We start from the raw sequence: 72,089 nt of genomic DNA on the forward strand, positions 1-72,089 counted from the left end.
CATGCAGAAAGAGCAAGGGATAGATGGCCATGTCTGAGTATCACAGTGGTGTCTACATGGCTTTAAAGGATGATAAGAGGATGCCACTCAATTGGGGCATGGCTGAACAATTATGATTAATTAATGTAATGGAATACTATTGTACTATAAATGATGACAAAAGGTACAACTTCAGAAAAATGTGAGAAAATTTTATGAAATGATACAAAGTCAAATTAATAGAACTAAGAGAATAGTTAATACAATAACAATATTATAAAAACAAATAATTTTGAAAGTCTTTAGAACTCTATTCAATGCAATTACCAACTGTGATTCCAGAAGATTATTGATAAAGCATGCTATACAACTTCTGATGGAGTCAGAATTGAATCTTGATTAACTCAAGATGCATAAGGAACATATGTTTTTATATGGCCAATGTGGGAATTTGCTTTGCTTAATTATGCATATTTCCCCCTCAAAAGAGGGGGAGTTGTAGGTAAAAGAGAAAACATGCTTGTTAAATGGAGAAAAGTTTAAAAACAAAACAGAAAAGATATTAAAGCAACCAAAATAAGGCCTCTAGAGCATTGGGTATATTCTCTACTAAATGTATATGAAAGGCATGGACAAGAGTAAATCAGAATATGAAGACATGAATAAGTTGTACTATATACCTTGTTATGTTGATCTTAACAGAGATGTTTGGAAAGCTGAGGAGATGGCCTGAAACTTAGAAACCTGCAGGACTCACTCCTCCCACACACACAGGCTTGAGTGAGTAGGGAGGGGTAGGTACTCCTTATTCTCACCCCCTCCCACCAAGCAGTTGGAAATCAGTTGGAAATGGGACTGATGTCCACTGGCAAGGCTCAGTAAGGTAAATCTCTAATGATGTTCACTTTCTCAATTTATATTCCCCACAGGTTTGACTGAGGGACAATAGGAGAAGCTTGATGTCTTGTTATCAGGGACAGACAAATCTAACTTGTATGATCCGGATAGCTGAAAGACACTTAGCTGAAGTTGGATGTAAGTATCCCCAGAATAATAAACAGGTACTGCTCCCAAAAGATGAAGATTATACTGATAAAAGAAGTAGGGAAGGCAGGGAAGGGGTTTCAAGTATTTGGATAAGATCTGGGAAGCCCAGAACTGTTAGGTAGAAACTGCCCCTCCCCCCCCCCCAGGAGGGAGTGGCAGACTTTTAGCTAGCTAGCCCTCAAGCCTGTAATTATCACTTCTAATATCTAAAATAACTAAATAACAATTGTGCTGTTGCTAGAAAGGTCTAGTTCAGCTAAACAAGCAAACCACTGAGCTGAACCAAGATGGTTCTTGCCCCAGATAGCCTCCAAAGCAATCCCAAAACTGGGAACAGCAAGCAAAGTAACCTTCTCACTCCAACCCCCAGGAAATAACTGTTTAACTGCTTTCAAACTGTTCCCTCACCCAGAGTTCTCTAAGGGGGGTCCCCTGGAATTCTGGGTGAGGCTTGACCCTGTATCTTTTTTTTTTTTTTTTAAATCCTTACCTTCCGTCTTGGAGTCAATACTGTGTATTGGCTCCAAGGCAGAAGAGTGGTAAGGGTAGGCAATGGGGGTCAAGTGACTTGCCCAGGGTCACACAGCTGGGAAGTGTCTGAGGCCAGATTTTGAACCTAGGACCTCCCGTCTCTAGGCCTAGCTCTCAATCCACTGAGCTACCCAGCTGCCCCCTTGACCCTGTATCTTGCAGGAACTCCACCCTGCCATTTTCCATATTGGTATATTTTCTCCTGAATGTATATGAAAAGCATGGACAAGAGTAAATCAGAATATGAAGACATGAATAAGTTGTATACACCTTTGGAAGGAGTATTCACATTAATTTAAAAAATGCATCTTTTGAAGCAATGAAATATAGCAGCGTCAAATAATAGTCAAGTCATTAGACTACATAAGATACATCTACTAATAATCATAAAGCTAGGGAAAAATTGTGACTACTTGAATGCTTCAAAGCCAACTGTGGAAAGCTAACTTCCCTATCATGCTACCTGGAACCTTATCATCTTGATATTCACACTTCATTGGTACTCTGAATGGAAGGAAGAGGGGAGAGATCCTCCCAAAACTTCCAGCCAGTCATTCTTTCATTTCATATCTAGCTATATCCTTTGGAATTCTCCATCATGCCTCCATGATAGGTAGCTTCCCGTCCTCTCCCTCCTTTTCATCTTTCTTTTGTGTGTTGTCTTCTCTTCTTAGATTATAAATTTCTTGATGGCAGGAACTTGATTTTCATATTTGTATCCCTTGCACTTAATACAGTGGCTGGCACTTAACAGGTACTTAATAAATATTTATTGACTGAGTGGTTGAAAAGACAAATTTGAAAAATGAGGACATAGCAACTGAAAAATGAAAGTTATCATTTTGGGGTCCATCTTTGTCAAAGATAAGTCAGTGTAAACAATGAGGGCCACTATTAGTTTCCATCTATGTCTACCTATACTACATAGTACAAATTATATTACAGTAAAGCTTTAACTATCTGGAACCCTTATGAAGCAAATTTTCTAGAGAGTTAAGAGTTTACCCTTTGAGACATCAAACAAAAAAAATAACCATTTTGATGGAAATATTTCTAAAATAAACTACAGCCCTATTTGAATATAAGCTCATTAAATGTTAGAGAAACAAGGAATCAGAGATTATCTAGGCAAAACCTTTCATTGTATAGAAATGAAGAAGATCTATATTGGTAAAATAACTTGTCTCTTATACAGCTAATAAATAATAGAGTGAGAATTCTACAGTCCTCTAGGCTCTTTGACTCTGAATACAGTGCTCTTTCTGCTGTATCTCATTTTTGTCTTCTTAAATAGAATATGTCAAACATACTTTCACTTTTCCTAGAAACTCGAGGCCATCATTAGGAATATCGGTTTACACACTGTGCAGCTCTTAAGGCCCATTAATTTAGGTTGAACTCCATGTACTGTGTACAGTATTCCCATATGACTAATTTTTCAATCTCTTTGTCATTTTCCCCATTTTAGTAGCTTTTCTATGTACATCTTCACAAATTAGCTGTCAGCCTGCCTGCCTCTAGCAGCCTTTCTCATGATCTATGGAACTGAAAAGCAGGGCACCGAGTATGTTAAAAATGCGTGTAGAATATGAGTGAATTAGCAGTGAATGAGAGCTAGAAGGATTCCCCTTTAAACAAAATGTGTGGCTATTGTGATCTCTATTTTGACTGCTCAGAGGCCTGATTTGTAGATATTCTGGTTTTTATAGGTGTTCTGGATAGCGGAAATACAGAAAGGTTGTGTTACCATATATATGTCCAGAACTGGTTTGTAGATTTCCTTGAATGTGTATGTTAGAAGCAATCTTAGAGATCATTTGGTCCAGTTCCTTATTTTAACAAGTTATTAAGAATTATTTAAAATGCTAAACACATTATAAATATTAACATTAATTTTAACTATTTAAAATTAAATCAAATTAAAATTAATTAAATAAGTTAAAATTAAATGAAAATTAATTAAATTACTGTTAATTTTGATTTTAATATTAATGGATTAATATTAATTTATTTTAAATGGAAACAAAAATTATTTTAAAACTTTAAAATCTTGGGATCATTTTGAGTTAACTGCTAAATAGCAGCAATATATTTCCAAGTAGGAACTTAAAAAGAAACCCCCAAATTTTATATTTATCCTTAGTTTGCGGATCTTGGAATTTTCTTTTAATGTGTTAAGTGATTTATTAATAGTCGCACAAGTGGTAAGGATTAAAATTTAGACTTCTAGGAACTCCAAAGACATTGTTCTTCCTTTTATACTATATTATCACCCACTCCTGCAACCCCCTCTCTAAATGCCCCCTTCTTATCATCATCATTAACAGCAGCAATAGTAGCTGAATTGCTATTTATATAAACACTTTCTTAAGAACAAACTTGGGAAGTGGCCAATGTAAATATTATTCTTACCATTGTACAAATGGGATAACTGAGGTTCAGAGAAAGTAAGATATTTGTCCATGGTCATCTAGTTAGTAACTCATTAAGCCATTTACTCAGGTCTCTCTTGAATCTAAGTTCTTTCCACTACACTGAGTACCTAGTTGTGCAGGGCACTATCTAAGGACATATAGAGTTCAGAGAAATTAAAAATGGCTTTCCTCCACATTTATGGTCAATGAGTTAAAGAAAGGTCTTAGAGAAACCCTTTCTTAAGACTGGAAGCTGGTAACTCGGAGGAAAAACCTTAACTTTTTTTTTCTAATTTTTAGGAGATAGTTATTCTAATCAACATACTTTTCCCTATGTAAATTCTTATTCATCAAGTCATCCATCCATCCTTCCACTCAATAAACATTTATTGATTACCAATATATGTGTTTAAGATACCAGAAAAAGTATAACTGAGGAAGAAGCTACTGGCTAAAGAACACTATTCATTCTGGCTAATTGTATTTGATGAATTCCTTGGAGATTTGAATAAGATAGCTTAAAGTGATTTTTGTTAAGGGTTTAGCATTGACATCCAGTCAGTTCAGCTATTTTTCTGAGGCTCACTCCTTTGCTTTGTTCTGTGACTAAGAATATAATTGGTTGTGATGTCTGATGGTTTTTTGATGTAGAATTCAAAGTCCTGCAATACACTTAAAATAGTTTTAACTGGGTCCATTCTTCATAAATCTTCTATGTTCTCTTTAAATGTTGCTTATAGTAAAAATTCTTATTCCTCCATTCTCCCACTTCTCACTATTGGAACTAGGAGCTATGAATCCAGCAGTGATTTTCCACTAGTATGATGCACCTGTAGATTCCAAACTGGGATTCTAATTTCAAGGATCCTCTACTTCCTGAGTGTAATTCAGGAGAAAGAAGTTTCAGAGTCAGGAAACCTGGGTTCCCATCCTAGTTCTGTTACTTCCCTTGAGATCTTTGGCAATTAATCATGCCTTCCTGGGCTTTAGTTACTTATCTAGAAAATTGAGGAGTTAGACTAAATGGTCTTTAAAGTAACAACCAGTTCTTTCCTTTTTAAAAACAAAAAAACAAAAAAAAACCTTACCTTCTACCTAAGTATTGATTCTTTGGCAGAAGAGGTTAAGTGATTTGCTCAGGGTCACACAGCTAGGAAGTGTCTGAGGTAAAATTTGAACCCAAGTCCTCCTGACTAAGCTTGGTGCTCTGTCCAATGTGCTTCCTAGTTGCCCTTACATCCAGTTCTAAATCTAGAATCTGGGGTTGCTATTGAATCAATTGATTACCTCTCATGCTTCTCATGGAAACTAAAAAGGAAATCACATTTCCTAAGGAGTATAGATTTAAAGTTGAAGAAACAGTAGAAAAAATTCTAGTCTAAGGCCTCCATTTTACCAGTGAAGGAATTGAATCCAACAGAGGAGACTGGTTGCAGATGTTATGAGAATTAGTTAATGATTATATTATTTGCCTATATAAATACTAATGATAATGGATCATACCTTACCTAAGTGAAGTGAAATTATTTTTCTTGGGTCACCCACCTAGTGCCTGAGGCAGAATTTGAACTCAGATGTTCCTGACTCCCAACACTCTAACCAGGTGATGGCAAACCTATGACATTCGTGTCAGCACTGACACACATAGCCATTTTCGATGACACAGGGCTGCATGCAGCCTCATACAGAGACGTATGGGGCCACATGCCAAGGATGAAACATTTGCTGTGGTGTAGTATAGACACTCTGTGCACTATAGATGACAATTCTACCTATATTAATTGACCAATTTTAGTTTATTAAATAGTTTTATATTACAATTATACATTTTTTGTTATTTAATCTATAAATATCACAAAATTATGGTGTTTTTTCTCAAAGTGACACAACACTCAAGTTATGCTTGTTTTTTTGGCAAATCTTGACACGCCACACTCAAAAGGTTGCCCATCACTGCTCTAACTACTGTACTACCTTTGCCATAGTAGTTTCTCATTACAAGTGTGTGAATTAATGAATAATTCTGCTATGGCTCAAATATAATTAATAATAATGTATGTATGTATGTAGGCTGCTGGATGGTTCAGTGAATAGGGTGTTGGGCCTGGAGTCAGGAAGACCTGAGTTCAAATCATTCTCAGACACTTAATAGTTGTGTGACTCTGGGCAACCCTGGTTCTTTCTCCATCTGTAAAATCAGTTGAGGAAGGAAATTGCAAACCACTCCAGTATTTCTGCCAAGAAAACCCCAAATGGGGTCAAGAAAAATCAGACACGAATGAAAATGACTTAACAAGAAGCCTTCTTGCCTTTTCATAAATGGCATCCTATGCCTGGATTGACTTGCTTCTCAACTACCTGTTAGAATCCCTAATCTTTTTTAAAAAGCACAGCTCAGGCTTTACCTTCCCAATGAATCTTTCTAGCACTTTTTTTTCTCTTTAAATTACTTTGTATTATTTTGCTTGGGAGGCAAACTGTCCCAGGCAGAAGTCAGATCATGGTAAGGTAAAATCATTCTGGCCATCCAGGATCAAACTTAGAGGAGGGGACATCAGTGACCGAGTGAGGACCTAGAAGATGTAGGTGGCCTTGGAGGGTGAATATTGAAGAATGTAGTAAAGTAACTTGTATATAGTAGGTCCTTAATAAATATTTGCTGAATTGAACAAATTATACATTTTGGGTCTTCCAAAATATTAGTGCTCCTTAGTTCACATGGGTTTACAGGGACAAGTTTTTTTGGTTACTTTGATAGCAATTTAATTCAACTCTGAACAACACAGTGAGAGAATAGGAATTCAAGAGTGAAAAATGATATATAGTCCCTGTCATTCAAGAGTTTACAACAAAGGAAATAGGGCAGGTTAAGAGAGTTAATATGTACACAAATAAATAGTTTCAAAAGAAAACTTGAAGAGAAAGACATAACTTGATTTGAACAGAATATCTAATAAGCTTGGAAGGCTAAATTGGGTTAGGGATAGGAACTGGATCCGCGATCTTGTTAGTATCAGAATGCTACCTTGGTTATTCTTGGTGACTTTTTTCATAGCTTACTAAAAATGCTGAAGTAGTCCACATTTGGAGAACAATCAGTCTGTTGCTTTAAACTAAAAAACAACTACTGACATTTTGAGGAATATTCAAATCCCATTGACTATACTCTGCTTCGAAAGCCTGAGCAAATTATCAGGAACAAAGTTTGCCCCAGAAAGATTTAACAGAGGAAGACTAAAAACAATGCTAATGCTAACAGGCATTATTATAATTACCATCATTATGTGCACACATTGGGGGCCTTTCATCTTCAAGCTTTGCAAACATTAACACATTAATCCTCATAACATCCTTGTGAATAAGACAGATGGCAAGTTTGATTATACTCCGTATTATAGATAGGAACATTATAACGATGGTGATAAAAACAAAAATACATCAAATAATCTCATTCAGTATCAACTTTCTTGCGTAACAACAAACAACAACAAAACAGATATATCTGGGATGAGACTGTAAGAGGCAGATGAGTTTCCTTAAAGAAACAAAGGGAATTTAAACTTTTTCCCTCAAAACATTTTCTCAACTATTTTCATTGTGCAGAACTACTGGGCTGTCACCGAAGTCCAGATAGTTCTTGAAGCCTAAGGAGATTAAGGATTTGAGTCATTCCACTGTTCAAAGAGGCAGAGATCACACTGGGGAAGCTGCTACTTTAAAAGGATGTTCAAACCAATGTTGCGTTTATTTGTGAAAAGGGCCCCCAGCGAGTTGTGTGCAATGGGTGTGTTCTGGGAATGTTTGTATGTTTCATGGTGAGATGACTTTCATTTCATATAATAGGAGAGGAATCTTCTTGTGGCGAGGTGAGAATGTGAAGGCTTGCTAAATTAACCCAGGAGCCTGCCAATAGTTATAGGATCATAGATTTAGAGTTGGAAGGGACCTAAAGAGGCCAATAGTTCCATCCCTGGATTTTACAAGAGAGAAAATTGATGCCCAAAGAAGTTAAGGAACTTCCCAAAGCCGCCCTAGAAGCAGGTAACCCAGGTGTTATTTGAACCCTCAGGATTCAGACTCCCAATCCACTACTCATTCCATAGTACTTTCGCTACATGTCTGTCAACATTTACTGAGCTCTCCATGAATATTCACCTTTGTATTCTCAACCGCTTACTAGGTGTTGAACTGAGTTGAATAAAATTGCTATTGTTGTACCCAAGCAGCTTGCTCCGGCAAAGCACAGTATGTGGAACTCTGGAGAATTACGAAACAAGTAGAAGATATTGTTCCTGCCTTTGGGGCTTTTATGAAATAGAACCTAAGTGAAGAGCCCCCAGAATGCAAATAATGTATATACAAATTCCATTCATTCATTTAGCAAATATGCATAGGGAGGGGCTCCTAACATTGAAGGCATTAGGCTAAACTATGTAAAGGAGTTATTGGGAGCGATGCAGGAGCGAGGTGAATTTGTCAGAAAAGATTTCCAGATGGACCTTAGAGGGTTCAACAGTAAGTTTTTCGACCCATCCAAGTTTACAGGTCTATAACTTAAAGAAGGGGGAGGAAAAAACAAAAAACAAACAGGTTCCTGCTGCCTACGCCTTTCCCTCCACAGGTTGGGACCTGTGACATAGGCTCCTGTGCTTACTAGAGGAGCCCGGGAACTAACTTGAGGTGGATATTTTAAGTTAAGACATGCACTGTTCCTGCTAGAAAGCCTCAAAGAACGTTCTCTCCGTCTCAGTCTCTCTCGTACACACGCGCACTTTTAATAAAAACAAACAAAACCAAAATATCCTCGGTCTGATCAGATTTGTGATTTTCAGCCTTGTGAAGTCAGAGTGGGATTAGCCTGCAACACCTTTCTCCCACGCAGAACCCAAAGCAGGATCCTGGCACCGCTGAGATGGGTGGGAAAGACAGTCTATAACTTAGGTCCCCAACAGCAGAGTCCTAGAGCGTAGGGGAGATGGGAGGAGGGATTTATAGAATTTAGAGCTGGAAGGGATGTTAGGAAGGGAGGACAAACTTCGCTTCCCAGAACAGCAGGGTTGGAAGTGCCCACCAACTTCCCTCGACTCTGGGGGACTGGGACGGGGGCGGGGCGGGCAGCTCTTAGAAGCTCCGCGGGAGGCTGGGCAACCCGGAGACTGGAGAGGGGAGAGGGGAGAAGTGGGAGGGGCCGCCCAACCCGCCCTTTCAAGTCTCTCTCCCTCCCTCCCTCCCTGGCGGCAGCTGGGGGAGATGAGTGGCGCTGAGTCGCCTCTTCCCTGACCCCTCCTCTCCCCCTGCCCCTCCTCCCTCCCCCTGCTGCTGCCGCCGCCGCCGCTGAACGGGAAATATGAAGAGTAGCTGCAGCTGCAGCAGCGCTGGTGGTGGCTGCAGCGACTGGGCTCAGAGCGCAGAGCTGGAGGGAGGCAGAGAACGCTGCCGCGGACGCCACCCGAGGCACCGAGAGGTAGAGACGGCTGCCAGGGTCCAGGACCAAGCGGGAGGGCAGCGGCACTGGCGGCAGCGACAGAATCAGAGAAGTGACTGGAGGCACCCTTGAATCAGTGCCTTCCTGAACCCATAGCCCCAGCGTCAACGTAGGCTCGAGTCCTCCATCCCCGGCCAGTGAGTGATCCCCGTGACAGCCCGAGTTCCTGGGACCAGTCCGACGCTCCGCTGCGTCCCCCAGACCCAACTGCGGGAGGTCCCCCGGGACATTCCCCTGCTGTCCTGCCACTGCCGCCTTCTTCCAGGCAGGAGGAGATGGAGTGAGTGGATTCCGCGTGAGGCAGCCAAAATTTTTTCGGTAGCTGGAGGTGAGACTTGGAAAGCCAATTTTCTGGGAAAGGAAAAAGAAGAAAAGAAGGCACCCTGTGGGGAAAAAGCCACCAAGAATCTCGACCCGGCGGTTCGCCCTCCTTTCTCGGGGCTCAACGCACCTCCTTTGTCCAAAGCCCCGCTGAATCTTCTGCACGCTGCCCCCCAAAGCCTACGCTGCTGAGGGACGCAGAGACCCCCGTGTGGGGAGGCCGCGGCTGTTGGTCGCAATTCTTCCAGCTCACTTTCATCCGGCTTGTCAAGTTCATCCGGAAGGGAGTAGTGGACTTTTCTTCAGGCGTTGGGGTGGAGGGAGGGAAGAGAAAGCAAGAAGTTTAGCATCATTTTGACTCTAAGGAAGTCCAAAAGTAGCACTGGAAGAAAACAGTTACGGACAATCAGAAAGAGGACAGAATCTCCTAAGCTCCCGGACGAGGAGGAGGAGGAAGTATCAAAATAAAACTGGAAATGTCCCATCCCTACCACAGCCTGGTCAGATACCTGTTCCTGGCCCTCCTTTCGCATGGTGAGTGAGTGCATTAGTGGGTGATTTACTAACCCCCAGAGAGCAGGCGTGCTGGTAAATATTAATGGTCTTTTATAATAATTATCCGTGATAAAAAAAAATATAGTCAGTTTAGGACATAGAAAAACTTGGGAGTGAATCACAAAAGTGATTTTTAAACCATTTAACCTTCTCACACCTCCGTTTCTTCATCTGTACAATAATAGATTGATAGGACATGGCCTCTGAGATCTCTACCAGGCCTAGATCTGTGATTCTATGATAGCTCTGAAAGACTCAGGGGGAAACTTTAGTTTAATTTCTGTTATTCCTTCCTTTTCTTGTTCTGTGTGAGGGCTCCTTTTATCTTCCAAACCCTTAGCCTTTGCTACTTGATTTTTCTTATATGTGAAGACAAGATAGTAATCTGGATTTCCCCACTTTACCTCCAGAATCAATGAGTATAAACTTTTTAGCAAAGGTTTTTATTCTTTCTTTAGCATTTCCAACTACTAGCAAAGATGCTATAATTAAATTATGTGCCTTGTGGTCATTTTTTTTTAGGTTCCAAAGCCCATAGAATGATTCTTGATGTTTTCCAAGTTTTTATGGAACTCTAAAGAATAACTATGGTCTTTTATGGAAAAAGTACCACGTGTGTTTATCTCTAAACTTCTTGGAAGAGTATTGCTTGTGCAGATTATTTATTTCAGCTCCTAATGACAGCTGCTCACTAATTCAGTTCTGAAATGCATTGTTGTTTTAGATCCCCATGCATAAGCATTCCTGAAGTCTTTGGGTACAATCTGAAAATAGGGACAAATAGTTTACCAAAGATTTAATAATCCAAGGGAAGTCTCACAAGGTTTATCTGAATTTAAGGTGCTCTTTCACTAATGTTCTGATTTGGTCTGATTTGATTAAAAGTTCAAAATACCCAAAAGAACTTTGGCAAAGGATTCTATCCCTCAGTCCATATATATTACTTGCCTTTAGGAGATTTGGGGATATTCTTTGTGGAAAATTGGACAGAAAAAAAAAAGAAAGGGATTATATCGTAGCCTACAAAGAAGATACTAGAGATAGATTACTTGGCATAGCATAAGAAGCTAAATATATTGTTAATATATTGGGGTAAAGCAACTTGTACTGCTCTTGCAGAAGCAGCACACTGTTCTTGGCATTAGAGGACTTACATTTTGAGTCCAAACTCTGCCTTTACTAGGTATGTGACCTTTAGGAAGTTGCTAACTCTTTAAGCCTCTATGTCCTCATCCATAAAATGGGAATAATAATGGAAACATCTATCTAATAGTGGTTTTGTGGGGGGAAAAGTATTTTGTAAAAGAATAAGTTAATATCTTTAAAGCTGATATTTTATTGCTTCAAATGAATGCAAAATATTGCAAAGAAACACACTGACTAAGCAAGTCAGTGTGTTTCTTTGCAATATGATACTTGTTCCTCATCCTTGTTCTCTGAAGCAACTGAGGCATATCATTGGCATCACTGGGTATGTATCTAGGTTATGATCACCATTCCAAGTGATATTCTTTCCTCAGGCTTAGAGCAAGAACCTAGTTCTGGATTAGAGGTGTAGCTCATCTTAGAATCAATTTGAATTTTTCTTGGAATCATAGACAAATGTATTAACTGAGCAGGCTTATGTTTTCTTTATAATCATCCCACAGGCTGTGTCAGCCTGACTGCTTAAGCCAGACCTTCCTTATGGCCAAGGTGTACTTTCAGACCCAGTGTTTTGGAAGTTTAAAAGTCTTGCAGTTAGAGGGCAAAAGAGAGAAGGTATAATTATAGGGTTGGACTCCCAGGCCCATCTGCTTAGAATTACAGAGCAGTTTTAATCTTTGGCTGAAACATGAAACAAATCAGAGCCAATGAACAGATCAAAACAGCAGCTGCCACCAAAAGAGAGAGAGAGAGAGAGAGAGATGAAACGAAGGAAATTGTCCATTTTTTTTTCATGTATAGTTATATCTTGTGAAGGAAAAAAATGTGGTCTTAATGGGCTTAAAACAAAAGAACATGAAAAGTTAGCTGGAGTTAAAGCATTTTTAAAAAGACATCATTGCCTCTTGAATTAGAAAAGTAATGAATGACAAGATCCTTAAACTTGCTGTCTACTCCAGGTCAGGCATAGCATCATTTCCTCACCACCATCTTTAAGAGGTATTTAAATGCTCTTAGAGTTACCTAACCTAGCTCATCCATGTCGAGGACAGAATAGTAGCCTAAAATTTCTGATTCAGAGGAGTGACCAGAGTAACTCAAGTGACAACTCAGACTGGTTTTGTTTTCTAAATTGGGATATGAGGACCTCTGGTGAACCATTATGGTCCATATCAAATTTCTTAGGGTCAGAAGATGCTAAGGAAGCTCTTAGAGAAGGATGAGCCTGAAAGCGAGTATGAGACTTAAAGCAATTTAGGGCTCAGAGATCATATAGGCTAAGGGTTCTTGATAAGGTATTTGTGAATTTGTTTAAAAAAAAATACTTTGATCACTGTTCCAGTTTGATTGCTTTCCTTTGTAAGACCCTCTATTTTACACATTTAAAAAACATTTTTCAGATATTTCGCCAATCTGCCAAAGGGGTTCCATGGCACAAAATGATGAAGAATCCTAACCTAGTTAAACCCCTTTATGTTACAGATGAGGAAACAGAAGCCCAAAGAAATTAAATAACTTGCCAAGATCACATAGTTAAGTAAGCAGGAATGGGATTCAAATCCTGGTCTTCTGACTCTAAATCCAGTGTTTTTCTTACAAGAGGTAACTGAAGGAAATGTTTTGGTAGGGGAAGTAGTACTTGGGATGGTTGCTATTTTTAAGAGAAGTGATTTTAAAAAAAAGTGGAAAGCTATAGTTAAATCACACGGGTCATCCAAATTCGAAAGAATTCAATGGGGAAAAACTTTAGAATAGCTATAACTGATTAAATAATACTATAGATATGCCAGAAAGAGCTGAAAGGGAGAGGTACTTAGAATTTGTAAGGCTTCATATCTGAAATGAGAAAAAAGATCATAATTAATTGATACTAATGCTGTATACTTTCAGAGTGCCAGGGAATAACTCAGAGTAGAAAAATGGAATGCATAATTTCTTATTTTTAGTTGGTTAAAGTAGTTTGATACAACACAGGTGCCTATCGTTCCTGTCCCTCAAGGAAGGTAAAGATCTGCTTGCTTGTGTGTGTGTGTGTGTGTGTGTGTGTGTGTGTGTGTGTGTGTGTGTGTGTGTGTAGTATATGCATATCCCATTTTGATATAGGGATTTTAGACATTTTTTTTCATGATCTATTATACTATTGGTATTTGGTAATATACAGTGTGACTTGTAAGTCCTTATGTCATTTTAGAGGGTTAAAACTTTTACTGATTTTGGTCGAAATATAAAAACCATCAAATATTTTAAGCAATGAATAATTCAGATTTTCTTCTTACAATTGGTTTTATAATAATAGCTCATTTATATATCACTTCTGGAGTTTCAAAGTGTTTATGTATACATTATATAAAATTTGATTTCCATAATATTGAAGTAGAAACTATTATTATCTGCATTTTCTAGAGAGGGAAATTGTGGCCTAGGTTCACCCAGAGTAATACAGTTAATTTGGGTCTGAGGTGGGATTTGAACACAAGTCTTCCTGACTCCAAGTGTAATATTCATTATACTACACTACTTATGATGGTCAGTTTACCTTTTCATCTACAATAACCATTTTTCATTTTCCACAAAATCTGAAATCAATTATGTTGTCTCCAGTTATGTAATAGTACATGCATTTTTAACAAATTTGCTTTTAAATGATTGGTGAAGAAATGCATTTGGGAAAGTGGGGCAAGCCCTTTTTTACTTGAACTCAGACTTCTTCTCTCACAGTGTTGTTGAAGATATTTCTATCCTGCCTATAACTTCTTTTGAGAGAGTTTGAAGGTAGGTAAAGTCTTTTATGAGCAAAGGTAAGGAGGTCACAGATACTGTTATATTTGGGTGCATTGTCTTAATTTTAAAATTCTTCCTTGACTAAGCTACCGATAACTGTTAATTACTTTATGACTTTAATTTTAATAGGGCAGTAAGATAGGCAAGGAGGAGATATGAGCTCATTGTTAATTTTTCTGAAAGTTTTTTAACTGCATATTTAAGACAAATTACAGTGGATTTCTTAGATATATTCTTCATCAGTTCAATTTGTGGATATAATTATATTAGCTAATTCAAGTAGAATCATAGAATACTTGAACTGGCAGGAATTTTATTGACCTTGTGGTTCAATTGTCTTGTTTTCAAATGGGAAAACTGGGACCCAGAGAAGACTTCTCTAAGATTGTGTAGTGAAAGAATCGGTGTAACAGTTTAGCTCTACTGATTCCTAGACATATGCCCTACAAGTTGAATGTCAAAGAAAATATGTTGCTACAAATTGCCTCTTTTCAGTGTTTTCTCAACTAGCATAAAAAGGTGTAAAAGTTTCTGATGTGGCTTTCTAAAAATCATTCAGCTCCAAGAACAAAGATTAGCATTAATGATCCTAGCATGATTGATTGGTTTATAAGGGAAATAGTTGTATCTAAAATTTATTGTTGATAATATGAGCTCCTTTTTTAGTTTCCCTCAAGGTAACTATGTCCAAACTTTTAACTACTTTCACAATCATTTGATTCTGAAAAAAAGTTTAAACAATATTATCAAGATATGTTAGATAGTGATGGCAAAAGCACTTATTTGGAATTTGAGAATCTGGATTTGAATCCTGGCCTTGCTAAATATGATTTATGTGATCTTGGACAAGTCAATTAACCCCTTTGAGCTTTAGTATCCTCATGGGTAAAATAAAGGTATTAGAGGATCTCAGAACATCCCTTGCAACTCAAAATCCTTTGTAATTCTCAGAAAATATAATTTGATAGAAGAATTTCCTGACACTAAGAAAACATTCTCTTTCCATTTTCTGACCTTTTTTAGAGCAGTAGGAGAAAATGGTGTGGGAACCTTAAATATAAAATGACAGACTATTTTTTTTTAAAGCACAGAATTTATGAACACATCTAGGTTCCTTGTTTTAGTCCCTATAACCCAACAGAATGAACAAGACAACCAGAGAATTTTTTTCCTTTCTTCTTTCCACAAAGTGAATGAAGAGCAAAACATTGGTGGCCAAGTGTTTCATAATTGCATTCTGTTTTTGAGCAGAAAGCAGAAGTTTGATGAACTTGGCAGTTGACATAGCCAATTTAAAATATGAACAGTTATAATATAAGAATCATTTAAAAGTGTTTATATATATGTATGTGTATACATATGTTTTCTAATCATACCTCCTAAATATATGTGCAAATCTTTAGCTCTCTACAGTTCAGGGAAATGGAGAGAGGGGAAACATCCAGGTGACTATAAAGTAAAAATTCAACCTTTCAATGGGACTAGAACAAAGCCTGCCTACTTAGTTCTCTGACAATTAAGTTGTAGTGAAAAGCTACAAGGTGTATTTCCCAGGGATCCCAGGTAGGTGACATTTCCAAAATTTTCAAGCCTTTAGATCAAGGACCCCTACTTAGTTTTTAAGCAGGAGCTATTTTTAATTCCTTGAAACTTTGTAGTCTCCATGGGGGAGGATCTAGGGAAACAGTACAGTCCTTGAAGGTAGAGATTGCTAACAGTAAAAATCCCTATGTGGAAAGGAGAAAGTGGGGGACTATTGCTCTTCCCTTACCCTTGCTGGATATTTTTGCAAATCACTACAACCCTGTTTTTGGAGAGGAAAAAGAGAGAGTTTAGTGCCACCAATAACCAGTTTGAAAATTTACTAGGAAGGGTAGCTAGATGACTCAGTGGATAGAGAACCAGGCCTGGAGATGGGAGGTCCTGGGTTCAAATTTGGCCTCAGATACTTCCTAGCTGTGGAACCCTGGGCAAGCCACTTAATTCTAATTGCCTAACCCTTACCACCCTTCTGCTTTGGAACCAATACTTAGTATTGAGTCTAAGACAGAAGGTAAGAGTTTTAAAAAGAAAGAAAGAGAAAATTTACCAGTTTGGAATCTATACTTAAATCTCTAGATTGGAGACTTGTGTGTTAGAAAGTAGTAACCCAGGAGAATTTAACTGATGTCCAGCCAAAATCAAAACAGCATATGATTATCATAATTTCTTTATATTATTCTTTCTTGCAAAAGAGAAAAATGAAAGCCTTCAGTAGTGAATTTACAAGAAATGTGTATTCTTCCCTAAACTACCCTTCACAAAGGCAACAGTGGGGAAATAAAGAAAAAATCCCCTTATTTTGAGTTTTGTCATTGAAGTGGTGAAAATTAAAAATAATGACAAGTAAACAGTTAACCACTATTGACAGAACCACTGTTGCCCTATTACATTAAAAATGAAAAGGCATCCTAGTGTTAATCTAACAGTTACCACATCAAACAGTAGTTTATGGCAATGACTATTTAATTGGGCAGAGCAATTGCATGGATAAATAATAACCTATATTTAAGCTAATCAGTTGCATTTTTACCTGCTAGAAAGTTTTCATGTTTCAGACAAGTTTTAACTTGAGATATAGTTAAAAGATAATCATACTCTTAACATTTATTATTTACATTGGTGTTTTTACATAGTTAAAATTATAGTTCATATCTACTTTTAAAAATAGTCCTTTTTTCCCTTTATCTTATCAACTATCATTTAGAACAACCCCCCTACCCCTTTTTTTGCTTTCAGTTTCCTAATCTGTACCTACATGGGTAAGTAGACTAGGAAGTAAAAATTATTCAGATAGTTCAAACACTATAAACTGCTGTTCTAAAAACTAAGTTGACACTAGAGGGTAGAATGAGCAAGAATAGTTGTCCATACTAATCAGGCTAATCAGATCGATTAGACCCTTCCCCACTTCATATTTGATACAAACATAGCCTTTCAGAGACATCTTCCCTCTGTCCCACAACATCCTCCTCCTTCTACCACTAGAAAATAAATGAGCATGATTTTTTTGGGGTCAGTTTCCTGACATCAAGGATGAGAGCATCACAAGTGGGGAAAAGTGTTTACTAGTGTTGGGTGATTATTGGTATCAATCAAAGAGAGGGGCTGCATGTGTTTCATTTGTAGAGTAAGCATGCTAAGATTGGCTCTCCACAGCCATCATCTGGTGAATTTAGGCAGTGTAGACAGTTAGCCCAAGTACTTCAAAACCTGATGTTCACTTAGTGCCTGGTCTTCTGTCTCAACAAGGAGAATTCTCTTTTTCTTTTTATGTGGACCTCTGCCTTTAAAATTGTTATTATGGAGAACTCCTCTAAGAAGAGAAAGTTGATCATTGTGATCCTAATTAAGATCATTTTGGCAGGATTTTAGGATGTTGGCAAGAATAATCTAATCCGTAGGAGTAAATCACTTGCTCGTGTAAAGTGAAACAAACATATCAGAATGTAAAAGTATCATTTACTCTCTTGAAAGTGGTAATTTGCTAAGTGGTAGGTACCCTTGTGCCCTTAAGACTTCATTTGCTTTTCACAGTTTATATTCAGGAGCAAGGAGCATAGGACCAAGCCTACTACTCATATATCAGAGTTTCACTATAATTCTTCCCCAGGATCTATTTCCTGGGACTTAATTGTGCATGAGAGTAGTTTTGTAACAAGATTGTTTGGGTACTTGGACGGGATCCAAGATGTACCCTCCTTGTACCAAATTCCATTCTATTACAAACAGTGTGTTGGTGGGACTCCAACTAAATAATCATTGTGTAGTGTTTGCACAGTACTTGGTATTTACAAAGCATTTCACCAATATATTTTATTAATTACTCCTCACCACACCTATAAGCTAGGCTAGTTTTGGTTATTTCACTTTGTAAGTGGGAAAAATAAAGCATAGGAATATGAAGGGTAGATTGCCCAGTGACATGCTGTTGGCTAATTTTTTATAAGCCCTTCTTCTCCAGCTGTCTATTACTTAGTCACTCTCTTTTGTCAAGAATTATCTAGAGCAGTGGTTCCCAAACTTTTTTGGCCTACCGCCCCCTTTCCAGAAAAAATTTTACTTAGACCCCTGGAAATTATTTTTTTTTTAAATTTTAATAGCAATTAATAGGAAAGATAAATGCACCTGTGGCCATCACCGCCCCCCTGGGTTGTTGCAGCACCCTCCAGGGAGCGGTAGTGCCCACTTTGGGAATCACTGATCTAGAGTAAACCTGAATTGAGTGTTTATTGTAATATATCTTATTTGGACCCCTTGCTTAACTATGTTGTTGGGTGCATGTGATGCTTTCCTCCCACATTCTTTACTGTCATGATATAGGAATAGGAAGAAGACAAACATATTAGATTCAGAAAACAACCAAAAAACCTTCAGCCTTGGACATGTCCTGGGGTTGGCATAGGTAGCCCAATCTCTGATGCTTTCTTCATCAGTGCTGTACAGTGAGAATTAATATCAAAAATAATGAGCCGGAAATATTGCTATATTCCTGAGTCACTAAAGAAAGATGTTCACTCTAAGAAGGCAGGATTTTCAGCAACTCAATTCAAATAGAGTTTTTTAACTCTTAATTAACAGAAAATTTCAGTTAACCACAACAGTCCATTCCCTGAGCATTCCAGGTAAGTATTTTTAAAACTGGATAAATGTATGTATAAATACAAACACAAAAAGGTTAACTTTATTACTATCAGATGCCCTTTCAAAGATATGAAGGTAGAAGATTTAAACTCCTGATATAAAGCTATGCCTATCAAGGTGAAAAGAGGGGAGGAATAAGCACTTATTAAATGCCTACTATGTATCAGGCACTGTGTTAACTACTTTTATTAATATCTTATTTCTTACAACAACCCTGTATCCTGACATTATTATCTCCTTTCTGCAGCTGAGGAAACAAAAGCAAGCTGAGGTTATGTGATTTTCCCAAGGTATGCAGGTAATAAGTGTCTAAGGCTATATTTGAACTTGGTTTTCCTGCCTCCTGGCCCAGTATGCTTTCCATTTCCCCACTCGATAATACTATCATTCAAGAACTACAAAAACTAAATACAGAAATAGGAGAAAGGGTGAGGTAGAACATTTGTAGAATGACTGTCTAGTTTGTTAACCAAGGACATCTCTTTACCTAAACATCTTGTTTATTAGAAACCTTTCCTCAAATGGAATCCAGAGGTCTTGGAATTGGATGAAATCCATCACTGATGTGATCTGGAAACACCTCATTACCTAATTCTTCAGAGCAAAGCCTTCAGGGTCCAAGGATGCCATGTCACTATGCTCAGCTTTCTGTGTTGCCTAGTTTGAAGCTTTTAAGTGAATTTTCAATTTCCTGTCATTTACAAAAAGTCTAGCGCACCCTACAGCTTCTTTCCATGATTCCCATACCATAAAAGCCAAGTGAATATTTGAAGATGAATGTTGATGGCCAGTTGAAGATTGAGAAGGCAGTCAGGAAAGGGTACTTCATCTGCCATACTGTAACAAGTATTATTTCTTTCATTCTATTTGCTTTCATCTTGTTAAGATGTGGATTTTTTAAAGGAAAGACTTAAATTTAAAAAAAAAAAACATCTTTTAAACATACTATTTGTAGCTTCATAGTATTGATTCAGTGTTATCTTGTGATCATTAAATTCAGGTGATGTTATTGTTATAGTGGCCAGGGTTTTGTCTACATTGGACAAATATACATGGGAAGATGAGGACATAGTCTTCTTTTCTTTTTTCCTTCCTTCCTTCCTTCCTTCCTTCCTTCCTTCCTTCCTTCCTTCCTTCTTCCTTCTTCTTTCCTTCTTTTCTTTTCCATTTGCCAAAGAATTCCTAGAAAACAATTATATAATGAACTATCCATTTTAGCCCAAATTAGCCAGAATCCCTCAATATCTCCTTCCCAGGAATCATCAGGATCAATGATTACCTGGATAATTTCTATGCATTTTAGAACCTCCCTATTCTACAGGTGTCCAATTTTACTCCCTAGGATCTATATGTAAATTAGGAAGCAGCTAGGCAATTGGGATAATAGATCACTGGACCTGGAGTCAAGGAGACTGAATCCAAATTTGACCTCAGACACTTATGAGCCATGTGACTCTGAACAAGTCACCTAACCTTTGTCAACCTCTTCTCATCTGTAAAATGGAAATAATAATAATAATAATTACCTCTTGGGGTTGTTCTAAGGATCAAGTGAAATAACATTTATAAAGTACTTTGAAAATTTTAAAGTACCAAATAAATACTAGTTATTATTATTATCATCATCATTAGTATTATTATATCTAAATACTTTCAACTGAGTGGGTTAGGGTTTATAACGAATCAGTATTCACTAAATGTCCCATCTATAAAATAAAAGGGATAGACTAAATCAGTGATGGTGAATTTATGGCATGGTTGCCAAAAAAGGACACACTGAGCCCTCTCTGCCAGAGTTTGTTACTAGAGAGTCAGAGGGACTCAGGGCAGAGCTGTTCCCCTCTCCCATTCCATGTACCTGAGGACATTCTTCACTTCCTCTATCCCTCTGCCCAGCAGCCAATGGGAGGGCTTCTTCCCTCTCTTGTGAGAGGTAGGGAGGGATGTGGCACTCAGCCCTGAGGGTTGGAGGGGGCACAGCACTAGGTGGGTGGGGCTGGTCCTGGCACTCCATCTCTAAAAGATTTGCCATCACTGGACTAGATGCTCTCTACAACAAGCCTTCTCTACTTTAGATCCTAAGTATTAGACATGCTTAATTATTGTTGTTTATTTGAATATTAAGTAATTAGGATATTGATAGTTCTGGGAGGAACTCCATTGGTATTTGTAGGTCTAGAACTTGAAGAGACTTTAGAAGTCACATAGAACATTTAATCACCTGGTACTTACTGCTCTTCTGTCTTAGAATAGAGTAAGACAGATAAGGGTCTAAAAAAGAAGGAGAAGAAGGGGCCAGCTGGGTAGCTCAGTGGAGTGAGAGTCAGGCCTAGAGACAGGAGGTCCTAGGTTCAAAACCCGGCCTCAGCCACTTCCCAGCTGTGTGACCCTGGGCAAGTCACTTGACCCCCATTGCCCACCCTTACCAATCTTCCACCTATGAGACAATACACCGAAGTACAAGGGTTAAAAAAAAACACAACATAAAAAAGAAGGAGAAGGAATACAGCCCAACCCTCTCATTTTATAGATGAGGAAAAAGTTTAGAAGTTCAGAAATGCATAGAATATATATAAAATATTGTATAACAGGGGCAGCTGGGTAGCTCAGTGGATTGAGAGTCAGGCCTAGAGACGGGAGGTCCTAGGTTCAAATCTGGCCTCAGACACTTCCCAGCTGTGTGACCCTGGGCAAGTCACTTGACCCCCATTGCCTACCCTTCCAAGACGGAAGGTAAGGGTTTAAAAAAAAATAAAAAAAAAATATTGTATAACATCAACACATTTTATTTTTTAATTCCATAAATATATAAAATTTCTTTTTTTAAGTTAAAATAAGTAAAAAGTTTGAGGAAAGAATGTGAAAAACCAAAAAGTTTTATGTAGATTTTCCAGGTTATGGTGGGGTGCTGGCATCCCAAGCCCCTGTGATAGGAATTTCTGTAGTCAGAATTTCTCTTGGTCATCACAAGTTCAGCAGTTTGCCTGTAAAATTGTCGAGATCTAGTCATACTTATGATCTTTTATATAATACCATTAATTTAATACTGCATTAATATTTAAAATGATTGTAGTTCTCTAGAGAAGAATTTTGCTGCAAATCACATCTAACAAAGTCTAAGAAAGGAAAATTTAATACATCAAAGAAAATAAGAACTAGCATTTATGTAGTGCCTTAAGGTTCTCAAAGTATTTTATAGATATTATCACACTTCACTTACAGACAAGTCATACATACAAATGGATATTTTCTCATCTCACTGCCATAGGAACCTGACTTATTATTAGTGTTTTCCTGTCTTCTTTTAATTCTCACCTAATGTCTCACCTTCTGCAAGAAACCTTTCCCAGTTCTCCTTAATCTTAGTGACTTCCCTCTGAGATTATCTCCAATTTATTCTGTCTGTATATATAGTATGTATACACAGTATTTGCATGTTGTGTCCTTTAATAGACTGAGCTCCTTGAGAGCAGGGACTAGTTTTTGGTTTCCCTAATACTCAGAGTGGTGTCTGGCACATAGTAGTTGTTTAATCAGTGCTTGCTGCCTTGACTTGATTTGCTATCATCTGGGGCACTATCAGCACCCTATGGGAACAGATCTCTCCCCTGTCCTATACCCCCAGCAAAGCCGCAGATATTAGATCCTATGCCTTTACCCTCACCTTGCTGCCTCAGTAAATAGAGCATTTTGCCTGGAGTTAAGAATACCTAAGTTCAAACCCAATCTCACATTTACTAGCTTTGTGGTTCTGGGCAAGCCTTTGTCTGTCTGGATTTCTTCAGCTATAAAATGGGGATAATAGTAACACCTACTTCCAGGAGTGCTGTAAAGATCAAGTGAGATATCTATAAAGCACTTAAGTACAGTGAAATGGCACATAGTAGGTTCTTAATAAATCTTTGTTTCCTTTTTTTTCTTCTTGTGGTAGTGGTCTCTACATCTTATTCTAGTTCTCTAAGTCTCTCTCTCTCTATAGAACCAGTCTCTTGATTGTCTTTATCTTTCCCCTCAAACATCCCTCCCCATGTTCACAATCCATCTATATCATATGGACTATATCCTTCAAGACTCAGTTTGACTCCCATCTCCCTTGCTTGATGACTTCATCCTGAATGGATTTCATCCTTTTCTAATCCTTTAGTTATTTTGTAGTATAAAATGAGTACTTTGCTACCTATTATCTTGTACTCTTGTTTTCATGTATATATAAAAGAGGAGAGCTCATGTATATATGTATTTATGTGTTGTTCTTTCCCAAGTAGATTGTAAGTTCTTCAACATGATGATGTCTTCACGAAAAACTCAGTGGAATTGCTCATTGGCTGCGGGAGAGGGAAAGAACATGATTCATGTAACTGTGGAAAAATATTCTAAATTAATTAAATAAACTTAAAAAAAGATGATGAGGGGGCAGCTGGATGGCTCAGTGGATTGAGAGCCAGGCCTAGAGACAGGAGGTCCTAGGTTCAAATCCAACCTCAGACACTTCCCAGCTGGGTGACCCTGGGCAAGTCACTTAACCCCCATTGCCTAACCCTATAACAAATAAAAAAAATTAATACACAAGGATATATATAAAAAGATATTAGGGTTTAAAAAAAATTAAAAAAAGATGATGATGCCCTATACTTTTACATCGCCTGTAGTGAATACAGCTTAATATACTAGGCACTTGTTAATATTTATTGTTTGATAAAATTGGATTTTTCACAGGATAGGAGGGAGTGTAATATTGCTTCAGCAGCCAAGAGGCCTCTGGGGTAGCTAAGGAGAGGCCAGGTATCCTGGAGATTATGGAAGGGGACCAAGAGAGGCTTGCACCCTGTTAAATACAGGAAACTATTTTATTGAAATTATTCCTTTGAGGACCATTAAGAGGAATTAGCAAAAGAACTGACAGGGGGAAAGGTCTCTACTAGGAAAAACGTTCCTACTAATGAGACCAATTATTAGGAACAAAATGCTTAGTCAATCCATACTGTTTCCTCTGCTACAAGATTTTTCATCCTGATTTGTATAAATGGTTCCTGAGCTCCAGAGCCCTATTGACGACTATATTTTTAAACTTGCCTTTCTTTCCTAGGGCTGGGAGAAGGTTCTGCCCTTCTTCACCCAGATAGCAGATCCCACCCTCGGTCTTTAGAGAAGAGTGCTTGGAGAGCTTTCAAGGAATCTCAGTGTCATCACATGCTCAAGCACCTCCACAATGGAGCAAGGATCACTGTGCAGATGCCACCCACAATTGAGGGCCACTGGGTCTCCACAGGGTAAGAATGACAAAGATGATAATAGAGAAATCCTACAGAGCCCTGAAGTAGAAGGGAGATGAAAAACATTCTTATATGTTGTCTGATGTCTCAGATGCACAGAAACTGCCTATAATATTCCTTGAAAACAATTCCCTTGTTATCTGAATTTTATCCTAGGAGACATGCAATTAAAAAAAAAAAAAACAACCCAAACTTTCCTCAGTTAAGAAACAGAGCTAAGTACTGTTGAAATATTATGCTGAGGGAGAGATTATACTGTAACACAGTTGACCACATAGAGTTAGTGAATGGAACCTTGTTTACTGAACTGTATCATACTGCTTGTTTATATAAAAAAGTCATTAGCAAGTGAAATTAAGTATCTGTATTTCACTACCCCCTGAAAAATAGTTAGCTCCTTATGTTCCAAATACTGTAGTCATATTCAATTAATGTAATATATGACTTTAACACTTTAAAAAAGATAAAGGTACTACATTTACCTCTACTATTCAAGAACATATTTCTTGGTTTCTCTTTCTCTGCCACAGATATGAGATTCATTACTAATTAAGTTCTAGATTATCAAAAGTAACTTAGAATTCTGTTAGTCTGAGGTTTAGGGCATTTGCTGCCATTTAACAATTCTGAGTAACCAAGGCTATATCTAAGGAGGCTGATTTCTGTCTTCCTGAACACCATAGGCAACTGCCACCAGGTCAGAGGTGGTATCTGGCCAAATGGGTTAGCTTATGCCACAGATGGAGAGTAAAATCAATATGTGATTCAGTGTTCTGTTTTTTTTTTCTGTAAAAACCTGTTTATATATAAATAGTAGTATGAACATAAACTAATCTTTAACAAACAAATATAATATACTCATTTTTCATAAGCCCTTACTTTTGCTTTAGAATTGATTGTACCTATCAGTTCCAAGGCAGAAGAGAAGTAAGGGTTAGGCAAACTGGGGTTAAATGACTTGTCCAGGGTCACACAGTTAGGAAGTGTATGAGATCACATTTGAACCCAGTACCTCCTGCTTCTGGGTCTGACTCTATCCACTGAGCCACTGGTGTCCTTATTATAATCTTTAACAAGTAAATTAAGCTACTCAACATATAAAATAGTATGCTTTTTTTTTTAAACCCTTGTACTTTGGTGTATTGTCTCATAGGTGGAAGATTGGTAAGGGTGGGCAATGGGGGTCAAGTGACTTGCCCAGGGTCACACAGCTGGGAAGTGGCTGAGGCCGGGTTTGAACCTAGGACCTCCTGTCTCTAGGCCTGACTCTCACAAAATAGTATGCTTTTGAAAGAGATAAAACATTCAGTGGCTCCTTCTCACTACCCCATTGGTTATCACTTTCTAATATGTCTCTCTCTTGCATTTAACCAACAAGTATTTATTAAACATCTTCTGTGATACCGGTGATGAAAAGATAAGATTAAACCAGTTATTGTAGTACATATCTAAATAAATTGAAAACATATAAAATATAAATCTGAAATAATTGAGGGAGAAGACCTGAGCAGTTAGGGGAAAACCTTTCTGAGGCTACTGAGAGTAGTAACTTTTAACTTTTTCTTTTTTGATACTTAGAGATATGTTCACAGATCTCACCCACATTAATAACTCCTTTACACTTTGTATTTCATTATTTGCTTTACATCAATTGGAAGTCCTTTGATCATGTGAGTTTCCTTAGTGATCCTAAATAGTATTTCAATAGTTAAGAGGTAGTTGCTATTTTATACAATTTCAATTTTCTAGGACAGCTTTTTATTTCCTTTTCCCTATCTTTTGTCAGAAAAAAATAACAAAAAAGAGATATATCAGACTATGTATTCTCAGCATTTTTGTGACTGTCTTTTGTCCAGTCAAGAAAAGGTTACTCTCACACTTGACTATGGCACTGACTTCTCTCTCCTTGAAGCATATTATTCATTAATGTTATTTTACATAGGATGATTCAAGATTCCCATTAACTAGATTGGTAGCATCTAGATTCTTTAAAGCTTCTCAAAGAGGCTTTGCTATTTTTTCCTTTAAAATGTTTTAAAATAAAACAGAACATATTTAAAATAAAGTTTTTAAGTGATTTATTCACAAAATCCAACTATTTTGGATGCATTATTTGTAATTTTGCTCAGAGTTGGTGGGGTAAGGAATTGTTTAGGAGAAATTAGATGCTTTATAGTGTTAATTCTAGACCTGTGCTTCAAGAATTTTGATTACTTATGAAGAAATAAATTATCTCTCCCTCAAAATGGACTTTTGATAAATTATTCATTGGTTAAAATTGTAAACATTTTTAAAAGCTCATTGTTGGTTCAGACTTATGATTTTCATTAAGGAAGTCTTAAAAATCTCTTCATTATGAAACAGAAAAAATATTAAGTGTTAGAGTACATAGTGCTACAGTTTATTTTTAATAGAAGTGATTGAAGTTGCTTTATGCCATTCTTTATTTTAACAATCAGTTTCTCTAAAATCAAATGGATTTTTGGTTTTCTTTTGTGTTTTTTTTCTGGTCTTTTGATTCTATCAGAGCAGAAAACCCCTGGCATGGAAATTTCCATCATCAATGCAGAAAGGCAGTTCCTTTGTAATTTATTGTATTAGATAGCTGCCCAAAGCACTAAAGTTGTACCTTTTTTTGTTTTTGCTTGAAGCAGTTACTTAGATCACACTAGGTACAAAATGTCTCTTTCTACTTTCATCTATTCAAAATCTCTTATATCTTCTATGATCAATTCCTTGACACATATTTCAACTATATTCAGGATGATTATGAGGTTATACACTTTTTTGGTAGATGTCTTTTTTTTTTTTTTTTTTTTTTTGCAGGGATGGGATTGATCCAAAACTGTGATTTCACTGACATATCAAATTTGCAGTGGGGAAACCCCACCAACACATGTACACAACTACTCTGTAACTTATAGCTTTAGAGAATTGCCTGGGACACTTAGGGGTTAAATGATTTGAGCAATGGCCACATGGTCATTATATATCAGAAGCAGGATGTGAACTTCAATTTTCTGACTCCAATAAGAGCCTTCCATTCACTTTGCCATGCTGACTCTCAAGAATAATGTATATTTACTAATTCATCAAGGTGTCAAAAGATATGGAAGAAGTGTTTTGGGTGTGCAATTAGACTACATGGTTGTGAAGCCATGGAAAATAATAAGCATCACCCTCGTGTTGTAGGAGATTTAATGTAATGAGAGAGTGTCCCAGCAGCAACCATTTATGCCCAGCATTCTTCCATTTGCACATCTAGTAACTACTAGGTAAAATCACAGTCAGAAAATATTTAATGATCATTCTCTATATTCAAGGCTGTAAAGGAGATTCAAAGGAGTAAAAGACATTTCTTTGCCTGAAATGGCTTACAATTTGATGGAAAAGAGAAAAGTTAAATAAGACAAAGTAACAGTATAAAAGGTAGCATAGTGGCTAGTAGATTGAGATTCAGGCCTAGAGATGGAGGTCCTAGGTTCAAATTTGGCCTCAGATACTTCCTAGCTGTGTGACTTTGGGCAAGTCATTTAACCCCCATTGCCTAGCCCTTACCACTCTTCTGTCTTGGAACCAACACACAGTATTGATTCTAAGATAGAAGGTAAGGAATTTTTAAAAAGAGCATAAGGCAATCTAGAATTTAATTTCAAGCATGGAGTTCTCAAACTTTTTGGTTTTAAGGCCTCCTAAAATTTATGGAGGACCCCAAAGGGTTTTTCTCTATGTGAGTTTACATTTCTCTGTTTTCTTCTTGTCATATCTACCAAGAGGATGGTTTGCTCGTTGTGTCCTTGCCAAAATAAGAGGATCCTATAATTTAGGGTTCTTGGTGGCAATTAGATTCTTATTCCTAGCTAACATTAATTGGTACTTGCTAGAAGGAGAGCCAAGTTTAAATTGAATGGCTGACAAATTGACTGGAGATTGAATTTCCCACTATCTACTCATTGTTATACCTTCATATCAAAACTAAATAAGATTGACCTTCTAGTGTATACTTTATGAATCACATGTAAAGAGCTAGATTTTGAGTATTCTAAATTATTGCCCCTACCTCTAAATTGAGAAAAATGAGAAACTTGGCAAAGTATAAAAGTGGGAAAAGGTTAGGCAGAATGCCAAGAATTGTTTTGAGAGATATTTAAGGAGAGGAATAAAGGGACCTTCTATAAAAAGGAGAGTAATATAGATGGTTGAATAGTTAATCAAATAAGAAGCAAAATATGTAGAGTAGACCAAGAAAAGGGGAGTGGAAAAGAGAAAAAAATAGAAATAGGAATAACTGTCCCAAGAATAATGAAAGAGAAGGCAAGCATATTAAGAACATGTAGCCATTCTATGAATAAGATAACCAAAAACACTGACTTTGGAGTCAGAGAACCTGAGTTCAAACCCTACCTAGCTATGTGGCCTTGAGTAAATTATTTCAACTCTCTGGGCTCCAGTTCTTCATCTCTTAAGTGGGCTTTTTAGATTAGATAACTTCTAGGGTTCTTTCTACCTGTAACTCTGTAGTAAACATTTGTTAAGAACATACTATGTGCCAGGTACTATGTGAAATACTGGGAATATGAAAGAGGCAATGGACAGTACTTGCTCTCAAGGACCTTACTATCGAATAGAAAAGAAGCACAAATGATGAAGGGAACAATAAATTTGATCAAAAAAGTGAACAAAGGAAAAAATTAAAAAGTGGAATTTACTATGTCTCCATGCAAGTAACTTTCCTTTTCATCTACCTTCCATCCACAATCTCCTATTCATTTTGCTAGGATCTAGTCTGGCTCTCTGAAATGGACTCTACCAACCTCCTAACTGATGTTGAAATCTCTTCTTTTTTAAATGACCTCCCTTCCCCCCATCAAGTATTGACACCTATAGAAAAGGACACACAGAATTTAGCAACAAGTCTCATTTTACTACACTTGATCTTAGCCAAAAGGCTGAGAAGCGATAACAACAAGTCTCATTTTAAAAAGGATATCCGAGAAGGAATAGTTTTTCAATTCTTAGATATACTGTGCAAGTGATGCTTTTTGCCCTTTATATTTTCCCCCAGGGGGAAAAACATATCTTTTTTCTTTTTAAAGTGAAAGGATGTATGAAGAGGAGGTTTTGGCCCATAAGTGATGACTTATATCTAGAACACACACAGGGTATGGAAGTAGGTTCATGCACAGTATTGTTCGAATCATCTTTTTCATAGCAACAGGAAATGTTTCCACATTTCTAAAAGTTAAATGCGAATGATATTTTTTTTTCTTAACTAATTGAAGAATAGAACTTATTTTCTGGACCAAAGACCTATCTTTTCCACACAAAGGATATTTGTGTGAAAAGTTAAAGATTATGTCTAAATGTGATGATTCTACCTGACTTATTTATAACCTCTAAGAATATCTATCTAGAGAGTCAGCCTAGTAGAGTGGAAAGATCCTGAACTTGCAATCCGAGAGATTGAATATTGCATTTTTTATTTACTCTCTGTGGATTTGGTCAAATTACTTAACTTCTTCTCAACAATAAAAGTAAGGGATTGTACTACAAGATTTTTTATATTCCTTCTAATTTATATGCTTCTATGGTATTTTCATTTCAGAAAAATGTAATGGTTTCTATTTTTCATGCATTTTTAATTGTTAAAAAGTTCTCTTCCTTTCCTTCTCCAGATGTGAAGTGAGATCTGGTCCAGAATTCATCACCAGATCTTATCGATTCTACCATAATAATACCTTCAAGGCTTACCAGTTTTATTATGGTGGTAACCGTTGTACCAACCCTACCTACACACTAGTCATCAGGGGTAAGATACGGCTTCGCCAAGCATCCTGGATCATCCGAGGAGGAACTGAAGCAGACTACCAGCTACACAATGTCCAAATCATCTGCCATAGTGAGGCTATTGCTGAAAGACTTAGTCAGCTGGTAAATCGTACGTGCCCAGGTTTCATCCCTTCAGATAATCCTTGGGTGCAAGATGCCACCTATGACTTATGGCGAGAGGAAAATGGCCGGGAATGTACCAAGGCAGTGAATTTTGCTATGCATGAGCTTCAACTGATCCGGGTAGAAAAACAGTACCTCCATCATAACCTGGATCATCTTGTGGAGGAATTATTCCTTGGTGATATTCACACTGACTCCAGCCAAAGGATGTTCTACCGGCCATCTAGTTACCAGCCACCCTTACAAAATGCCAAGGTATTTGTTTCTTTGTGTTGTTCCAGGACCATCAGGGATCTCTCATTTTAAACTTAAGATGAGCAAAAAGATTTTAGTGGGTTTTATTTATTTTTTTGGTTCCAGGGTGTAAAAGCATAATAGGGCAAAGGATACATTAGCCTAAGCAGTTGAAATGAGACCTTTAAGTAATGATGGCAGTAGTTTAAAAGTGGGTTGAATCATATTAGGAAACTTGACTGCTGGAAAATGAAAAGTAGGGGCAGAAGTAGGAGAAAAGAAGGAAAGAAAAACAAAAGTAGGAATAATCTAATGACAAATGAAGAAAACTAGTGTTTATAATAATAGCTAGCAATTATATAATGCTTTATGATCTGCAAAACACTTTACCAATATTATGTCACAGCAAACCTGAGTAGGTTATTCCTATTTTACAGATGGGGAAACTGTGGCAAGCAGGTTAAATTACTTTCCCTGAGTTTACATAGCTATTATATTTCTGAGACCAGATTTGAATTCGGGTCTTCCTAACTCCAAGGGCAGTATTTTATCCACTGTGCCACTAAACTGCCTCTAGCAATGAAAATAATTTGCTTGTGCCTTGTATGATTTTGGGTGAATCACGACTTCTTGGACTTTCTTTTTCTTATCTTTAAAATGAGAGAATTGGACTTTTTAGGATTTGAGGTCTCTTCCAGCTCCTGTTATATGATCCTATATAGCACTTGACAATGCATTTTTCTCACAGCAACTTTGTGAGATGGGTAGTTGAAAGATTATTATCTCCATTTTATAGACGTAGAAATTGAGTGCCAACTAGGTTAAGGGATTTATCCATAGTCTCATACTAGTAAGTGCCAGAGCGAGGACTTAGACTCCGGTCTTCTGGATATAAGACCAGTACTTTTCCTATTTCTCTATACTATTTCCCAGAAGACTTTTTTGGGGGCAGGGGAGGAGGGGAGTCTTCATGTGGTAGTAGTAGCCCCAAAGGGAGAAGAGGAAGACAGATTAGAGAAAGATTGAGGAATTAAGAAAGAGCAAAATTAGTAACCATGAAGAAGAAATAAGACCAGGTAAGTGATGGCTCTAATATCCTATTTCAATAATAACAATAAATAATACCATGCATTTACAAAGTATTTTCCCCTCTTCCCAAGAGTTCAATGCATGTCATATATGTTCCCTAGAACACAGACTGAAAAAGTCAAGCACACAGTATGTCCAGTATCATGCACATGAAAAGAGAGATATATCTGAATATACCCAAGCACTTTTTGGGTACTCTATGTCCTATAGGGCTCTGCACAGTAAGTAGTGTGTCAACTTTGCCCAGTTACAGAATGCCGATTGCATAATTACACAGTGCAGATAGTTTCAAGAGAAGAATTTCATAGGTCTGGCTGTAGCCAATGGAAGGAAGCATGGGAATTAGAAAAAGTGGAAAATATGGCAGTTCTGTCTTGAGCTCCACTACCTACAGGCATCTAGGAATGGATCAGCTAGAAATGGAATACAGCCAGCGCTAGAAAGTTTCCTCTAGTAAGCATCAACTTAGAGTGTTGACATTTCTAGGGTCCTTTTACTCAAACACTTGACATTTGCTAGTTTCTTTGGTGATACTCTCAGGAAAACAAGGGCTCTCTAATTGAATCAGTCCATTCGCTGTCTATTTGAATGTGTGTATGTGCATGTAGAATGTGTGTGTGTGAGTGAATCGGGATTATTTTATCTCATACTCTAGCAAATCACAGCCGGATGGGATTGCATGGAATATTTCCTCTCTCAAAGACTACTCAGTACTGGAGATTGTTATTTGACTCTATCTTATCACAAGCTCATATAAGAAAAACACTCCTCTTTTATTATAATTGTATAAAATCTTCTGAGAAAGCTTCCTTGGCCAGGAATATTTCCTCCAAATGAATCTTGTCATTGTGATATTGTAGTATATGTAATTAAAACATGTCTGATGAGCCAGTGCACTGAGATGCAGAAACACTTAGAGATCACTCTGAGTTGGCAGCTTGCCAGAATGACGTAGAGGGCCATTTGAAATTTGTTCCAAGAGGAAACATGAGCCAGAGTCATTACTTTCTGCCTCATCTGTTTCAAACCATCTGAAAAGAAAAAGGTGAACTGAGTATGAGGAAAAGGGAAGTCTTTAATTCTTGGTCCTTGTGGTCATATTGAGAAAAAGCTTCTCTATGTAAAGTCTCTGGAGCCAGCAATGCTTTTTAAACTGGTACAGTAGGAATTTTTTTTAAACCCTTACCTTCTGTCTTGGAGCCAATTCTTCAAAGTAGAAGAGTGGTAAGGGCTAGGCAATGAGGGTTAAGTGACTTGTTCAGGGTCACATAGCTAGGAAGTGTCTGAGGCCAGATTTGAATCTAGGACCTCCCATTTCCAGGCCTGGTTCTCAATCCACTGAGCCACCCAGCTGCCCCCTTACAGTAGGAATCTCTAAAGGTTATGCCTTTCAGTAGGTTGATTCCTTGGAAAAGAAACAAGAGGAGTGAGAAAGGGGCAAAACTCCATCTTACTGCTTTTCCCCCTTGAAATGTTCTTCATTTCAAAATTTATCTCAAAAGCCACTTTCTATAACAGCCTTTTCCTGGTCCCTCTCTCATCCTATCTTGACTGCTACTGTTTTCCTTCTAAGATAGCTATCCATTTCGTGTGTGTGTGTGTGTGTGTGTGTGTGTGTGTGTGTGTGTAAGCGTGTAAGCCATTTTCATTGGATTGTATAGTATGTGTAAGGGAATGAAGTATGAGAAGACTGGAAAGGAAGGGACAAGGTTGAAAAGGGCTTTAATAGCATTAAATATTACATTTGATCCTGGAGTTTATTGAGCAAGGAGGCTTGGTTCCCTGGTCATATCTGAGCTTTAGGAAGATCACTTGAGTAGTTGATTAGAGGATTTTGGAATGGGGAGAGACTTGAGACAAGGAGAACAATTGGTAGTCCAGCTGTTAGGTAATGAGAAACTGTACTTAGGAGGCAGCTGTTTGAGTGGGGAGAAAGACATATACTAAGTATTTTGTGAAAACAGAAATAACGAGGCTTAGTTATGACTAGAGATTGGTTCTGTGGTGTCAGTGCTAGGGAAAAAGTGTCAAGGAGAATGAGGCAGAGATGGCAGGACTGAAGAAAGTAGATCAGATTATTTAGATATTTTATATAGAATGCTTCTGGTTGAGATGTAGTATAGTAGAATGATCAGTGGTCAGAATATCTCAATTCTAATCTGACATTTGCTTCTGTGGCACATTGCATAATTTTTTTTCAATCTCCTAATTTCTGAGGTTCTTTCCAGCTCTCAAATTCTGGGATGAAAAGAATTAGTTCACCACAATATTCTTTTCTTTTAAATTTAGGTTTGCTACATTTTCTGTTCCCTTCTTAAAACTCTCGTGGTGTGGCTTCTTAGATGGGGCCAGGGAGACTAAAAATCAAAGAGTTTTTAAGTGTTTAATAAAACTTCTGGCTTCTGCCCACTCCCCCCTTCTTCCCCCTCCTCTACTTTCCTATCATTTCCTTTGAACTCATAAGAGGGATTTTCATCTTGGTCAGTGTCCATCCTTAGAACAGAGCCCATCTGTAGTGAGAACAGAGACATACAGAGCTCTTTGAAAACATCTGAGGGTTAGAAAGACTTTTTTTTTAGATCCTTCTGATTAAAATATGTGGGTTGGCCGAAAAACAGAGTGACCTATCCAATCCATGGCACCGCCAGGCTCACCTCAACTAACTCCCTCTGGGAGCACATCCACTCTGAATTTAGGGGAATCTTTAGCACCTGTAAGTTGATTGGCATTAGCAGAAAATCATTTGACTTGTATTGAGGCAATATAGGTGTGTTGTTGTACCCCCTCCCCCCACACACCCTATCAAATGTGGAAAATTTCCTGTCAGTGAGAGTTCTTAAGTACTTCCTGGAAAGGGAATTAAGAAAGATTGTATGATTAGCTTCTTTGGTGGTTCATTTTAAAATGGAAGAGGTTTGTCTGGACTGGTGCAATACTCTCCTGTCCAGAGGCAAAAGGATAGATTGCATGGCTTCCTGTGATTTTGTGAAAAGCTGAAATGTCAGCTGACTGGGGAGCACCAAAGTATTTTCAGAATATATATCAACAAAGATTTTCCCCTACCTAGCCTGACAAAGAAATTATAGGGAGCAGAGCATTAAACAGATTTGTATCTTTGCGTTAAAATCTGACATGGAGATTCAGGTTTCCCCAAAATACAGAAAACGTGTCTCAATTTCAGAAGTGATTCTTCCCCATTTCACTGAACTTTCAGTACAGAACAGGGTAAAATGGAAGCCCCCATAAAGGCAGAAAGTCCCCAACTCCAACCTCCTGGGATGCCCTGGCATCTTGGGCAATTCAAAAGAATCATTCTTCTCTTGATCTCCTTGTACCTCTTGGCCCCAAATCGACAGTAAAGCCATCAGGATGTTTTTAGATCCTTTGCCTGGGACAACTAAGAGTAGGAATAAATGGACTTAGAACTGGTGTCTTTCCAGATGCAACCAAATGAGAAACCACAGTTTTTCTATGCCCGCTTCAGGCTGCCACACCAGCAGGTTGTTAACCTGGTTGTGGGCTGTGGTGTTTGCTGAATACAGGAAGAAAGACTGGAGAAGCTGCATTTTAAGAGACCGCACAAGCATACCATTGAAAGGTTATAACCCTTCTTCTTTGAACTCTTTGCCTCTCCTAATTGCTGGTCCCATAGAGACCTAGCTGAAAATGAGTTTAAATGCTAAATTGAGTTTGAAACCACTAGTCTCAGGCTCTTCTGGAAACTGGACACCATGTATAAATAGAAACATTAAATCAGCTTGTTATTCTAAGCTTTCTACAACTTCTATGTGAGATTCAGAAAACTTTGGCAAGTAAATTACTTTGGGAAGCATCAGGTGAGCAGGATAGAATCCCTTATTATGAGGTTGGCTTCTCTTCCTTTTAAAAAAATGAGCCTGACTAAAATACATTTCTAAGATACCTTGTTTGCGTTCAATTTAAAATTAGAGCTTCCTAGAATGAGGATCATTCCAGTTTATGCATATTTCAGAACCTTATCATTGGATGGAATAATTAAGTTCATTATTTCAACTGACTATTAAATGATTTCTGGGTAACTGAGAAATGCCAAAGCCACTTTTGAACAAATAGAATTGAGCTTTCTCCAGACTCCTGTAGTGACTTAGCCACAGGATGCTAAACCAAAGAGTTTGTCTGAAAACCAGACAGCTTTTGCCCAAACTATGAACCTTCAACATTTTATTCAATCATTTATCAAATAATGGTGAAGTAGTCTAAGAGCCATAAATGGCAGGGAGAAATAAAAGTTACACCTTTTTTGAAAAAAAGACTTTGAATGACATTTAATAGGAAAACAATTCTAAATGTTCTTTGTCTCCTGAATTAATTGTAGTTGCTTCCATGAGTTGGAATGTGGAACAGCATGATATAGTAGAAAGACCCCTGCCATTGGGTTTTATGGAGAAAAGACTTATTCACCCTACGAGTAAGCAATTTTATAGTATCTATTATGGGCCAGGCACTGTGCTAAGTTTTGGCATACAACAAAAGGCAAAAAACAATCCATGCTCTTAAGGAGCTCATAATTTCATAGGAGAGGCAAGAAGAAAACAAATATGTACAAGCCAAGTTACATACAGAATACTTGGAAAATTATTAAGAGAGATGAGAAAGACTTCCTGTAAAAAGTAGAATTTTATCTGTGACTTGAGAGAAGCCAGAGGCAGAGAGGAGGCCTGGGAGACAGCTAGAGAAAATGCCCAGAGCCAAGAGATAGTGTCCTTAATGGAATAGCAAATGAGGCTAGTGTTAAGTGGTCGGGTGGAATAAGGTATAAGAAACCTAGAAAACTGGGGAGGGGGTAGGTTATGGAAGATTTTGAACACCAGAGGATTTTGTATTTGATCCTGAGGGGCATAGTAAACCACTAGAATTTGAGTAAGGGAGTGAAATGATCACATCATTGCTTTAGGAAAATCACTTTGGTGGCTGAATAGTGGATGATCTGGAATGAGGAGAGGTGTTAAGCATGCTGTTACAGTGTCCAGGTGTGAGGTGGTATGGACCTGCACCAGGGTAGCAGTATCAGAGGAGACAAGGAGATGCTGTAATAAAATGTTGCAAAGGTTAAATCAGCAGGCCCTGGCATCAGATTATCTATAAATAGGGAAGGGCAGGTGAGAAAGAATGAAGAGTAGGAGATAAAGCCTATTGGGGCAAGTGAGAAAGATAGTGAAGAGTTAAGGATGAAGCCTGTTTTGAGAGCCTGGGGGAATAAGAGGATGATATTACCTTCTACAGAAATAGAAGAGGGGAAGTGTATAGGGGAAAGATGAGCTCAGTTTTCGACATATTGCATTTAAAATGTCTACTCAACCTCCAGTTTGAAATATCTGAAAGACAATTGAAGATGCAAGTCTAGAGGTCAGCAGAGAAGTTATTGCTAAACAAGTAGGTTTGAGAATCATTTTTCTCCCAGGTCATCTCCTCTGGGTTAGGTACTCCCATCTTCTCTTCATCTCAATCTCTTGGCAAACTAATTTGACTTTACTCTGCTCTCCTCTGTTGACTCCCTTTATATCATGCCCAAATCCTGGATCATTCCCACAATTCTTTGCCTTCATTGCTACACATGTGCTGCTGAATACAGGTGGAGAAAACCACACAAATATTCTGCATGAGTCCACTAGCCATACTTCCCTTATTAAGTCACTTTCACACTCTCCACAGCAGCTCTTCCAGACTTTTTCCTCCCTCCTCAAAACTCCCATGGTTCTCCTACCACCACTGTTTCATCTGAGAACCTTGTCTCATATTATATAGGAAACATTAAGACCATTCACTATGAACTGCCTCTTCTCTCCTCTTCCTCATCTCCAATCAGCCAGATCCTTCTACCACTATGTCTTCCTTCACCCTTGTCTCACATGATAAAATTGCCCTTCTCCTTGCCAAAGCCAACTCTGCTACTTATTTAAGCAATTCCATTCTATCCCATCTCCTCTCACAGATTGCCCTCACTGCCATTCCCACTATTTCACTTATTTTCAATCATTTTGTCTATTGACTCATTTCCTTCTGCCTACAAACCCATTTGTGTCTCCACAGTCCTCAAAAACAAAACAAATTCATTTAATCCTTCCATCCCTACTATCACCCAATTTCTCTTCTGACTAAAATCCATCTACAATAATGGGTGCATCTACTTCTCTTACTCTCTTCTGAACCATTTATAACCAGGCTTCCAATCATATCATTCCATAAAAACTTCATTCTCCAAAGTTACTAATGATCTCTTAGTTGCCCAATACAATGGCCTTTCCTCAGTCCTCATAGTCCTTGACCTTTTTGCAGTTTTTGACATTGTTAATCTTTCTCTCCTCCTTAGTCATCTCTTCTCTCTAGGTTTTCAGGATACTCCTTTCTCCTGGTTTTCCTTTTACCTGATTGCTCCTTCTCTGTTTCCTTTTGTTGAATCCTATATCAGATCAGGTACTCCAACCTTAAATGTTTTTTAGGTTTCTGGTCTCAGTTAGTGATCTTATCAGCTTAGGGTTAGTGATCTCTTCAGCTCCCATGGATTTAATGACCATTTCCTGGCTGATGCTTGTCAAATCAATATTTTCTGCTTCAATCTCTTCAATCTTACATCTTCAATATCTTTCAGATATCTCAAACTAGATGTCCAGTAGATATCTTAAACTCAAATGTCTAAAACAGAACTCATTCCCTTTCTCCCTAAACCATGCTTCACCTCCTACTTTCCCTGTTACTGTAGAGGGCAACACCACCCCTTCATCACTTAGGCTCACAACCTAGGAATCATCCTGGATTCCTTATTATCTGGCCTCCCCTCCCCCATATCCAATTTGTTGCCAAAGGCCACTTATTTTACCTTTGTAACATCTCTCATACAACCCCTTCTCTCCTCTGCTACTGCCATCACTCTCGTGCAGACCTTCAACACTTTACACCTAGACAATTGCAAAAGTCTGCTGGTTGATCTGTCTACCTCAAATGCCTTCTCACTCCAGTTCATCTTCCATTCAGGCATTAAAGTGATTTTCCTAAAACACAGGTTCATTTAAGACACATACACACTACCTGCCTCACTCAATAAATCCCAGTGTCTTCCTCTTGCTTCCAGGAACAAAACCAAAATGCTTCATTTGGCTTTCAAAGTCCTTCATAACCTAGCCTCCTCCCATTTTTCCAGGCTTCTTATGCCTTACTCCCTGATATATACTCTTTTATCCAATGACACAGGTCTCTTGGCTGTTCTTAGAACAAAACACTGTCTCTCAGCTCTAGGTGTTCTCTTTGGCTGTCCTGTATACCTGGAATGCTCCCCCTTCTCTGCTTCTACTGACTTCCCTGGCTTCCTTTAAGTCTTAATGAAAATCTCACCTTCCACTCAAATCCTTCCCTAATACTTTTACTTCTAGTGCCTTCTCTTTGTTAATTATTTCTTATTTATCCTGTAGATAGCTTGCCTTGTGTATATTTGTTCACATGTAATCTTTACATGTAATCTCCTTGAGAGCAGGATTTATCTTTTGCTTTTCATATTCCCTTATTCATTGGGCTTAAATAATTAAGCACATAGTAGGTGCTTAAAAATGTTTGTTGATTCAATAGTATAGACTTTATGAAACTTAGAACAGTATTTAAACGTGAGGTTATCATCTCATTCTTTTCCTATTTTTAATAGAGTTCAAAAAGAAATTCTCAAAGATAAATCGCCATCCTATTATTATTCTCTTATATTTAATATTCTGTAGGCTATTGCCCATTAAAATGAATCTCTTAAAAGTTACAAATGTAAAAATAATAGTTCAGGAATGTAAGCTTTTCTTCTGCATTCTCATCTAAAACATCTTTGGAATATCTTCACTAGCAAAAAACGAGAACAGTATAAGCCAGGTACTGTACTAAGTGCTTTACAAATGTTCTCATTTCATCCTCATAACAATCCTGGGAAGTAGGTGCTATTAAATCCTCATTTTATAGTTGAGGAAACTGAGGCATATAGAGGTTAAGTGACTTGCCAAGGATCACACTACTAATAAGCATCTGAGTCTAGATTTGAACTCAGGTCTTCTTGATCCAGGCCCAACATTCCATCCACCACACCATCTATTGGTCTCTGAAAAGATAACAGCAATATTATTTATTTCATCCTGTTCCCATGAAATTTTAATTTCCCCCATTAATTCTCTATATTTTGAAAATATTCCATATTATTTGGAAATTGGGCATTCTATATGGTGACATCTATTAAAAAATTCTTTTTAAAATATTATGGATTGGGGGCAGCTGGGTAGCTCAGTGGAGTGAGAGTCAGGCCTAGAGACAGGAGGTCCTAGGTTCAAACCCGGCCTCAGCCACTGTGACCCTGGGCAAGTCACTTGACCCCCATTGCCCACCCTTACCAATCTTCCACCTATGAGACAATACACCGAAGTACAAGGGTTTTAAAAAAAAAAAAGAAAGAAAAAGAAAATATTATGGATCAATTTTCTGTCTTGGTCACTGTGTACAATTAGAATTTGTCACCTATCAGTTTATAAAGGATATTGTATTTCTGATATATAAACCTAGCTAACTTATTCTTGTATTAATTTTAGGTATTTGTAAAACAAAATTATATGTTTTATAGTTTTTACCACTTCCTTGCATAATCCACACCAATCAGCTGATCCAGGCTCTTTATAATGATTATGGCTGTTATTATTACTATATTATCACCATATGATTTTGTGGTAGATCATATTCAAAAAGGCCTGATGACCAAAAAAAAACAAACCAAAACAGACTCCAAGGATTTGGGGCTTCCCCTTTATATAGTAAAACCATCTCTCAAATTATACATGATATTAAAAACATAGGGGATAGAAATTAGTATATATATGTGTGTGTATAATATATACATACAGATATGTGTGTGTATATATATATATATATATTTCATTAATATAGAAAATTCCCAGACAGGGGACTTCCTCTACCAGCACCTTCTGTATAACTATAAAGCAAATGATCTGTCAGCAGATGCTTTTGTAGGTATGGATTTGTGTGAAGCAGAAGAGTAAGGAACAGCAAGTTGAATACAGGAAAGATGCAAATAACCATGGATAATTATCTAGTTAGCCATTGGCATATGAATCTATTAACTTGGCTACAGGGAAATGTGGTTGCCTTAATGGTAGTGGCAAGGGATGGTAGAAAAGCATAGTGGAATTGTATATGTGGTTGGCAGAGTTCCCAGGAACCACTGGGTGTGTGCCACTATATTGGCCATGGAATAGGGCCAAAGACTAGTGAGAGACTTCCAGGCCCCATTTTCTTCTACCAATGGAAGGCAGAACTTTTGGGAGTTGGGGAACTGGAAGAGGCAAGCTGCCAAAAAGAGTTAGAGAACTAAGTAGTTGAAGGGGCAGTGGATGAAGACAAAGATGCCATTTTGGCATCACTGGTTGGCTTTTAAAGTCAGTTGTTTGCTACTTATTGTGAAATTTTTCCTATAACCCAGTGGAGGTTGCATGCTCTATGGAAATATTGAGCTGGGTGTTGGGGTCATCAGATGACAAGGGGCTTTGCTATGGGAGTGTACACAACATTTGTTTTCATGGACATTAGTTTATTTGGGGTGAGATATAATGTGTTACAGACATGCTGCTACAGACTTTTTTGTTTTGTTTTATAAAGCTGCAAAAACACTTTATTATTGGCTGAAGTCACCTCTGATGTCTTTAGTATCTCAAGCCGGAAAAACAAATGTGAAATTGTTTATTTAATGAGTCAGCAGTCAACAAAATAAACTTCTGTGGAAGTAAAATCTGTAAATATTCATTTTTTCAAACATATGTTAATTTATTAAAAGCTTACTGTATGCAGAGCACTATAAATGAGATTTAAAAAAAAACATTTTACCATATTTATGCAACAATAGTAAGTCCCCATCTTGTCCCTTCAGGAGATCAAGAAACTATATTAACTATTGGCCTTTATGCTTTCTCTCATATCTATACAAAACCTTTATGAGGATCAGCTATTCAAATTTAACAATCAATTAACTTTTATTAAGTTAATTCTATGTTCTGGGCATTGTGCTAAGTGCAAGGGATACAAGTACAAAAAGAAAAAAAGGCCCGCCTTCAAAGAGCTTAGAATCTAAAGGGGAAAGACAACTTGCAAAAGAAATCTGAACAATGTTGAGGGTGGGTGTTGTGGTAAAGTCAAAAAAAATCCAAAATGAGTGCATCCAAATGGGAAATGAGGAGATGTCTTAAGATTGAGGATATTTTTCATAAAGATATTAGTAGGGAACAAGTAAGTATTCCCAAATGATATTTGACAGTGGACCACATTTTTACCATCTCGAAGGTGTCCAACTCTCAAATGTGCCTCTATTACTGAGTGGCTGTGTGGAACAGTAGATAGATCACTGATCCTGAAATTAGCAGACACTTGTCAGTTCTGGTATTTAATAGTTGTCTTTCCATTTGCACGCTCCTAAGCAGCTATGAAAACTTCAGTTTTCTGAACTGTGAAAAGGAGATAATAATTGTAATGTATACCTCTCAAGATTGTTAAGAGGAAAGTAACCCTAAAGCATCCTGAGTGTGGATCTGTTGGGATGGAGGATGGTGTGGTGGTAAAATGGAATAATTTTCCAAAAACAAGTAGGGGACTTTTGAACCCAAGTCTCCTTTCATTCTGTTTAAATTGATGAGGAAATGGGTTTGAGGTGTCAGACTGGGATACAAAAGACAAATTGCTCTCTTTTACATCAAACTAAAGCTGAAATCCTCTGAAAACTCTTTTAATTTTAAATGCAGTATCCACCCCCACTTTTTTTTTAAAGGAGGGCTGGCCCCTACCACTAGAGATTCATTGAAATTCAGTTTAACAAATACCTTATTTATTCAACTCCAAATATGTGCATAGATGTAACATAAGCCCTAAGGGAGAAAATGTATCCTGTAAAGTACATGCCCCCAACCTCGAAGTGACAAACTTCTTGGAGAAAGAAATACAAATGTGAAATAGTGAAATAAGAATGTAACAAAGAATTAAATCCCAGAATAAATGGTATAGACACTGTAATAAGAATAAAGGCAAAGAACAAGCATTATACAGTGCAGACACTGTGCTGGCCACTTTTACAAATATTTTCTCATTTGATCCTCACAATGACTCTGGCAGGTAGGTGTGATTATCATTCCTCTTTACAATTAGGGAACCTAGGGTTAAAAGATTTGCCCAGGGTCATCCTGTTTGTAATTCTCTCAGGCTAGATCTCTCCTAACTTCAGGGCCAGCATTCTATTCACTAGAGCCATCAGTTGCCTTTTTTCAGAGGTGGAGAAAGATTAGTGTAGGCTGGAGTAGGGACTAGTCTGTAAAGCTCTCTAGAGGAGGTGGACTTTAGCTGGATTTGATTAGGTTTGACCCTGCAGAGCTATGGCTTGGGGGAGTTATTATCTCATAACTCTGTTTAGTGGATGGCAATCTGAAGTTATTTTAGCCTTAAAAATTCTCATTGATTTACTATATTAAAATGTGCTTTTCACTTGATTTCTATTATCAGCATTGAGTGCCAAGTATCTTGGCAGTGGAAGATGTGCTGGATTTGAAGTCAAAAGAATTAAGAACAAATCTGACATTGCTGCTTATTACTTTGGTGCCTTTGGTCAGGTTTATCAACCTCTTAGGGAAGGAGAAAGTGAAAAGAATAAGCATTTATATAGTGTCTACTGAATGCCAGGTATTGTGCTAACCAATTTTTTTTACAAGTATCTTATTTGATGCTCACAGCAGTGCTTGCACGGAGGTGAAAGGCCATAGTTTCTTCATCTGTAAAATAACTAGGGCAGATGCAGAAAAATATGTTAAAAATGTTTAATTATGTGTTGAATCCTTGACACTTTCTCAAGTTGCATAAAGTCTCACAATCACACTCATTCACAACTCTGAGAAGCATCAGTGTGAATCATTACTTTGATGTGTGTCAAACAGGAGCTTCTGCATCAGTCTTTCTATTGAATTCTCTTTCAACCATTTGTGCTATACTTTCAACCTTTCAGAACTATACTTTTCTTTGTTTCATTAATACCAGTTAGTAATAGTGGCTCCTAAGCACAAGAAGTGATGATGATAGCTCTAATAAGCATAAGTCAGAGAGGATCTAGATATGCTCATACAAGAAATATTAATAATGGGGTTCACTATTATGTGCAATTTTCAGCTTATACAAAGGGTCTTGGAATGTATTGGTCACGTAAAATGAAGTCCTACCATATTTTAAACTTGGGGAAACAAGAAACATGAAATCAACAGCAAAGATGGAACTACAGCTGGCACTGATAAGTCATATTTTTATCTACACTGTAAACAGACAGTTGGTAACTATTAAAAAGGCAATAAAAAAGCCACAATAAAGAAGTTGTCAGATTGTAATCTAAAATATCACTATTAATAAAATATTTCATCTCCCAAGTGGCAGGAGAGGAGTGAGGATAATGATGAAAACTGGAATGAGAAAAGAACCAATCAATCAACTAGTATTAGTATTCAAGAAATACTCATTATGGGTCAGTATCCAACATTGTTAGGCTCTGTGGAAGAAATAAACAGGCATGGCCTGAATAATGGAATCCATAGCATTTAAGATTTTTCTGAGTTGATTATTAAAGTGAATAGCTATGGAAACAGGGTGACAGAAAGCTAAACATGGGAAAATTAATAAACAAACAAGACAGCTTTAGTTCTGTTTCTTTTCTTTAAAGATCATATTGTTTTTTACTCAATTGTTTTTCTTCTGGATAGCTTTCTAGGTGCTTCTTTTCCCCAAGTACAGAGTGTATGGAGCATAACGTTGTTTGTTTCATGAACCTTTTGGGCTTTCTGGTGAATCTTATTACCTTCTCAAATCAATATTTTTAAATGTATAAAATATATTGCATAAGATAACAAAGGAAACAAAACATACTCTCATATAGTTAGTAATGTTTTTTAAATGTTCATGGACCCTAGGATAATAATCTCTGATACATTCTCTTTTTCATCAGTTCTTAATGTAATCCAGAGACCTCTAGAGATCATTGAGGTGCTTTTGGGTCAAAATTTTCACAATAATATTAAAATGTTTAATTTAAATTTCTAATAAGTAAAAGTAAAAAATTTTAACAAGTAAATATTAATCGATATAACCTACCTGAACACAAGCTCTTTGATAAGCTCTTTAATAACTTTGTAAGAGTGTAAACGGGTCTGGAGACTCAAAAGTTTGAGAACTGCTAATCTATTTAAGTAGGGTAAAAGTGAGAAAGAAGCACCACCTGAAACAAAAATTAGTTCTCATTCTTTTTTTAATCATTGTCAATAAACCTTAAAACAGAAATTTTTCATCTATATTAGTGGTTCCCAAACTTTTTTGGCCTACCGCCCCCCTTTCCAGAAAAAATATTATTTAGTGCTCACTGTCACATACTATCACCACTCCCAAATGCACCTGTAGCCATCACCTCTCCCCCTGGATGGCTGCAGCACCCACCAGGGGGCAGTGGCGTCCACTTTGGGAATCACTGATCTATATCCTTAGAAAGTCAATATCCTTAGATTGTATTTCTGATGTGATGATCCAAACAGTTTTTACATCTTTTCTTTAGGATGCAGAAGGAGCCTTACAGTTACTCAGTCTACTATCTGTGGTTCTGCCTCACTGTCTGGTATCCCAATAAAAATCCATAGAATCAGCATTTCTCTGAAAGTAGATAACATTCTTTGTCAGAAGTCTTTCAGAATTGTCTCAGATCATTGTGTTGTGGAGAATAGCAAAGTCTATCACATTTGATTGTTCCATAATATTCCTTGACTGTGTAGAATGTTCTCCTGGTTCTGCTTATTTCACTCTGCATCAGTTCATTTAGGTCTTAGTTCTTTCCAGCTTTTTCTGAAATCAGTCTGTTTGTCATTTCTTATAGAACAATTAATTCCATCACCATCATATATTTTGCTTAGCCATTCCCCAATTCATAATTATCCCTTCAATTTCCAATTTTTTGTCACCACAAAAAGAGCTGCTATAAATATTTTTGTACAAGTAAGTCCTTTCCTGCCCTCTCCCTCCTTTTTTTTTTATCTCTTTGGGATACAGACCTAAGAGTGGTATTACTGGATCATAGGGTATGCACAGTTTTATAGTCCTTTGGACATAGTTCCAAATTGCCCTCCAGAATGGTTGGTTCAGTTTACAACACAACCAACAAAGTATTAGTGTCCCCATTTTGCCACATCTCCTTCAACATTTATCATATTCCTTTACTGTAATATTGGCCAATCTGATAGGTACGAGTTGGTACCTCAGAGAAATTTTCATTTCTCTAGTCAAGAGTGATTTAGAACTTTTTTCACATTATTGATAACTTTGATTTCTTCATCTGAAAACTTCAGCTAAAAAATTTTATAGGAGTTCTTTCCCAGGTCTCCTCCCTCCACCCCTTCTCTCTGCCCAGTTGATAATATTTTCTTTAAAATTGCCTTCCATCATTTTTCATACATAGCTGCTTATTTATAAGCTGCCTCCTCCATAAAAATGTAAACCCCTTGGAGGTATGGGTTGCTTCCCCCTATCTTTATATCCCCACAGCTTAACACAATGCCTGATATAAAGTAAACACTTAATAAGTGATTGTTGACTGACTGAACTTTCCTAGGTTGGATGCTAACATAGTTATTTTCTTGTTTTGGAATAAGGTTTGAGGGTTGTTTTTTTGTTTTATTTTGTTTTTTGCTTTTGGATGATTTATTGAAAAATTACTATCATGCCCTCTAAAATGACTTCACTGAAAGGTAAAATCATTTGCATGGAAAGTAGAACCTGATTCTTACAGAAACTCTGGGTTTAAAAGTTATATAAACAAGCTATATATCAGAAGGTGGCTTGATTCTTTTAGTGTATGAGAAGAAAATGGAGTGGCAGACTTCCCTGGGACAGAGAAGAAAGATCAAAACCATCAGCCTCTACCACTTAGTGTACCTTGAAGTGGAGAATTTAATTTGAGGGAGAGAGGCAGGTGCTTGTTCTCCTTTTCAGCAAAGGCTGAATCCAGCAGGAGAGGAGAGGATATCATGAGGGGATTTCCCTGCATCAGAAATATCTAACAGTGTCCCTAACAACAACATAAAAAGATAACTAACTATAGTTGAATTTCAATCACTGTTGCTGGGATATACATTGTTAAGTCCTCAGTTCATGGTGATGGGAGGGGGAAGCCCCCAGAGAGGAAAAGCTTTCACTTTATTGGCTTCTTTCATGGACAGTTTTTGAATGTTCTATCTTCTGTACACATTTGTGGACAACATGGGATCGTAGCTAAAGCTAGAAACTTCAAAAACCATCAGGTCCAACCCTCTCATTTCTGCATTTGAGGAAATTAAGGCCCAGCTGGTACAGTTATTTGCCCAAGGTAGACTATCAGAAGAATTCTTGAGTAAAGTTCACAAATTCTAGAATCAATAGTCTTTGAACTTGGCTATGCTGCCTCATTAGCCTCCTTAGTAGAATGTAAGGCCCTTGAGGTCAGAGGATGTTTCATTCCTGCCTTTCTATTCCCAGGACTTGATACAGTGCCTGGTCAGTACTGAATCAAATTGAGCTATAGCCAGAGAGACATTTTATTTGACATTCCTGGCATAAACAATATGTTTTCCCCTAGGTGAACTCCGCTGATAGTCATTTATTCCATTCTGGAGAAGAGGCTGAGCCAGGTAGTAATCTAAGTATTCCCATGGCTTTGGGGAACATTAGTAGGTGCTTAATAAAAGCTATTAGTGTTTCTTGGCATAGTAGTTAGAATCCTGGACCAGGAATCAAGAAGACCTGAGTTTGAAGCCCACACTTCCCCCTAACTTTGGGGGAATCACACCTTTTCAAGCTCTCAGCTTCGTCATTTGTAAAATAAAAATAACAGCGCCAGCAGGACTGACTTAACAAGATTATGGCAACCTTTAAATGACATAATATGTGTATGCAAATGACTTTGCAAACATAAAAGCATTTCATAAATATAAGTTGTCAATATTATTCTTTTTTTTTTTAAACCCTTGTACTTCGGTGTATTGTCTCATAGGTGGAAGAGTGGTAAGGGTGGGCAATGGGGGTCAAGTGACTTGCCCAGGGTCACACAGCTGGGAAGTGGCTGAGGCCGGGTTTGAACCTAGGACCTCCTGTCTCTAGGCCTGACTCTCACTCCACTGAGCTACCCAGCTGCCCCCTGTCAATATTATTCTTGATGGATATTGACAAAGCACAGTATACTGGCCAATCCTACCAAGCCAGAAAGGTTTGAAATAGTACCTTAACAATGGACCACATTTGTCATTTGAAAACCAGCCCAGCCATGTTAAAAGAGAGTCATCACCATGAGGCTGGCCAGCAGGTGATGGGTATTTTTGGGGCCAGAGCAATTCATGAAGTCCATCTGCTAGGCATTAGTGAAGTAATTATCTTTTTTGGGAAGGAGATGAGATTGCCCATTCTTGATGCATCAAGGTATGGTTAATGTAAAGAATAGCAAAGAGAAGACTTATTTTCTGATTCCTCTACTTTAAAAGCCCATGCATTTTATGTGTGCACAGCAACCCCAGTTTTACATGGTCAATGCCAGTTCTACAGAAGGAGAAGCCAAATCCTTGGACTTGGGAAAGGACAGTCTCAAATGAAAACTATATGTCAGAAGAAGGGGAAAAAAACCCTATACATCAGGAAAAAAATAAAGAAAAAGTAACTTCAGTGAAAATGATATTTAATGAGATTCATTATGCTAATTAAAAAGGTCATGATTTCCCTTTTCCATTTAGTCATCTGGAAAGGGTACATATACATACAAAAGCATATTAGAAAAAGGAAATCCTAAGGCTAACACACTGTGTAGTTAACATTTCCTATTTCTTTTGGAGCCAACCCTTCATCCTTTGATCCATGACAAGGATCATGGAAATTGGAAAAAAGAAACAAACTATTTATCCTTGGTGCTATTAGTAAGTTATTTACTACATTACCATTAACTGACTTTATGATTGCTAATAACTAGGGGAAAAGGTGCAGGGAAAGTATGAATGCTAACTTTTTAAAAGAGCATCAGTAGCCTTCATTTATTGAAAACTTTATCTTTTTTCTAATGTATAGTATTGAAAAAACTTTCAGTGACTCCCATTGTCTATTGAATAAAGCCTAGATGTCTTTGTATTCAAAACCTTCATCAACCTAGTTCTATCATGATTTTTCAGATTTCTCTCGCACTATAGACAAATTGAACTGTTTCCCGTGCTTCTGATATGTCCCATGCTTCCTTGCCTATGTGTTTTTGCTCATTCTTCTCCCAATGACTAGATTGGACTCCCATATCCTTCATTCATTGCTGTTCAGGGTCCTTATGCCTCTAAAATTCTCCATTGGGAGTTTCAAAATAATATGTAATTGGTGCCTCTTGTGTTGACCCAATGTGTTGCTTCATAGAGGTCATTATCCTCTCTTAAGAGTACAATGTAGTCATTTGAGGACAAAAGTGACAGCATGACCTGGGAAGGAGAAGATTCTCCCTTGAATACAGACATTGTCAATGGCCAGACACCAGTTGAGTGGCTCCTTACTGACTTAACTGCTTTATACAGCATAAGCAGAATATGCTTTTATCAGAAGGTATTTGCAGCAAGGAAACCCTTGTCCAGTATATGTGATAAGAGAGTTTCTTGGCCCTATGTTGGTTGTCATTCAGATGCATGACAAGTCAGATCTCCTGACCTGAGGGCTGGCAGGCAAGAGAAACCACATCTCTAACTGCCACCTCAAGGCTTAAAGAAAACTTCTGCCATGTTCAAGTCTTATCCTGGTAGTGTTGGATTTATATATGGTGATCAAGGACAGATTTAATAGGCCATGTACAGGTGTTTTATTCTCCCAATTTAATCATTGTAACTTCTAGACAACAGCACACAAACCTCAGGACACTCTTGCTTTTATTAGACCAGAACTCCCAGGCAAATGGTAAACCAGTAAATATAAACCAGACCCCAGGGTTAACAGCAGAGGGCTCTGCTTTCATCTCACTTTGTTGAAGCCTATTTGATTTTGTTTTTATGAGCCTCATATTATATTAGTCTAGGGGACATTGTCTTTCATGAATTGCAACCCATACTTATTTAGCAGAAGTAGCACATAAATAAATGACTGTGCAGCATTTCTTCTTTGATGGAAAAGAGTAAGGAGATGGCAACTTAGCATCTCAACCCCTTTTTTCCCTTTTGCTTCCCTCCCTAATGGAAAAGGTCAAAGTATTCTATAAAATCAAACTGAGTCAACAAGAAGGCCTTTATAGTTTCCCTTCCTATATAGCTAATAATAATAACTAGCACTTATATAACACAGTCTGCAAAGCTCTTTATGTATATGGTCTCATTTGACTCACAACAATCTTGTGTGGTAGTATTATTATTTATCCCCATTTTACAGATAAAGAAACTGAATCAGAAGGAGGTCAAGTGACTTATTCAAGGTCACTGAGCTAGTAAGTTATCTAAATCAGGCTTTGAACTAAAGTCTTCCGCACTCCAAAACTAACACTGTCTCTATCTACTACACCACTTTGCTACCTAAAGAAATGTTTCTTTGGTAGAGACCTGTAAGAAATAAAATGGATATAGAAGGATAGATTTAAAAATATTAGGGTCTTAAAGGATTTATTGGTAGCCATTAGAAAAATGAAGCCATGTGCCATACTGAGTCATTTTAAAAGACCCGTGTCCTGTTACCTTCTCCTCCCATCCTGGCTCCACTCCAAATCACCCGAAAAAGGAAGAGGGAGGAGTTACAGCCAACTATATAACAGTAACATGACCACATAAACATGGAGGCGCAGGAGAGATTACAGGGGATTTGGGGAAAACTAAGGACTTATGGGGGAATGAAGTCCAAAGTTCAAAATCTCCATTTATATAGACCATGACACTGATATTCAAAAAATATCCTTGAGATGGAAGGAATCTGTGGACTCTTCTCTGTTTCACATGCCAAACAGGTCTAGTTTAGAGGGTTCCAGACTTTGTCAACTATACTCTTCAATTAGACCCCTAAGCTAGACTCCCATCCACCTTTCTCTCTCTCTCTCTCTCTCTCTCTCTCTCTCTCTCTCCCTCCCTCCCTCTGTGTGTGTGTCTTTCCCTCATCTTCTCTCTCTCTCATATTTTTTCTGTCTCTCTTTCACTCTCATTTTGTCTGTCTGTCTATCTATCTGTCTCTCTTCTCTCTCTTGATTTCAACCACTTGAATTTTTATCATGCTTTTATCTTTGCCAACTGCTTTATTTGATCTGCCCCAGGGTTCTTGACTTTATGAGGAAGGGAAGGTGAATAGATATCATTATGCCTATATACAGGTGAGGAAAAATGCTGAAGTAAATAAATCAACTTGCTTATGGTCACATTGCTAGTTAGGAGGAGAGAGCTGGAGCTAGAAACCAAGTCTTTTTATCCCACCTAAACAACCCCAAGTTGTTTTATCTAGGTCACATCTGTCATTCCTCCAGGCCAGACAATAGGTGCTCATTTCTGCATGTTCTATATGCACATTCCCCTTAATGAGGTTTTGTAGAGAAATGTAGAAAGCCCAGGCCCAGTATAAGAGTAAGGTGATACTATCAATGAGACACAAGAGAAAAAAAAATCCTATTAAAAACATATCTTCTGTTTTTTTTTTCTATTAATTGAGTTGCCTAAAGAGATAAAAGCAGAATATGAATGGAGAGGCTATAAAACTTCCAATCTGCCAGGCTGATAAAAACAAATGGATGAAAAGTATATACTGACATCTTCAATGTGACCTTCAGCTATTTCCTTCTTTCAGGCATTTTCTTTCCCACCGTATATAAACACTTATTTATGAAGACAAATCATTCACATTTTGGCCTTTTCTTTGTGTGTTGCTATTATGACATTTGTTTTTACTTTAGGAATCAGTTTTGCATCTGGGCCCAGAGGAGACCTATTTTCAATGTATGCCCATCAGGTTTCCAGGCAGGAAATTTTATGAGGTTCTTCAGTTCAACAATTTAGCTTAGCCCAAGATAGCATTAAAAGAAACATTTCATACAGTATATATCATCTGTAGGAAGCTTTTCCTAGACTCCTCCAGTGCATCTCCTCTGATATTACCTCCCATTTATATTGCATAGTTCTTTGCCTATAGTCTTTGTGATTAGAAAATGAGCCTATATTTTTATTTTTATTTGTTTCTAGCACTTAGCACAGTGCCTGCCACAGAGAAGGCATTTGATCAATATCATTTCTTTTAGTGACTTGCAAATTAATCCTAAAATTGCTTCTTTGAGGATAGTATGATAATGTGTGACTGAATTGGGAAGCCACTGGACAGCTGTGACTTGGTATGATGGGAAGCACATGGTTTGCTATTGTTTACAACCTCAATGTCAACCTCTCACTTCCTTCCTTCACATATTTCAATCAGTTACCAAGACTTGTTGCCTTCCATCTCTCATATCCATTCCCTTTTTTCTACTCATGTTACCAAACACCTTATTTTTCAGTTCCTTATGCCCTCTTTTTTTGACTATTACAATAATAAATCTTGCCCACAATTGCCATAATGATTTTCCCAAATCCCAGGCAATATCACTCTCCTACTCAGCAAACTCCAAGGACTCCTTATTACCTCTAAGGCCAAATTAAGATTACTCTTTTGGGTGTTTAAAGCCCTTCATTATTTGACTCCAACCCATCTTTCTAGCCTTATTAGACATTCTTCCCCTTCTCACACACTGTCACCCCACTAAACTGTGCCTTTCCATGTACAGCGTCTTCTGACCCTTTGTCTTTGCCCAGGCTGGCCTCTCACTACTCTGAGAATCCCTCCTTCCTTTCCAAGCTTATCTGTAATGCCAACTATTCTACCTAAAGTCTTTCCTAATGGCCCTCAGCTGCTATTATCTCTCCCCTCTCCATTAACTTGTATACATATTTTTATATAATGCTAAATATATACATTGTCTTCCCTGATGGAATGCAAGGTCCAAAAGCAAGAACTATTTGATTTCCCTTGGTATTCTTAGCACCTAACATAAAGAATAGTAATGGTGGGATTTGAATAATGGTTGAATGATTTTGTTTTTGTTGTTATTGAGTCATTTCAGTTGTGCCCAACTCCTTGTGACCTCATTTGGGAGTTTTCTTAGCAGAGATGTTGGACTGGTTTGCCTTTTCTTTCTTCAAGTCATTTTTATAGATGAGGAATGAAGGCAACCAGGGTTAAGTGACTTATTCAGGATCATGCAGCTAATAAATCTCTGAGTCCAGATTTTTAACTCAGGAAGATGAATCTTCTCTATTCCAAGCCTAGCTGCTCCCTCACTGAATGATCACTATCTTTTAATGAGAAGGGTCTTTAACTGGGTTTCTTCTCTGGTTTCAGAATCATGATCATGCCTGCATTGCATGCCGAATCATCTACCGTTCAGATGAGCATCATCCTCCAATATTGCCCCCCAAAGCTGACCTGACCATTGGCCTACATGGGGAGTGGGTGAGCCAGAGATGTGAAGTACGCCCTGAAGTCCTCTTCCTTACCCGCCACTTCATATTTCATGACAACAATAATACCTGGGAAGGCCATTATTACCACTATTCTGATCCCATCTGCAAGCATCCTACCTTCACTATTTATGCCCAGGGTCGCTATAGCCGTGGTGTGCATTCTGCCAGGGTCATGGGAGGCACGGAGTTTGTGTTCAAAGGTAAGACGTGTGTCATGAATCACAGTTGCTTTAGGGACTTGACCATTTCTGCTTTGGATAGATATACTACCACAGGAGGGAATGAAGCAAGAAAACAGTCGAGGAAATTTTTGGTTGGCAGAGTCTATTCTGTAGAATTTAGCAGATGCTCATTCTTTACAGAGCAATGTCTCAGCCTTGTTTGTTGTTGCACGATTTCATGGATTTGGGAATCCATTTTGCTGTTATTCACTTTAACAGGAAACAAAACCTTAGTCTAGAATATATATATATATACCTTTGAGAGAGGTAATAATTTACTTAATTTACTTAAATTCTCAAAAAAGGTGTAAATGAGTAATAATAGCTGATCTTTCTTGAGAGCAAGAGAAAGAGCAGAAAAGACACTTATTGCTTAGGAACTTGGAAGCTTTTTGGTTTTGTTTTGTTTTGGTAGAGAACATTATATTAGATCAGGAGTTGTTAACTTGTTCTGTGACAGGGATCCCTTTGGCAATCTTATGAAGCCTTTGAGTCCCTTCTCAAAATAATATGGGTTTTAAATTTTTTCATATTGGGAAGAAACATTAAATTTCAGTTAGAGGTTAGTGAAAATAAAGATGTAATTTTTTTCAACCATCCTAGTTCACAGACCTCCTGACATTCTTTCATGGGGGTTCATGGACCCTAGGTGATAACTATATTAAATGTAGGATTGACTGGAGATGCAGATAGATAGTGAAGAAGGAATCCTCATAAAAGAGAGGAGGCAATTCACGTAGCAAGGGAGCTTAGAATCATTTTTGTTAAGCATTATGAGACATTGGGATATGTTTTCACGAATAGTCATAGAGTTTCCTCTTAGATATTTTAATAAAAAGGCAGATGTATTTCTGAGATGGTAGGGACACAGATCTGTTCAAGAGAGTCAAGGGAAAATAAAATGATAGGTGTAGAGGTGTAAGGAATTTCATTTCATCTGGTCCAAAGCCTTCATTTTACAGTTAAAGAATCTCAAGAAAAGTTAACTTTAACCCAGAGTTAACTAAAGTGACTTTCTCATAGTCACACAGTAAGAGAGCCAAAATGTGAGTTCAGGTTCTCTGACTTCAATTCTAGGGAGTTTTCCAATGCATAGTAATAGTGATATGGGAAGGATGAATAAGATGTGGACCATTTCCAGTAAAGACTGCATAACCAAATTATTCTAAAGTAAAATGTAACAAAGGCACTTTATCTAAGTTTCACTTATCCATATAAATCTTTTTTTTTTTTTAACCCTTGTACTTCGGTGTATTGTCTCATAGGTGGAAGAGTGGTAAGGGTGGGCAATGGGGGTCAAGTGACTTGCCCAGGGTCACACAGCTGGGAAGTGGCTGAGGCCGGGTTTGAACCTAGGACCTCCTGTCTCTAGGCCTGACTCTCACTCCACTGAGCTACCCAGCTGCCCCCTATCCATATAAATCTGAAAGCATCTGGGGAGCCATATGTGGGACTCATGTTATGGAAGCAGAGGATGTAAGAGCAAGAAAGGATTTAAAGTTCATTTATTTGAACTAATAGAGGGGCTACCTGTTTAAATATAACAGCTCTGACAAGTGGTCATTAGACTATTTGAAGACTTCCTGTGGTTGGAAAATTCACCAGTGAAGCCAATTACAAATTTGGAGAGTAATTTTAGGAATGTTCTTCTTATATATTAAGTCAAAGTCTCCCCTTCTACAACCTTTGAAATCCATTGTTCCTAGTTTTGCCTTCTGGGGCCAAACAAAACAATTCTAATATGTTCCCCCACACCCCCACACACCTTGTTGTTCGTTGTTGTTCAGTTGTTTTCAGTCATGTCAGACTTTCCATGACCTCATCTGAGGTTTTCTTGGCAAAGATACTGGAGTGGTTTGTCATTTCCTTCTCCAGCTTCTTTGACAGATGAAGAAACAGAGACAAGGTTTAGTGACTTGCCCAGGGTCACATAGTTATTAAGTGTCTGAGGCCAGATTTAAACTCATGAAAATTTGTCTTCTGGATTCCAAGCCTAATTCTCTATCTACTACACCCTCTTTTCTCTAGCATACACATCCCCAGTTACTTCAAGAGATCCTCATATGGCATGGTTTCCAGGTCCTTAGAAGGTCTTCCTTGGACACAATCCAGCTTAGCATTTTCTTCCCTAAAATGTGGTACCCCAAGCTGAACACAATACTCTATGTGGTCTGACAAGGGCAGGGTACAGTAGAACTTGCACTCCCCTTGTTCTAGATATTGCACTCCTGCTAATATAGGCTAAGGCAGCATTAGCTTTTTGCTTACCGCATAACAGTGTTGACTTTCATGGTGAGTTTTCAGTTCACTAAAATCCCTTTAACTTTCCTCCAACTCCCCAGTCCCTTCCAGCTTTGAGGTTCTATGTGAAAAAAAAGCTGGGATTTTTCTCTCCAAAATCTTTATCTACATTTTGTCTTGATGCCCACAGCCTAATTTCTTTCAGACCCCAGCCTTGTGGGCCTGGATTAATTTGCAGGGCATGGAGAAGTGGTTAATACTAAATGTATTAAAGACCTCAAAACATCCTATTCTGTTTTTAAAAAATGTCCAGTTTCCATTAGTATACTTTAGTAAGCTATTTTTCTGTGTGATAATATTAACTCACATAACATGATGGCATGGAAACATTTCATAAGCCATAGCTTTCTAAGGCTGTGAAAATCCTAAATAACTGTGAATGCCTACAGTTGACAGAACTATTAGTGCTCTGCTTATTGGCCAAATGAAGTAAGTTTATGCAGTCACACCTGTAATTCATTTGGTTTGACTTCAATTCAAAGAAAAAGGTTCAGCCTTGTGCCTAATAAGAACACTCAGGTCCTATGTGGGGAGAGGATGGGATGAAGTCTTTCTTCCTCTATTACCCCTAAAGAAATTCTTCTTGGAATATTGTATTGCTAGTATCTGCTCTAGAGGCTTCATTGTCCTATATTTACTCCTTTAGAAACACTGAACTTTTTCCTTTTATCTTCTTTGTCCACAGTGAATCACATGAAGGTCACCCCCATGGATGCAGCCACAGCCTCTCTCTTAAATGTGTTCAATGGAAATGAATGTGGAGCTGAGGGCTCATGGCAGGTTGGAATTCAGCAGGATGTGACCCACACCAATGGTTGTGTTGCCTTGGGAATTAAACTACCTCACACTGAGTACGAAATCTTCAAAATGGAACAAGATACACGGGGTCGGTACTTACTGTACAATGGCCAGAGACCCAGTGATGGATCCAGTCCTGACCGGCCAGAAAAGAGAGCCACATCTTACCAAATGCCCTTAGTTCAGTGTGCATCTTCAGCACCCAGATCAGAAGATCTAACAGAGGAGAATACAGTAGATCGCTATGGGAATGGGACACCTGAAAGAAATTTCTGTACTGTACTCCTGACTCTGATTGCATGTCTTTGGACTGTTCCACATTGGAATGCCTTCAGCTAGATTTCTTTATGCTTCAAATATATATATATATATATATTTTTATTTTCCAAACTAGGATTCCTTGGGATTTGTGGATTTTCTTTTCCAAAGAAAGGACGTCTATTCCCCTGATGCACTCAAATGCCTGAGAACTGTTGTTCTTTTTCTTCTCCCCTCCCCCCAACCCCCACTCCCAGCCCCAGAATCATGAATAGTACTCGTTTGAAGTTTCTGCTTTGAACTTCATCCAGTCTGTTCCCTGGCCTGAGTGACTGCACAACAGTAATTGCACTTTAGGACTGCAGACGGTTTGTGGGTAGTAGATTCTTTGGGGGTTGGGATTTTTTTTAAATCATATTATTTGGCTGGGTTGAACTTTAGTTGAAAAACAAAAAGATCCAGCTACAGTTTTCACTGCCATTTTCCTCTTGTCACTTCCTTTCCCATCTCTGAAACTGCCTCTCCTTCAAAATCTAACCATCTTGAATAACCCTGTGCAGTATTGGGTTAGGGCTGGGAGAATGGCATCTTTTTACTTAAAGAAAATGCTTTGGTGTAGATATGTATATATTCAAAGACACAAGGATTTATATAAATGATCTTTACAAGTTTTATACAGAAGAGAGAATTGAAAGCCTTCCTTTCAGAAGTACCAAATGGAAAATATCTGTAATTAAAATTTCAAAGTAATTTAAACTATTTTTACATATAATTTTTTTTTTAACTTTTAAAGAATACACTTAGTGGAGCATATGTGGCACTGTTCTCTGTTCCTCGTTTGAGTAGAATCAGAAGGGACCTTTGGAGGTCAATTTCATCTAACCTACTACCCATTACTGTGATTTTGTTATGTTAAGTCTGATGCTGGTTCTATGCCTCACTGTTCAAATAGGTAACTTGCTGGAATAGGTGTGTAGGAAGCAATGCCATTACAAATCAGAGAATACACAGTAATGTATCTGATATGTACAGGTGTAGCCACGTGCCACATGAATAATGATGATAATAATATAGTCCTTTTCCTAATATGCCATTTCCTTTTCCTAAAACTCTCACCCTGGTTTGTATTATATTTTGTTATAGTAAGCAGAAGTATCTAGATTTGTAATATCTCTTCTACTATCAAAAATACATTTTTAGAAGAAAAGTTTGCTGGGAAAGGGCTGTTCAGAGGAAAGTTAAAATTTGATATCCTGTGGAATTTGTAGCATCTTTCATACCATATGTATCTTGGCTTTTATATTAAATCTTACTATCATATGGACTCAGCCGGGAGTCAGGTAACTAGACTAACCCTCCTCCTGTTCAGCAGTTGACTTAGTTATGCAGCATGGAATAAGCAAGTCTCTTCATTACTCAGTCTAATCTTGTGCAATTTCTACCCTTAATTCTGTCCCACTGAGACACTGGAAGAGTGAATGAGTGGTGAATGAGACATCACACATCTGTAAAGTGCTTTGGATTCTTGGGAAAAGGTCTGTGTGAACACTAAATATTCTGCAGAAGAGCAACTCATTAAAAAGAAATGAAACAAATAGGCAACAGTTGAAGGTCTAGATTTAACTGAGGACTTGTAGAAGGCAAAAAATCAGAGTAAAGACTTTATTCTATTTAATATTAAAATTAAGTGTCAGTAAAATTGTCTGTGATTTAAATTTTTAAGGACTATGGGTGTGTACTATTAAATAGTTGTATTTAGATTATATTTATAATTATGGAGATTGCCAAGATCAAGTATTCAGCATAAAAATATTACTTGATTTGCCAAATGTGTTACATAGTGCAAAGAACTGGAAAAATGTTAATACTCCTATAAAATTTCTGTTAACTATGGAGCCATCTAAAAAGTAGAGAAACCATTCCATCATCATAAGCCATAACAAATCATATGAAACCCTTGATATTTACTATCATAGGCTATATCAATGATTTAACCATAAAAATGACAAGTTAATAGCTATTGAAACTAGAACTTCTAACCTATAGGTCTGGAAAATTGCTTCCACATTAAATACTTGCAATTTTTAGAAAAATATATGTGTATAGACATATATACACACCCATATATATATATATATATATACACATTTATTTTTAAATTTGCAAGTTTAAAAAGACTGTGTGTGCATGTATCTATAGAAAAAATGAATACATATAAACACGTATACCTTGCTAAATAGAATTAATGTGGATATATGTGTCCTTTCACTTTAGTGCTAATATAATTTATTAGAAATGATAATCAAGATAACACATTTATATAGTTAGAATACAATGGTGGGTTTCTTGGCTGTTACTTTCAGAGTGTGTGTGTGAGAGAGAGAGCAAGAGAGCTCTTGAACTTGTGCTTTTACAAACTTACTTGGGTCTAAAATTTTGTTTTGGTGTGGGATCACTTAGCCTTTTTTATCTCTCATTTTGTACAATTCTTATCCAGGTCTATCTGTAAATTACGTATGGAGAACACAACTGACACACTGGAGACTTTCCTCTGATATTTTTAGTTTTTTGTGGGTACCAGTGGAATCTAAATTGTCTATTGTTTTTTGGCCTGAAATATGACTGGGTCGACTTCCATCCAAGACATGCATAGCCAGATAAGATGAATCTTACTCCATGACTAGGTCACAGATTATCATGAGTAATAGAGTTGACTTACACCCATCATTATGTATTTCTGTTGCCCTTTGGGTTACTTATAATTTTGAGTATTTTAAAGTCATGAAGTTTTATGAGTCATAGCCATATAGCAGTACTAGGAGAACATTGTGTTTAAAGAATTTTTTTTTCTGGCTGCAAAACACTTGAGATCATTAAAAGCACTGAGGAGTTTATTAAATGCAATATAAACCATTCAGTTCAGGATGTAATTCATTTTCCATTGGTAGTATCCATCCAATGATTCAATTGACAAGTATTGATTAGGCATTTACAGGCACTGCCCAAGATGTACATGTTGCTGGATTAACGCAATAGGCTCTTAGTTCAGTTCAGTACCATAATCTTGGTAATGTTCATTTTTCATTCTCTTTGTTCCTCTAGTGATAGAAGAATCCCATTTGAATTTCTAGGGATTTTACAAAAGAAGTTTATAGTATGTGGGGGCCCAATGCAGTGGCTAAAATGGTATCTGTGAATTAGAACATTTAAAGAAAATCTTCACAGGAAATACTTTTTTTTTTTAATCTGCACAGGACATCTTCCATGCTACAAACAAACATTCTAAGTGGGCTACTATCTCCCTGATTTATAACTAGCTTGATATAGAATTATTGGACAAAGTGATTTCTTTAGCCACATCTGTTTACAATATACAAAGGACTCATTTATTTGAGAAAGATCTTCAAGACTGAATGTTGTCCTACCAAAATCTATGTTAAACAAATTCATTTAAAAAAAACCAATAGACACAGGAGGTTTTCCCATACCAATTATGAGTCTATAAAGATGTAGAGAATTTTCTGCCTTTTTTTAAATGCATTCATCAGTGACATTCCCATTATATATATATATATATATGATATATATATATATGATTTTTATCCAGGATTTATGAAGCTAAGAAAGTAAGTATATAAGTAAGTAGTTGTTGGTACCTTAGTTTTTTAAATAAAGTTTTCATAAGGTGAAGATCCTGCACCAGATTACCCAGAAATACTATTGAACATTCCATCATTCTTGGAAGAATATGGCTATAATATTCAGGAGAGATCACAATTAAGAATTATAACCATAATGTCTTTAAGATGGCCATTCTTAGAAAAGTTATGCTGATTTTTCTCTTCAGATTTTTAAGATTCTTTTATATTTCTCCCAATTCTAAAGCAGGAAGTGAGGTGCTGGCCAGAACCATTAGGAAGTAAGGCAGGGGATATTTTACCCCAATGATGTAGGACAAAGAAGTGTGATTTGGGCCATGATATGTATTTCCCTGCTAGAAATCCTTGCCTCATAACATTAGCACATCTAATACCTCAGCTCGTGAGTGAATTATAACTGTCTAACAATGGTCTTGGTAAGTCAACTTTATAAAGACTGAGCTTCAAATTGAGCCTTTTAGAACAGTAACCGCTGAGAAATCAAAGAACACATTTGTCTAAAATGCTTGATACAATACCAAGCAGTTCTCTCTCTCTCTCTCTCTCTCCTTCTTCCTCTTCCTCTTCCTCTTCCTCTTCCTCTTCCCCTTCCCTTTCCCCTTCCCCTTCCCCTTCCTCCTCCTCTTCCTCTTCTTCTTTGAAATAATGGAGGATAAGTGACTTGCCCAAGGTCACATAGCTAGAATGAGTCTGAGGTCGATTCTGAATCCAGGACCTCTCGNCCTTCCTCCTCTTCCTCTTCCTCTTCCTCCTCCTCCTTCTCCTTCTCCTTCTCCTCCTCCTCTAACTCCTCCTCCTTCTCTTCCTTCTCCTCCTCCTCCTCCTCCTTATTCTTCTTCTCCTCCTTCCCCCTCCTCTCTCTCCTCTTACACACACACACACACACACACACACACACACACACACACACACACACACACAAAACCATTCTCTGCTAATAGCCTGAGTAAACTCTAGCAATGAAGCTTACTACCCTACTGCCACCTTGATCACTATTCCTTTTTCCCTCCTCGAACACAGTTGTAGTCCTTAGATACTAACATGAATAGGGCTGCTCTACCATATTGAGAAATCTAGGGTTGTTTTAGTCTCCAACTTCTACATCAATGAAGACACAATCCTGCCAGCATTCTTAACAAAGGCACATACTGGTTCAGTTTTTCAAACTAGATTCTGAAAATCAAGGAGACAATAGGGCTGCTAACCTGGATGAAACAGGGTTTTAAACTAGACTAAAAAGCATTCATCTCCTTTGATAGAAACGAACTCAAATGGTTTCCAGAAGAAAGACCTCTTGCAAAGATGCTGTTAGACATCATTAGGGTGTCTATCAAATTGCTTTTCATTCTATTATGAATAGCAGGTATCAACATTCCAAACTCAAGCAAACTTCTAGAGAAGTGAAGTCTCAGGAATTTTTGGAATTGGAATCCTTTAAAGCTCTGTCCTCCATGGGTTGTGGAAAATAATAATCTAGTAGAAAAAAACACTTCCATAGGCTAGCTCAATATTATAATAAATGAGGTGGGATAACGAACATTCAGAGCCACTATTAGGAAGGATCATGTATAAGACATTTTCCTATTTCTTAAGAAAAACATTATAGGTTCTTACTGCCTTTAAGAGCATCTTATTTTTTGTACAGATGTTTCTTCTACTATAATGTGAGCTCCTTGAGGGTGAGGATTATTTTTTGCTTCTGTTTTTGTTTTTAGTATCCCTACTGCTTTAGCATGGTGTCTGAAATATGCTTCTTGATTAATCAGTGTTAGCTTTGAAAAGAGACAAGTGGGGAAAGGATCAGTTTTGTAAAAGATGCTCCAGAAAATGTTCAGTTGGTACATGAGAAAAGATGTTTCATACTCTGAATTATTTGGAAAATATTGGGAAACGGTATTCCACATCATGCTCTTTATGAAAGAAGGGACTTAATCAGCTTCATAATAATATCTCAACTGTCAGATCACCTGTACAATTCTTGATAGAGTATAAAACATCCTTGAGGGTAGGCAGGAATTGTTTCATTTTGTCTTTATATTTCCAGTGCCTAGCACATATAGGAAATGATCACGAATAAATGCTTCGATGGATTGATTATGAGAGAAAACACTGAAAACAGCCCTAGAGAATCAGTAGTATCTGGGTAAAAACAATGTTAAGGGGAGGAAACTGCATAATATGCCATCATTTGACAGCATAATAGCATTGGGACAGTGTTATGGTAAATAAAAAAATCTTTGGAAAGGATCATAATGAGAAGATTGCCTTATCCTAATATTACTACTATCGTATTATGCCAAAAGTAAACAGGTACCTTAGCAAAAGATAGGATTGTTTGTCTTAGAAGTTATTTTTCCTTATGCTTTTAAAGTATAACTTCTAGCAATAAAGGGAATATACAATACTTGTACTGTAATCAATTTCAAAGCAATAACGTTCCTTGTAGATGTTTTTATCATTTACATAAAGCTTTTGTCTTTTTTCATAAATTAGTATGTTTTTGACCCAAAATCTAGTCCTCCCCCCCCCATTTCCAGTGCTTTTCTAATGTCAGGGTCTTTTTATTTTTATTTAGCATTTATGTTTTGTAAATAAACAAAGCAATTCTTCTCTTTCTCTCTGTTCCAGATTACATTGCTGGAGAAATTTGAGTAAATGTCAAAAGATTGTCTGAAATAAAGGCTGTCAAATAAAGCACTAACACCCCTCAAGAAAGTGTCATAAGTAGTTGTTGCTTCTAATCAAGAAGTAAAAAACAGAACTCAGAAATATTTGCATTTAAGATTTCCCCAAAATTTCTATTTCCTTTAGGGGTAGAGAGAATGGAAGTAGGAAGAAAAATTAACAATAGTAATGTGTTATTTTCAAATGATATTTAATATCAGGTCAATAGGTTCATTTTATTTTACGTATGTATATATTTTCATTTAAATAAACAAATAACCCTGTAGTCAGCACATAAAATGAAGCCCTTTAAGTCAGATATAAACAACATGTGAGACTAATGTTTACCTAGTGATTTCCTTGAGATAATCCTATGAGGTAGGTGATAGAACATGCTTTTCCCTTTCTGCACTCCAGTCTAGGAGTATGAGAGAAAAAGTGCTAGAATGTAACCTCTAAGCAGAATTCTCTTTTGAATGGACTTTATAGCCCATCTAATGGTTGCACCCTCCAACAAGAGTATTTCCCTCTACCACCATCACACTACACATAGCAACATTGGTTCCCAACAACTACTACCAGTTCTCAGTCAGCAATCATCAGCTTGCAGGACTTGGGCATTCACTGTGTCATTCAGAAAGGTGCCAAAGTCTGTGTTTATTTCCTGGTGAGTTAGTAGGATATGTCAGCTCATTTAGGGGTTCCAATGATCATCTTGCTCCAAAAACATCATGCCCATTTTATATGTGAAGAAACTGAGTCTTAGAGAGGTTAAATTATTTTTAGAAGCAGGTCTCCACCTCAAGTAGTCTGATTCCAAATCTAGCATTCTTTCTACCAGGAAAAACTGCCTCTTAACTTTTTCCACTTCTCATATTTATTTGTTTTTTTCCAGTTCCAAAGTCTTTTCATCTTTATTTATCCATTGTGGTAAGGAAACATGGCATAGCAGATAAAGTGTTATCCTTGGTGTCAGGAAGCTCTAAGATCCAATGCCGTCTGATCTTTATAAACTATGTAATCATGAGGAATTCACAACCCTTCTGATCCTCAGGCAACCTCCTAACATTTATCTAATAATTTATAGAGGGTTATAATCTGAGTTGCAACAGAGAGTTCCCATACCCAGGAAATCGCAGAGCCTTGACCCATTGACCCACTATGGTAAATAATCATCTGTGTATAAGTCAGAGGCATTGAAAAGTACATGACCTTTCAAGACATCAGTGGATTATTTAATAAGTTATTGCTCTAGAAAGAGTTCTTAAAATGGAGTCCATGAACTTTTAAAATTTTATTTTGATAACTGTCTTTTTATATAATTAGTTTCTGTTTGTATTTTGTAATTCTTTATTTCATATATTTAAAACATTATTCTGAGAAGGGATGCATAGGCTTCACTAGATTGCCAAATCATTCTGCAACACAAAGAAAAGTTAAGAACCCCTGCTCTACTGTATTTACTCTCTTGTACCTATCATATTATATTTTGGGGAGAGTTATTGAAAAGCATGTGTCCATGTGGTAGAAACAATACCCCACAAATGGGTCTTTCATGATTCCTGCCAGTTACAACAACAAAATTGCCCAGCGATCACCACCCATCATCATAATATTGCTTTACAAAAGTCCAGTTATTTCCTCCACATAGACTAAATCAAAGTTAAATTATGAGAGAGACAAGGAAATTGAGGCACCAAGTATACCAGGTTAGGCCAACAGCGCAATTGTAGCCATAAAATAAATAATTTTGCATCAATGCAGAGAAAAGTACTGGAAGGAAAGTATTCTGACAATTGAAGTATAGGGTGTTCATCATTCTAGGGAAAGTGGAAAAAGAAAGAATACACCTCTTAAAGAAACTTCAGGATGAAAACTCTAAGGAACAACATAGCCAAAATCCAGAGTTTCCAGGTCAAAGAAAAAACATGCAAGCAGGCAGAAGGAATGAATTAAAATACAGAAGAACCCATCAGAATCAGAGATGATTTAGCAGTCACTACTATGAAGAAGGGGGAAAACTTGGATATGATATTCCAGAAGGCAAAAATATATAGGCTTACAGCCAAGAATAACTTATCTACCATAACTAAGAATAATACTACAGAAGAGGGAAGAGGATAATGGATTTTAAATGAAATAGAGCTTCCAACCATTCCTGATGAAAAGACCAGAGCTATGGAGAAATTTTAAATTTCAAGCACAAGAATAAAGAGAAACATAAGAAGTTCCAAGTTTCCCTTTATCAGTGATGTCTTGTTGCTGAAGAATACTCTCTTGATTAAGAGAGCAATGTTGAAGAACATTATGGCTGCCTGCTCTCCACTGATGACTTCATAGAATGTGAAGCCTCATCATGTCCAAAAGGAACATTAGAGGCAGGAGAATTCCAGCACCCTTCTCTATTATTCTGGGACCAAATTATCCTATTCAGTCCTTCAATACACCCCACTTGAATATTTATTTGAGTTAAGGACTAAATCCTATGTCTTATGATATGATGGAACACCAAAACATTTTGACTCTAGCCTTATACACATAATGCTTTTCCTAAAAAATTCACATTGCTATGTAATACTCTGATGAGCATGCCATGTAAATAGAGCAACATTATAAATTTTCTTTTTGTTTTAATTCTTTATTAATGTTATATAGAATTTATGTGAAAACTACCTACTACTGAATCTTCATTTTGCCTTTTTTTCCTTTAGATCATAGAGGGGATAGGAGAGAGTGGCCCTGTGATTTTATTGGCAGAAACTCCCCCTATCCATGGAGGTCAACATCTTCTTTGCAACTTACGTCTTAGAGAGCTACCTAGACAACTGAGAGGCTAAGTGTCTTTCCCAGGGCTACATAGCCAATATGGGTCAGAAGCAGGACTTGAATTCATCTCTTTGGGGCTTTGAGGCTAGCTCTAAATACACACAAATACACACAAACATTGCTATAAATAGAAGTGGAAGCCATTCCCCAATTGACAAATTGTCAAAGGATAAGAATAAGCAGTTTTCATATGACAAAATCAAAGTTATTAATAATCATTTGAAAAAATGTTCTGAATAACTCTTGATAAGAGAAGTGCAACTTAAAACAATTCTGAGGTACCACCTCACACCTATCAGATTGGCTAGTATGACATAAAGGAAAGTGATAAATGTTGAGAGGATGTGGCAAAATTGGGACACAAATGCATTGTTGGTGGAGTTGTGAACTGATCCAACCATATGACAACTAGGTCCATATCCCAAAGAGAATTTTTTAAACATTTATTAATATTCGTTTTTAACATGGTTACATGATTCATGCTCCTACTTTCCCCTTCACCCCCCTGCACCCCCCCACCCATGGCCGATGCACATTTCCCCCAAAGAGATTTTTTTAAAAAGTTGGAAACTGAGGGGATGTCCATCAAGTGGGGAATGGCTGAACAAATGAAGATATATGACGGTGATAGAATACTATTGTGCTATGAGGGTAATGAACAGGATGGTTTCAGAAAGAACTGGAAAGACCTACATGAAATGATATAAAGTGAAATAAGCAGAACTAGGAAAACATTGTGCTCAGTAACAGCAATATTGTGGGATGATCAACTGTGAAAGACTTAGCTACTCTCAGCAATACCAAGATCCAGGACAATTCTGAAGGACTTATGAGAAATAATGCTACCCACCTCCAAAGAAAGAACTGTTGAGTTGGAACGAAGGTCAAAACATACAATTTTTCAGTTTAGTTTGTGTTTTTATTTTGGATTTTTGGTTTTATATGAGTATGATTTTACAACAATGAACAATATGGAAATATATTTTGCATGGTAATACATCTACAACCCTAATCAAATTGATTACCATTTCTGGGAGAAGTAGGGAAGGGAGGAAGGGAGACAATTTGGTTTTATAACCAGAAAACTTATGTGTAACTGATAAAAATCTTTAAAAATAAATAAAAGGAAGAGGGATATAAATAATGGGGGAAGTGTAGTTGATGTAAAAACAAAAGATTTCAATAAAAATCTATTTTAAACAGAAGAAAAAGCATTCATTCTAGCTTGATGTTGTTTTTTCTTTATCTGTCCTGATACTTATAACAGACTAAACAGTTCATAATACATTTTCTAAGTAAAATGAAATATTATGTTCATTATTAGATGAGTGAAACAAAAGTGCAAAAAACAAATAGGATTGGGTTGTGCCCAATATTTGTACACTTCAAGAGCCTAGCATTTCTTCAGTAGGATTGTACTCTCTCCACATAAGCATATTAAACCTCAGTAGAAGATTAGAAATAGGAATTTAGGAGATTGTGTTCAATTTATTGTGTCTGGAAAATTCATAACCTTAAGACTAAACTAATGATGAGTTTTTCTGAACTTAGCAAGGACAATTTATTCCAAATAAATTTGTGGTATTGGCTCCATAGGATATTAGCATAGCTGATTCTATATAGCCTAATGATAGATGGTGATCACTGGGCAAACACTATGGCTGTGAAAATTTGTAGGAATCATGGAGAGAAGTTGTTAGACCATGACATGGGTCAAAATTTGTGTTGGACTGACAAATTCTTGAGAATCCAGAGTTACATTCACAGCATGACAAGGCATTGCTGTTAGACATTGATAGAAGTCTTATTTCCGTAATACATTAAAACTGTTTTTTAAATTTGCAGGCTCTCATGGCCACTCATTTTTTCTCCTATATTCATCCAACTATCTCTCTATCTCTCTATCTATCTCTCTATCTCTCTCTCTATCTCTCTCTATATCTATCTATCTATCTATCTATCTATCGATCTATCTACTTACCTATATCTATCAATCTTTCTACCCCTCTCTCTTTCTCTCTCTCTGTTTCAAAACAGGCTTTCTTCTTTGTGAATTAGTTGCAAAAGAATCATAGTAGGAATACCAAAATCAGATATTTTAATAGATGAACTATTATGGTTTTTATAGCATGGAATGAATGAAGAAAAGACATGGGAAGGACTCTTAAACCAGAGTTTGAAATACTAAAATTTTACATGAGTATGAAAGTTCAGAAATATAATTCGTATTAAGTGAGATTGTTCCTCATTCTAGAAAAATACAGTATTAATAATCGAAATCCAGAATTTACTCATGAATGTTTCTAAATTTCAAATGTATATCACTAATTATCCTGTAGATGACTTATACTGGCTATTACAGCTTTCAGTAAATTGATTTAAAAAATTTTGTATCTATAAAGTTCAAAACAAAAGCATTTAGTAAAAAGTAAAAGACATTTCATCTTTTATCATCTCTTACTTGGTCACATTTTTTTTTGCCATAGAAGTAATTAAAAGATGCCATAGAATGAGTTTATAAACATTGGAAACAGGAATATAAGCATAAATAGGAAACATAAATTCAGGAAAAGAAGAGAAATGGCTTTTATTTCCAAATACAAATAACTTCAATGACAAGGAAAATAGTTACCAGAAGAGTAAAATTCTACAAAGAACATTTTATGAATATGTTCTGGGAAATAAGCCCCGTCTATGATATTCTTAGCATTCTGAAGCCCAACTTCTTATTTCCTTCATAATTTAAGACTAAACAGAATAAAACACCCAAGGGCACCTTGAATACTTCAGAAGCTTGTGCCAACTCACAACTGGATAGACAGCTCCAGAGAACTATTTTCCTAATGCTTTAGAAATTCTTTTGGAATGAGAGATAAAGTTGAAAGGAGAATATTTGTGTTTATTAAATAAAAATCAAAGCAATCATTGAGCCAAACATGCAAATGCTGTCATCTGTGTCTATTGCAGTAATAAAGATGTAAATGTGAATGAGAATTAGCTGTAATTGTGCAAAATCCCAAAGCCTAGAGCAACCATTTCCCCAACAATAAGAGGTTTACAGGAATATTCATGTGACCAGGTTTTTCCCTTGGGTCTGGATTTTGATCACTTTTCCAGAAAATAGAGAGCCAAAATGAATGTTAACCATCAATTTGTGTCTGCATGTAGGTATTGACTCATAGAATCACAGAATTTGAAATTGAAAGATACTTCAGTGGAGGCATTTAGTTTAAACCAAACCTTAAACAAAAATCTTTTTAATATACTGAACCACTTCCCAAGGAAACCAATTTCACTTTGGAATGGCATTAATTGTTAGGAAAATTTACCTAATATCAACTTAAATTTGTCTCTTTACAACTTCCACTCATTGCTCCTGATTCTGGCCTTAAGAGTTCAAAAAAACAAGTCTAATCTCTTACAGAAGATTTCTCCCTCGAGTCTTCTTCAGACTCCAAATCTCCAGGATCTTCCTCCTCATATGGCATTTCACTAGACTGGGTGGTCCCCTACTGAACCTTCTCCAGCTTATCAATCTCTTTCCTAAATTGACATCCAGAACTAAACATTATAAAATTTGTAGTTTTTTGAAAAAAAAATCATCACTGCAATTTCTAGAACTTTCTATGGAAATCCAGAGTCATAAAGTCATACACAGATCTGAAAGAGACTTTAACCAGAGATTCTGCAAAGTAAACAGAAGAAAATAAATCTGGTAGCATGTTCAGCTGATCATTCTTGAAAGCTGTAACAAGGTCATAGATGTGTTTAATTCTCTCCCCCCCCCCCCCAAGTCATTATGTTTAGATAAAGCAAATTCTTTTAGAATTGTTATCTGAAAATCCCACTTTGCCCTTTTTATCCACCCTCCTCTTCTGACTGGGCGCCTGTTCACTAATATTAGTAGTTGAACTACTAATTAGTAGTTGAGCATTTTGGAGAACAATTTGAGACTACATCTAAAAAGCTATAAAACTGTGCATACCTTTTGACCCAGCAATATCATTACTGGATGTATATCCCAAAGAGATCAAAGAAAAGGGAAAAGAACCTATTTGTACAAAATATTTATAGCAGCTCTTTTTGTGGTGACAAAGAATTGGAATTTGAAAACATACCTATCAACTGGGGAAAGGCTGAACAAATTATGGTCTATGATTGTGATGGAATACTACTGTGCTATAGGAAATGATGATCAGGATGCTCTCAGAAAAATCTGGGAAGACTTATATGAACTGATATAAGGTGAAGTGAGTAGAACCAATAGATCATTGTACATAGTAATAGCAATATAGTAACAGTGACCAACTTTGAAAGATTTAACTACTCTTATCCAAAACAATACCAAAGGACCTCCAGAGATAGAACTGATAAACACTGAGTACAGATGGAAGTATACTTTTAAAAACATTATATTTTTCTTTTTGTGTGTGTGTGTATGTTTTATTTTGTAACATGGCTAATACGTAAATACATTTTTGTATGACCACATTTTTAATTCACATAAATAATTTAATATTGCTTGCCTTCTCAAGTATGGGGGAAGAATAGTGGGGAGGAAGAGAATTTGGAACTCAAAATTTTTTAAAATGAATGTTAAAATTCTTTACATGTAATTAGGATATAATTAATGAAATAAAATATCTTAAAAAAACAAAAAAATAATGCTAGATATATGTGCAACCATTACCCAAACTTTTTTTTCTAGCATTTCACTCATTCATTCATGCATATGTGCACAGCTTCATTCATTCAATATTACTGAGTTCTTACAATCAATAAGGCATCATGGTAGATTCTGTGAAGATAATGAGATGTATAAGACATGTAAGTCCTCAAGGAGCTTCCTCTCTAGTGTGGGAGCACAGCATAGTAGATAGAGTGCTGGCCTTTAAACCAGAAATACCTTCATTCAAATTTATGAATGACATTTACTAACAGTACGAATGTGGGCACATAACTATCCCCTATTTGAAAAATGGGACCAATATAATACTTCTAATCATATCCAAAAATATAATCTGAGTACCCTATTCATCTCTACTCAGTCTGGTATGTACAGTGACTTTCAAGATCACTATTCCTGCCCCACTATTCATTCATTATGGCAATAGAAAAGCTGGTTTAAAAAATGCCTTTGCAGGGGACACTTCCAGAGCTCTGATAGTATATAGGCTTGACTTCCTGCTTTAGATCCCTAATCTTTGAATCAAAAAAATTCTGAAGACAGAATTTTTTTTGCTTCCTTAAAGAGAAACTACCATAGCCTGTATAAAATGGCAATTAAAGGGAAAAGCTGAATGTTTTTAGTCAGTCCTGGCTATCTTTAAGTTTCTTTTCTTGACTATCTCTAGTCTTTAGACTATGCCAACCCAATTCTTGGACTATACCAATTTTCAATTATCTCAATTATTCATCTTCAGCCAATGGATTTAAATTGGCCATGTTAATAGGCATCTCAAACATAGCCATCATCATCATCATCATCACTGGTATTAATATGTACTACCCCCTCCAGTGCTACTTCCTCAAGTCTCACTTGATTTATCAGGCTGGGCACCCAGAGGCAATGACTCCTACTTTCCTTTAGTTTTCTGACTCTGGTGTTTCTAGTAGTTTTGTTCACAAGCCCCCAATGATGTTTTCCCCATTGTTTATCAGACCCAGTTGTCTTTCAGAAAGAGTATTTACAAAGTAACAATTATAAGGAGGGTTGCCCCAAGAGTCTGAGGCATAATCTTCAACACATACACAGAGTCCATGGGGAGAATGGTCATGAACATAAAGCTCAAAGATAGTTAAGCTACAAGCATAGAGTATATGTGTCACCAAAGGGTAAACTTACAGCTCCTAATTCCTGGAAGTCCTTTTTTCCCTTTGGAGAGTCTTTCTGAAGTTTCCTTTAGATGTAGTTTTCTGTTGTGCCCCAAGGATTAACCACTACTTCTTTTTGCTACAATGGGATCTCACTTCCTAAAGCTGTCAGCTTTCTACAAACCTGTGAGAAATTAGGGTGAGGTGCCACCCTAAACTACACATATATTATTATAAAATTTATAAAACACTTTATATACATCATTTCATATGATTCTCATGATAATCTTGTTAAGTAGTATGGTAAGAATGAGTAATAAGGGAATTTATGGAAAGAAAAAGAAACTCCGGCATTAAACTCTAACATTAAATAGTCATTGGCATTCCTACATATGAAGACACAGCACAACTCTCTCCAGTTACAATATATGAACTTATTTTTTTATATTTGAAGATAGTACTCAGCAAGCTCAGGATTTCCTGAGTTAT

The 72,089-nt window shown here is 37.1% G+C and overlaps 1 protein-coding gene across 1 annotated transcript; it reads left to right on the top strand.

The window, feature by feature from the left end:
- Nucleotides 1–19,715: 19,715 nt before the first annotated feature.
- Nucleotides 19,716–56,718, top strand: APCDD1 (APC down-regulated 1). Its single transcript, XM_044683171.1, has 5 exons — nt 19,716–19,788; nt 24,029–24,212; nt 29,891–30,422; nt 52,938–53,259; nt 56,267–56,718. The coding sequence occupies exons 1-5, from the start codon at nt 19,716–19,718 to the stop codon at nt 56,716–56,718; spliced, it is 1,563 nt and encodes a 520-aa protein (XP_044539106.1).
- The last annotated feature ends 15,371 nt before the right edge of the window (nt 56,719–72,089 follow it).

Source organism: Gracilinanus agilis, chromosome 1, assembly GCF_016433145.1.
Source record: "Gracilinanus agilis isolate LMUSP501 chromosome 1, AgileGrace, whole genome shotgun sequence".
Lineage (NCBI taxonomy): Eukaryota > Metazoa > Chordata > Mammalia > Didelphimorphia > Didelphidae > Gracilinanus > Gracilinanus agilis.

What these genes read in the sequence shown, in the direction of transcription:
- APCDD1 (XM_044683171.1), top strand. Translation starts at nt 19,716, where the DNA reads ATGAATGTTGATGGCCAGTTGAAGATTGAGAAGGCAGTCAGGAAAGGG. An exon ending in GGCCACTGGGTCTCCACAGG is followed by an intron (nt 24,213 to 29,890) that starts GTAAGAATGACA and finishes TTCCTTCTCCAG; the next exon opens with ATGTGAAGTGAGATCTGGTC. An exon ending in CACGGAGTTTGTGTTCAAAG is followed by an intron (nt 53,260 to 56,266) that starts GTAAGACGTGTG and finishes CTTTGTCCACAG; the next exon opens with TGAATCACATGAAGGTCACC.